Here is a 60,948-nt window from a genome sequence, read left to right as displayed (position 1 = left end):
AAATTCACTAATCATAATTAGTGAAATTTTGGCTCTAAAATTTGACTCCACAAATTCAATTTCAAATTCAAGTGAAATTTGAATAGAAATTCAAATTTTCCTCCAATTTGGTGTGACACTTAGGCTATAAATAGAAGTCATGTGTGTGTATTTTTTCAACTTTGATTATTTGAAAATTACACTTCAAAGTTCAGACCTTAGTTGAGGCACAAAATTTTGTATTCCTTCTCTCCTTCTCCCTCCACTCATCTTCTACATTCAAGCTCTTATCCATGGCTTCCTATGGTGGTGAGCTTGTTCTTGACTCGTCTTCTCCTTAAAGTGGCGTCTCCAATCATCTTTCTTCCTTCTTCATTTTGTTGCCATTGATCTTCAAGAAGCAAAAGACTCCATTGATGAAGAAGATCCATGGCCTACAAGCTTCACATGGAGCTACGTCAGTTTGGTATCTCTCTTACTTTCTCAACTGCAATTATTCTTTTGTTTGGATTATTTTATGTTAATTGTGTTTTTTATTTGTAAACTTTGGAGTTTGGAGTTTGGATTTTGAATTTCAATTCTGCTCTTCGTTCATATAAAATTGAGGGCATCGATCATGCATGGCAATTGGCAATGCCAGCTCTATTTTCTTCAATGTCGGAAGTAAATTAACCTCTTTTGACACATAAATGCTTCCCTTTGCTGCATTTTTATTTATTAATTAAATTAAAATGATTTTTATTCAACAAAGGTAATTCCTAGCAAATTATGTCTTGTAGGATAATCTTAGGTGTCATTTGTTTGATATATATATATATATATATATATATATATATATATATATATATATATATATATAGTACACTAATTAATAAAAGAATGTACAAGAATTACATTTTATGGTACAATCATGTTAATTTGGAGATTGTCATTTCCAGATGAGCAATTGTATTTCATGGAACTCTGGATTAATTGATGACCAATGCATGAAATACCTATCAACACCCGGTTCAATCCACCTACTCACATGCATGTCCTAAGTACATTTTCAATATTTTATGCTAAATCTATGCCTTACTCATTCAAAACTATCCACTACATAAATAATGTGTCATTCTCTAAATTACTTTGAGAGGTGTTGTGTTATTTGCATATGGGTAAATATTCTATGTCATTATACTGTCATTTAGTTAAAATTCTTAGAGTAAATTGTTGACTTTTACAATATGTGATTTTTTATTATTAGAGTAATTTTTTTACTGTGATAATTTATAAGAACTACACTCTTTGCTTATTTCTATTGCTTAATAGTAGTATATGAATAATGTCACTTATATAAAATGCTATATAACTTAAGTTTGATATCGAGTAAGGAATTTATGTACCCGCTAGTACTCCCTCTGTTCCATAATATAAGTCATTTACAAAATTAATACTACATAAAATATTTTTTCCCAAAATTATTCTCAATCAATACTTCATGCATTAATACAACGTTCTTTTTAATTCTTGTGAATTATTTTTCCTAAGTCACTAGTATTTACTCATGCATTTATTTCATTGATTAATACTAACACCTTTTTTAACGAAAATGTTTGAAACCCAATTCAAATTTTGTTCTATCTGAGTAAATTTCAGTCTCATTTAGGTTCGGATTAAAATTTTGACGGTAAAAGTAATTTCAATTAATTAGGTGAAGTGGTAAGATCTTAGTCCATCAAGTTTGTTTATGAATTTGTCATTACTAATGAGTTGTGTAGTGGAAATAAATGAGTAGGAGTACTATATATTTAATTAGAGATAAAATAATATATTAGAAAAATCACTAATATTTTTTTAATGAAATTCAATAAATTAATTGTTTTTTAATACATGCACAATAACTTTAAACAACTTATAAATTTTAGAACGGAAGGATTACTACCTTTGTCTGAATAAGAGTGTTGTGTTGTTGTTTTGGTAAGCTAATAGAAATCCATTTTTGGCTATTTTACTATTTCATTTTTCATATTTGTAATGTGAAATGTGGTGATATGTGCCTTGTGCCCACTTCTGCTTGTCCTTTAATTTGTCTTCTGATTTGGGAATTTTAAATTTTCACAAGCCACTAGTTTTAATCAGATTTTGATACTCATAAAGCCAGAGAATAGCCACTTGAAACTCAATCTTAACAACAATGATAATAGCTTCCTCTGTTGAATATTTTCATCAATCTCCTCTCTTCATAATATTGTCATCAATCCCTTCACGAAAACCTAGCCACTTGAACTCCTCACCTTGCTCTCCTTGTATTTGTTGTAACATACATAAAACGTTATTCACACACTCATCAACCTCATCCTTTTCTCCTAGCTCCAATATTACTTACTTTTACTTTTACACTCCATCCCCTTTCTCTATTTATTCATCCATTCTCTTTTTTTAATTTTGAATTTCGGTAATGATATATTTGAATATCCCAATATTAATTTTAAAAAAAACTCTTCATTTGTCTCTTTCTTTTTGTCAAACTAAATCAAGTATTTATTATGAATGAGTTTGTTTAAACTAATTTTTTTAAAAATAATTATTTATCTTAATAAAATAAACAATTTAATGTTTTTTTAGCATGTTTGTTTAAACTATTTGTGCTTATTTTAAGAAGCAAATCACATTTATTTCTTAAAAAAAACACTTATATAAAAATATTCATTTTAAAGTTTTTTTAAAAAATTTAAACAAACTCACCCTATATATATTATTTTTCTCTATTATTTCGTTTTCTCTCTAGGGTGTGCAAGAATAATTTTTCTCTCTCTATTTCTTCCTAGTATATAAAGCCAAAGGGTACCCCCAAACTCTTGTCTTCATACTTTCTACACCTTCACAAACCATCATGGTCATGAGCAGCAGCATCACATTTTCCCTCCAAACAATGACGACTACATTGGCACTGAGAACTACATGGTCCTCCAAAACACAAACAATATCACAGATAACCATAAGTCCTTCAGATACAACGATGCAAGAAACAAAATCAAGGCCAAGAGCAAAACCAAAACGAAAATGTTCCCTCCCTATATACCCTTACTAGCTAGAACTCAAAACCTGGCCTCACACATGCCATGGGTGTTGAAGAGGTACTACACAAACGAGGGAAGGTTGATTCTGAAAGAGGAGAAGATGAAGCACCACGAGTACTTTCGTGCACATAGGGCCAATGGTAGACTCACATTGCACCTTGTTAACGTTCCCTTTGATGGCCATAATGAGTACTTTGAAGAAGCAACACCATCTAATACTCCACATGATGAAGAGGTTCATTATCACACTAATATTGTTACTAGTAATGATAGGTTTGATGAAGTTGAAGAGAATATGGCTAGTTGTTAATGATGAGCTTTCTATGGAACATGATAGTGATGTTGTTGTAGTTGGTGGTGGTAGAGTCAAGTGTTTGAACTGCAGTAGTGTGAGAACAGGTCCAACGTGTAACATTTTTGGGTTGCCTGTGCTTCCGATTAGAACGGTTCATAGTTGATTAATTAGTGATCAGTTTATAATGAATTTTTTCGTTTGTAGTTTTGGTTTATTTTGTAATATTAGAAGAAATGCAATTGAATTTGTTAATCTTGTTTAGCATTTTGCTTCTCATAGCTACCTATCTAGCTAGGGATATTGTAGCTCTTGGCTTAATTATTAGTTGTAAGGTTCTTAACTTCCTATGGCTTAAGCTTGTTTCATTTCCAACCAATTTAATTTTGATCAATGCCATGTTGCCAATATTTTCTTTCGGAAGCTTGAATTATTATTATCTTAATTAAGTTAGAAAGAAATTAACCATGCCTATAGTAATATCACTTGTAGTCTAGGACTAACTAGATATTCGTGATTTGCCTCCATTCATTCTTCAAAATAGAGCAACCAATCAAACCTTAGGAAGAGTTAACTTATTTCTAGTTATCAAGAAAGATGCCCGACGATCTTGACAGCATGGACTTGAAAATTTCACATTCTCATGTTTATAAAAATAGGTATTTTAAAAGAAACAATTTACTCAAAGAGAGTGTAGTTTCAAAACAATTTTCATGACTTTTGCCACATATGATAAGGAGACGTCATATTGAGTGACGCTTTACCTGACACCCTCTACCCGCCCCCCACATCTATATATATATATATATATATATATATATATATATATATATATAATAAAAAGAATAAGAATGTAGAATTAATTGAAAATTTTAAAACACATTTAAATAAAAACATTTCAAAAGGTAAAAGGTTCACATTCGCTTAGTGAAATCATAATAGAACTTGTTCAAATACTGATAAAATCATCTCAGCTCAAAACAAGACTGCTTATTCTGAATGAAAAGAAGTCACACTAAAGCGGAAAACATAAAACAATTATATTATTCATGGAATTATAACATATAAAATAAAACCCTATGACCCAATATCACATTTATCAGAGCATTTCCCTGGCACAGACTAAGCCTCTCTATCTCCAGTATGGAACTCATCATATACTGGCACCTAAAACAAAATGGCAATCAACCTAAACACAAACACACACCAAAGTGAGTTATCACATTTCTAAATAAGATACAGATAAACAAAGACGAAATCAAAATACATTATAGAATTATTTATAACATAACTCAACTTACTACAGTCCTCGTCACTTCACCACTTTATCATTTAAAATTCATCATAGAAATCACCAATTACATTACACATGAATCATACACTCCAAAAAATAGCACCAAAACATCAGTCGTTAAACTCAATGAAAGAAACACAACCATTATGAAACAAATACACTAGACTTAGGCCTACATGCAATGTGGTGCCATTTTCAGTAAAAAAACCTCATCGGACGCTTAAGAGTACATGACAAGACTTGTCTCACAATGGGTAAGTCAGGTTACTCTCATTAAGTAAAATCATAGGGAGACTAGTCAGGGTCACTCTGTCTTGTGAGAATGCTTCAATCATGTGGGATCGACACAGGCTTAAAGGAGCACTCAAACTGAGTGTATTTATCCCCAAGGCCTAGACTTTGAGAAATCCATCAAGGTCTCTCCCTCCTGATTCAGGTCCAACCCAGAAAATATTTTAACACACAGACTCTTCCTATAAACTATGCAATACACATAACTACTCAATTGTTTTTAAAATCTCAATTATTTTCAAAAACGATTTTAACTCGTCGTGCCTTAAGTAATTAAACTTGCGGATTTCCACACTGAAACCCATCACAAACTTATCGCGCATTAACTTGTCGCCTTTAAAGGATCTTACAATTGTGTGATTGCATAATTCATAGCTAACAACTCAATACATACCACATCTCAACACCCATGTATTTCACAATTCATTACATACTAAAATTTATCACTTACATAAAATCTCAATCATAATTTCATAATTCCAATAAAACAATTTATCACACCTTATAAATCATACACATATCACCCAGTAATAATATTTACATGGCACAAACCATGTATAAATTAAATTGAACTATATTATTTTCAATTAAAAAGAACTTTTATAACAATTAAATTAAAATGTAGCAAAAGTAATCATTATTAAGCAATAATTTCTACAACTTTATAATTTCTATAAATTTATTCAATTTATTATTTCTGTTACTTTTATTATTTAAAATATTTTTAATATATATATATATATATATATATACACACACACCCACACATATAACCCAAAGGAAAAGGAAATCAGTGCCACACAAATTGGAACACCACTTTTTTTTTCTTTGCAATTCGTAAACATGAATGTGCAAATCAACAAAACAATTAGAATTAATTCACTGTAAGAACGTGCAAATCAAATTGGAATGTCACTTTCGATTATATACATATGATTGTTATTATATAATTCAAATTAAAATCAAAGCATTGAAACAGGTAAATAATTCATGTGAAATCAAAATTTGTAACATATGTAAATAAATCAAATTTGCACAAGTGAAATCGAATCACAATGACAAGCGAAAAATTTAGGAAAAATAGAGCTTAATTTTAAAAAAAGAAACAACCCAAAATAACTCAGAATTGATCCTTTAGGGATCTCTATGCATGTTCATTCTAATCTCCAAGCGCGAGTAACTCATCCCTTACCTCGATGTAGTTGTTCAAGCGTTCTCCATTAGCAATGGTGACGTTTCTAGTGCTTTCTAGAGCTTCTCCTCTAAATGCTCTGTTAGGATTCTTGAGAGTCAGAGAAAAAGGAATATAAATGTTTTCTAAAGCAGAAGTTACCTTGAATGAGGTCTCTTGTTGTGGTTGTCATATTTTTTTTATATCACTTAAATTATATCTATGATTGATGTAAACAAGTATAAAATCTATGTAAAAGGTACTTTTTTTTACATTGGTCATAAATATAACCTATATGACAATTAAAACATGAGATTTCATTAAAAGTGGCTCCTTCCGCTGCAAGACATAAAACAAATATAAAGTGACATCGAAATTGGTTTCTCCTACATATTATGTGACAAAAAATATGTCTTGTAAATTGTTTCCAAACTACACTCTTTGAGAATATTGTTTTTTTTTATATAAAAAACATCCATTTTTTTGTCAAAAAGTCCCGGACACTCTTTTTTGAAGAATAATAAAATTAAGCCGAAGCCAAGAAAAACATGTTGACAAAAAACATACATTAAAGGAGAGTTAATATCTATTGAATATATAAACACATAATCAATGATCCAACAAATTACACATGTTTAAGGTATACATATATTTTAAATAAGGTATTTGGTTATTTTTAAAATTAATTGGCCGCACTCTTTTTTAAAATGATGATTAAATAGTATTGAATTTGGATGCTACCTTGTGTAAAAAAAAATATCGAGTACTACCACAAATAGAAACGTAATGAAATGGTATTTTTTTAGATGAGTTGAAATGGTATTTTCCTTTATTATTAAAAATTCCTATTTTAATACATTTATAATTATAAAAATAACCTTAAACTTTTGAAGGAAAAATATTTCACGTAAACATTAAAATTGTTGTTTCATGTGATTAATTCATCAAACATTTTTTCATAACTTAGTTTCACCAAACACTCAAAACTATTTCAGTTTAACCAATAATATTAAGTATCAATCACAAGTATGCATTTGCTAGTTACTTGAGATGCATTACTTTTCATAGATGATACATAATTACATATTGTCTCATACCAAAAGAAAAGAAAAGAAAAGAAATAATCTGTCGTACCTCCCTCTGAGTGTGTCATATTTTTAGGAGGCAATAAACTAAGAAATTCTCTCTTTCTCTTTCTCTCTCTATATACTATATATTCTTTATATTTCAAAATATAAGTCGTTTTAGAAAAAAAAACCAACTTTTATAATATAAATTGTTTTACAAAATTAATATATATTACAATAAATATTTTTTTTTCTAAAATTATCCTCATTCATGCATTAATACAACAGTGTCTTTGATTCTTGTTATTTCTTTTTCCTAATTCACTGTATTTACTCATGCATTTATATCATTGATTAATTCCAAAAATCACTTGATTTTTCACAAGTAACACAAGATACAATTAAGTTAAGTGATCCATTAAGTTTGTATAAAAATTTATTATTACTAATGAAAATTCTATGTAATGGGAGTAAATGAATATGAATACTATTTAATTAGAGATAAAATGATATATTAGGAAAATTATTGATATTTTTTATGAAATTCAATAAATTAATTATTTTTCTTAATATCTATATAGCAACTTTAAATGATTTATATTTTGAAACGGAATGAGTAATATTTTGGTATATGTATGTAAGCATGCCTTTTTTTACAAAACAGTAAACTAATTAAGAATTATATCTGTGCTTTTGCCTCGGTCTAAAAGATGAATTGTATTTCCAATGACTACAAATTACGTGCAAAGCCATTAATTTGCATTTATTCGTCTTTGGATGAAGCTCCAACCCACCTCTATATAAAGTAATATTGTGAAGAGCTTATGTATTTTTCAACAAAACAAAAAGAAGTTTATGTATTTCAATTAAGTCCAAAAAGAGTGAGTGATTTGTGGATGATCCCTTGAGTGGGTGCGTGTTATTCTTAAGTGAGACCATGTTGAAGTTTATATATAAAATAATAGCTATTTGGGGAGAATTTTAAATTCTTCATAAAACTTATAATCCTATTTGGAGATAGCGGATGTTTTTGTTGATTTGTTAGCCAAACCATGTAAATCACATATCTTCTACTTTTTCTTTTTGTGTATTTTTGTATTTTTCTCATTTTTCATCCTTAGTGTGTGCGATTTTACCAAACAATACAGACATATTTATTTTAGGAGTAATTCCTATCAAATTTATTTCATTTAATATTTTTTTAATTACTAGCAATAACTTTTATTAATGCAACCATTAAATTATTTTTTTATTAAATAGATTAAGTTAACATTTGTTAAATAATTTAAATTTTTTGTTGATATTCAAATAATTAACTTTATTTTTAACATGAAACATACTTTAATCATATATGCCAATTTTGATTATAAAGGGTATAGACTAATAGATGCTTAATTTATTTAAAATGAAAATAGTTATTATTAAGAAAATGTTATATTATTTTAATGATTAAATTTTTAAATTTGTTATATAAAAAATTAAATTAAAAAATGTCTAAACTAAAATTTATTCTTAGAATAAATAAATTCCTTTATATTTCTATATTAGGATATAATCTAGATATTTTTATAACATGAAGTAATATATTAAAATATTTTTTGTTGAACATGTTTTTATATATAACATATATAATATGTTTTCTTACATTTCATTATAGGAAAAGTGATGTTTTGATGAAGTAGTCGTACCCACATTTGGATATTGTCTTTTTTTTTTTAAGGGGATATTATCTTGTATATTAGCATATTTGTCAATGAGGTTGACTTTTCAGTAAAAGAAGATATTGAAGAGACATAAATACATATATCCACATAAATATATCTATCAATATCTTTAAGTAGAGGATGGTAATGAAACATCAGCATCTAGCAGCATGTATACCGATGGAGATAGATGGTCAGAATTTTGATGGAACTTAAGACTTATTTGATGAAATAATTAAAATAGTAAAAAATGACTTAGTACAGGATCCGCTCCGTTTATTTACACTGTTTTCTTAGTTGGAGTATATTACTATTTAATATAAAAAATGACTGTAAAATTATTGGTTTAAAATTTAATTCAAGGATATTATTTTGTATTTTATTATTTAACTTTAAAAAAATTATATATATATATATATATATATATATATATATATATATATATATATATATATATATATATATATATATATTTTAAACGGCGGATGCACCTATTGGACTGTGGGGATAATTGTCTCTACAAGATTTTTTCTTCCGTGATATATGTATAATAAAAATATATAAGAAATAAAATAAAGTGAATAAATTGATACTAACTTTATTATTTTATTATTTTCATTTTATATAATATTGAAAATAAAAAAATTTAGAACATTTTCAAAGTATAAAATACATACATGACCATTATAATTTCTAGAAATTTGAGTACTTTAAATTTTATTTGTCATGACATTATGTATTTTATAAAAGCTTGTGATATTTTTCTTTGGCTTAAATGTAATTTTGGTTCTCTTATTTTTTAAAATACATAAATTTTTTTTCTTTATCTTAAAATAAAGACATTTACTTCTCATATTTTTTTAAAATTACAGCTTTAATTTCTTTATTTTAAATAGAGACATTTAGTTTTTACTTTTGTAAAATTTATGATTTTGATCCTTCCAAAATATTAATTAGCAAGAGATTAATTTAATGAGACCTAAATTTAGTAATGTGACACAAGATTATTTATTTAATCCATATCATAATCAATGTTAATATGTTAATGCTCAACACTTTTAGTTTGACTAAATGACCAAAATCCCAAATTTTGCAAAATTGGAGGTTAAATGTCTCTATTTTAAAATAAAATGACTAAAATTGTAAATTTTGAAAAATATAAAGACTAATATCTCTATTTTAAAATTGAGAGACCACAATTGTATTTAAGCATTTTTTCTTTTGTATAAATTATTTCTTGTCCCACTAAGAAAATTTTCTGGATCTATATATATATATACACACACACACACACTTATATTGGGAATGCTAATATTCATTCTATTTGGTATGCATTAACACTCAACACAAAAAAAAAATGATATCAAACATAAAAAAGTTCTTAGTCTTATTAAATGAAGGATATTTTGGAGATAGTCTCACTAAACAAGATATATGTAAGTGAGGTTTACTTATATTTGAGACCAACAAATAAGAGACTTTTGTTGTTTATAATTGAGGCTCGAAAAATTAATTGTGGAGGAAAAAAGACTTCAACATATTATTAGCTCATTGAAGGAGCTTGTAGAGATCACAAAAGAGTGATGCATCTTATTAGTCATCACATTTCTAAATGAGGGAGAAAATAGGAGGTTTAATCAGGATGGCATCAATAATGGTAAACCATTTATTAGTTTTCATTACTGTTGTGAACATGGACGAATTTGTAGTACATAATTTTTTTGAAATTAAAGATATAACACATTTTGGATACATTAATAAAAAATCATAAAAGATTTATATATGGATGTAAAATTAAATACGTGTTGGTGTTAAAATGCAATTATGGAGATAATCTTGAGTGTTGTTAAAACATTGTAAATATGCATATTTTGTTTTAGCAAACATTGTAAACACAATTGTTGAGTGACAAAATAAATTTATTCAATAAAAGAATGGTTTGAGCAAAGCCAAAACAACACAAATAGAATACCCTATCAAAGTCAAAACTACACAGATAGAAAGACCTACTTGTTGGAAAAACCTATAAAACTATCGGAAAGGAGTTGTCATGTTCAAAGAAGAGGAAAATGGTGTGTATTGCTCTTGTTTTTTTTTTAAAGAAAGTAGAAACATTTTATTTATATTTGGAAATTTTCTGATTTTGAAAACCCTAAAGTTAAAAGAACAAAACTATAAAATATTAAAAAATTCAAAAAATGGCTCAAGCCGTATCGAAAACAACTTAAGTTGTATCCAACCATCTTGAGCCGTATCCCAGTCGTGTCCTAAAATTTTTGTTAAAAAAATGTATTCTTCTTGGATTTGTATTTAGGTGTATTAGAGACGTATCTGTGTTCGACACAAGTATGACATCAATACGTTTCCAGTTTTTGTGTATCGGGGCTTCATAGGTTTAGATTATAGCTTTATGTAATATGTATATTACTCATCTTCATACTACTTTACACACAACTCAAACTTCTTCTCTCTCGCTTATTTTTCTTCCTGGATTACTTTTGTTCTTATTAGTTTTGTTGCCTTGGTTAAACCGAGAGGTTTCGATTGTATCATGTGGAGATTCCATGGGATACTAAATATAATCCCTTTAGGGTAGTGCATCTACACGCCTCAAGAAATTTGGTTCATGTTATCAACTTTGGTGACTACAAAAGTACAACAAAAATAGGATAAAGTAGAGAAGAAAGTGATATTTTTTTAGTATAACATAGGTATTTTTCACTGAAGGCAATCGTATTTGAGTCGGATATGATCATTGCATGCAATAAAAGTCTTATTTTGAGTATTTAATGCAATTGCATATGTAGGACTGAAACTCGAGACCACTAGTTAAGCTCGAATAATCTCGTACTAATTGATCTATGCACTTGGTGAAGTTTATATTCATAGACTTATATATTGGTTTATCCCCTAAATATCATGTGTATAAAGTTTTCTTCATTCTAATTGTTTTGTTTACATCAATACTTGATATCCAAGATAACTTCTTGCTTTTGGAATATGTTTTCAATAGTCTTGAGCATGTTGTTTTTGTTCAACACACATGTGTTTTTTAAGGTTCTTATTTGTTTTGCATCTTTTGATCATATGTAGCTTCCTGTCTATTTACTTTTTGATAATTTTCTATTCAAATTGATCTTTTGATCATGCATAACTTCTAGTCTTGCCATACTTTGATATTCTAAAGGCATGCATGTTCAATTGAACATGCTTTTGATAAAGTTGTTTTTTATGAGCAATCTTTGATCATTTTGAGCTCCTAACTTCAACATACCCATGAATGATGCCTATCAAGCTTAATTTATTCTTTTAGTTATTTGTTCCAACATACCCCAAGGTGTGTGTAAAACATAACCTTTATGTTTCATTAGCTTCCACCAATCTCTATATAAATTAAATATAATAGTGTCTTGGCGAATTCTCTTCAAGATACAATGGAGGTTGATATGATTTGTACACACGTCAACCGTATCATCAATGTATTTTACATAATAATAGTTTCCTTAATTCTACCAAGGAAAGGAAGGAAAATGATTTGGATAAAAAAATATGATATTTCTATGTTTATGTTGTTCTTTTGTGAACCCTAAAAATATTTTTTATATATAAATTGGTTCTATTTATAGACCATATCATGTTTTTTAGAAAAAAATTAACCTTTCAATTACATAAAACAAATATAATAAAAAATTACTAGTATTCTTGTATTGAATTTTTTGGTATAACTTTTATACTGACTTTTCTATTTATTTATTTATTTTATCTCATTTGATCTAAAGATGAGTAGTTCATGAAGGTATAAAATTATTTCGGTTAACTATGTTTTTTTTTCTCAAACTTTTTAAAGTTCTTATTTTTAGTTTTTCAAAAAAAAAATTTGATTTTAGTCTTGATGTTTATGTTCGTTTTCTTTTCTCGTCCTTGCCGTTTAAATTTTTCATCGTGTGCTGACAGTTGAAACTTTAGACCAGAAGGATAAAAAAGGAAAACATCAAAAACTAAAATCAATTATTCTTTTTATTGAGGTACTAAAAATAAAATTTTTAAAAAGTTTAAGGAGAAAAAAATATATTTAACCCAAATTATTTTCAATCAAATATAGACAGTACAGAAGAAGACAAAATTGAGATCAATTATACACAATAAGGTGTAAAATAAAAGCTTCTCTGGCGTAATGACCTACAAATGAGGGTGAAATATAAAATGATTTTTACTTTACTTTAATTAATTAATATATTATTGTTAGTGTATATAATGATTTCTTAGTCACACTGACTCACACACCACACCACACCACACAAGAGAGAGGAAAGAAGCAAGCAACAGACGGTCCCTTCTAACCTGTACATCCTTTTTCTTCTTCTTTTTTAATATTAATCACTTACTCAATTCTCTCTTAGTTTCTTCTTTTCCCATATGTTCTGTTCTTCGATTTTTTAGTGTGAAAAAATAACTCGGTTGTGGGTGCTTGAAGTTTCAAGCTTATTCGGTGGAAAGAGTTTCTCTTCAAACCCGTTCCTTCATTCATTTGGTTGAGTTTATTTTTTTTTGTCATTTTTTAAGTTAATTTTCCAAATATACTAGAAAAAGAAGTTGGATTGTGGGGATGTGAAAAAATATAGTGGTGTAGAGTTGTATCTGTGCAACTAGTTTCAAAATTTGTGTTTATTTTGGTTATTTGGCCATCACAATTCACAACTGGGTTCTCTGCAATCTGCACAGTTTGATTTGATTTTATTATTATTATGAGTGATGCATCACTTTTTTTTATTGTTAATTTGGTGGGTGAAACTACCTGCACAGATAAAGCTGAAACTGAATCAACACATTAATACATATCTGATATTTTAAAATTGAATTAACTAATCAAGAAAGAGAGGGAAAAGCACACTCATGAAGCCATAAAATGGTGAAAAGCGTGGTTCATGTGAAAGAGGGAGGGGCTGGAGTGTACCTAACACCCATGTAATTTGGTTATCTCTGCTTTTGTCATTTTGAGGTGTGCAGGTGTCATATTAATTGGAGGGTGTTTTTATTTATTTATTTTTCAGGAAAGATTATATTGTGTTCTTCAACTATGTTTTCTTGCAATTGTATGTAATTTCTTAGCCTTAGGAAGGCAATTCTGCAATTTAAAGCCATGTCAAGGAGGGACTATTTGATGTTTTGTTATTTTATTGTATCAAGCAATGGGGTTGTTGCATGCTTTTATATATGACTTTCTGGCTCTTTTGTTGTTATCATGCTTTCTCTCAGTGTTAAAGATATTTGGTAGATGAATGTTTCTAATTTTCCTGTTCTGAGTTGTTTCTGCAGTTATTTACTTAATTGTTATGTTCATTAGATAGTGTATTTATGTTAACTTCTAGTTCTCACCGAGCATGCTTGTTATCCTACACATGCTGGATGCTTCCTATGCCTTTAGTTTTACAGCAGCTAGGGGCTGAAGTCAATTTTTCTAACATGTATTTGATGCAGATATTGAGCTTATGGGTTCTTTGTTTAGTATGGCTAATACCAAGGCCAATCAAAGTGAGTCTAGTGAAATCTCTCCAAACGAGACCAGCAAGAGGCAAAGAATGTCACCTGCCTCTGTTGAAGAATGTCCAAGACTTATTCCTAATCTCCCTGATGAGTTATCCCTTCAGATTATTGCTAGACTTCCTAGAATTTGTTACTATCATGTAAGGCTGGTGTCTAGGAAGTGGAAAGCGACTATCACGAGTTCGGAATTATATAAAGTAAGAAAAGAGCTTGGAACAACTGAAGAGTGGCTATATCTGTTGGTTAGGATTGGACAAAATAAACTCTTATGGCATGCTCTAGACCCCCGTTCTCGAATATGGCAGAGACTTCCTATTATGCCTAGTGTTGTTGATGAGGAAGATTCCCAAAAGGGTTCTTCTGGGCTTTGGATGTGGAACATGGTAAAAGGTATCAGAATTGCTGAAATTATTAGAGGTCTGCTTGGACAGAAGGATGCATTGGATGACATGCCCTTTTGTGGTTGTGCTTTTGGAGCTGTTGATGGATGTCTTTATGTTCTAGGTGGATTTTCTAAATCTTCAACTATGAAATGTGTATGGCGATTTGATCCGATACAAAATGCGTGGAAGAAGGTGAATTCTATGTCTACAGGTAGGGCTTATTGTAAGACAGGAATCTTAAATAACAAGCTTTATGTTGTTGGAGGGGTTAGTCAAGCTGGATTGATTCCTCTTCAATCTGCTGAAGTTTATGACCCCTTCTCGGATACATGGTCCGATGTACCTAGTATGCCGTTCTCAAGAGCCGGAGTCCTGCCCACAGCTTTTTTGGCTGACATGTTAAAGCCTATTGCCACTGGGTTAACCTCGTACAAGGGAAGGTTATATGTTCCCCAAAGTTTGTATTCATGGCCCTTTTTTGTTGATGTTGGGGGAGAAATATATGATCCTGAAACAAATTCATGGATGGAAATGCCAAATGGAATGGGTGAAGGGTGGCCAGTTAAGCAGGCAGGAACCAAATTGAGTGTTGTAGTGAATGGTGAATTATATGCTTTTGATCCTTCAAATTCTGTGGATAGTGGAAGGATCAAGGTATATGATCAAGGAGAGGATGAATGGAAAGTTGTTATTGGAAAAGTCCCTGTATATGACTTTACCGAATCGGAGTCTCCATATCTATTAGCTGGTTTCCATGGAAAGCTTCATTTCATCACAAAAGATGCCAATCATGATATTTCTGTTCTGAAGGCTGATCACTGCAGTAATGTGGATTCTTCACCATCAACCTCAGCACCTCAATCACCCAAATACATGGAAGATGAATTGTTGCGAGAATCAGCTGAAACACATGAAGCTGTTTGGAAACTAGTTGCAAGTAAGGGTTTTGAGCAGGCTGAACTGATCAATTGCCAAGTTATTGACATCTAGACTGATACCAAGCAACAAATTTGACAGCCAAGATGTCAGTTTACCGTAAGTTATGCATCATAATGGTGAATTCTGTAATAGTTTGTATTTAGTTAATATTTTTATCTCAGGTAAATATGTCCCATAGAAATTTTCATCTTTAACAATGATCTGCTTGTTGCTAGGTAAATAGTCAAATTTATCAACAGCAGAATAGTATTTTAAACTATTCACTCTGTACTAGAATTAACATTTAAATGGGCAAGTAATGATACTTGCAGAAATTTAACATACTCTCACACAAGTCATGATTTGCATCGTTTCATGATAGCTTCTATATGATTCAAGTTGTGCACTTAATTGACATAATATTTGCTGCTATCACCTACTAATGTAGAGAAATTTAAATCAGGCATTTCTCTCCGAAATCTGACATATAATAAAGCCACACACTATGTAGATGTACCCAACTTATCAGTTTGTTCGATTTAGACATGTTCTTGCTCAAGCGATTTCCAACAATATTGTCTGTCCCCTAATAATAATTTAATGACTCGAAATGTTGAACCTACTTATGGAACGGGAAATGTTTAATATCTCTATTATGGGATGTTCATAGCTGCTAACATTCATATTGAGATTTTTTTAAAGCAAGATATTATGTATGGGATAGAGGGGACAGGAGATCTGCGTCAAACCGACAGTGCTTATCTGCAAGTATCTTGGGATTTCGTACCCAAAATGGGTTGCGTTATTGGGTTGAAATATGCAACTCAGCCCAATTTGTTTTTGAGGGTTATGCAGGCCACTCGTCAAATTGAACCTGTTTTGTTTTTTTAATTGTGGGAATTAAACATGATACCAGATGATTTATGAACTTATTCATCCTGTTTAATTAATTGTGTTAAACTCCCTTAGTAAATTAAATATGTTTTTGACATCCCTATGTACGTTGCATAGGTCAATTTTAATATGTAAATTTTATGATTATAATTTCTTATCATAAAAAAATGTAAAAAATTATTCACGTCATATAATTGAAATGAATAACAATCTATATATATATATATATAATAATAATAATAATAATAATAATAATAATAATAATAATAATAATAATAATAATAATGATAATAATAATAATAATAATAATAATAATAATAATAATAATAATAAGAAAATATTCATATAGTAAGAAATACAAATTATACATGAATTTATAAACATAATAAAATATACAATATGTATGCTAATAGAGTGAAATCCACCCATTAATAAAAGGTGAATGGAGAGCATTTACATGAAAGTGAACATGAGAGAGTAGAGATACGGATGCAGATGGTTTTACATGTTTATATATAGAGAGGGATGGGGCTAAATCTAGTGGAAAGGAGTTAAATTTGATAGAAGAGATGATCACATTTAGACTTAGTGATTAATCATAACTTGAATATGATTGTTTTTAAAAGAGGATATCCCCTCTGGTCTTGATTATAAGCAGAAAAAGATATCATATTTATTAAAAAGATTAATTAATTTCATTAAATTGTATAATTTTTAATTAAAAAAACACTTTTATTAAATTATCTTTTATTAAAATTTGATATCAAACATAAAAAAGTTCTTAGTCTTATTAAATAAAAAATATTTTGGAAAAAGTTTCACTAAACAAGATATATGTAAGTGAGATTTACTTACATTTGAGACCAACAAATACGGCTTATAATCAAGACTGAGATAATTAATTATGGAGAAAAAAAGACTTAGCTCATTGAAGGAGCTTTTAGATATCACAAAGAGTGATACATCTTATTAGTCATCACATTTCTAAACGAGAGCAAATAGGTTTAATCGGGGAGTGCATCAATAATGGTAAACCATTTATTAGTTTTCATTACTGTAGTGAACAGGGACGAATTTGCCGGGGGGATTTAATACCCTATTGATGAAACTTTGAATTGAATTCTCAACCCCTCATTGAAATGCATGCGAAGCATTTAGTTGCATACCTACATATTAGCCTTTAAATATTTACCTCTAGTTTCAAATATAAAAAAAATAAAACACATTTCTTTTTTAAAATTAATTTTTTAAAACTAATTTTGCCTTATTTAATGATTGTTTTGAAGGATCTCCTAATTATCATATCAGATACGAAAATATTAGATACGAGATAGTCATGAAGTTAAATTTATCATATCATCGTTGTGTATATGCATATATGTATTAGAGGAATGCCGAAGTATTAAATGTCAATATTAAGATTAACTCAATTATTGTTTTTGCCTTTGATTCACAACTGCATAAGGATTTACAGACAGAAAATATGTTAGTAAATATTTGTTTTATAATTTAAAATTTATAAAAATATGTTACTCATTTTGTTTTTATAAAATAAACTATTTATTTTAAAATTTGTTAAGTAAAATTAGATTTTTTTTATATTTTGTAAGATTTTGCTTTAATGGGTGAATGTAATTTGTTAGGTATTCGTTAGTTTGTTTTCATATTTGTAAGTTGTTATGTTTTTTTTTATACAAGTACATCAAGGACATTTTCTTTTTAAGGATAATTTTTGCGCACTTCAACTTAGGCTAACAAAATTTTTCCTCTTGAATTATTTTCCTTTATGTTTATTGTATGATATAATGCATGGTTGATTCATGTTCTGAAGTTATTTTGCTATTGTTGTTTAGTTTAAGACTTTGCATTTTCTTCTCATTTATTTCTTTTATTTTATTTTAATTTTCTAATAGTCTTAGAGAGAAAAATCATTTTCTTCTTGCATAGTCTTTTCTACACTTTCTACATTAGCATCCTGTTTTATCAAAATGTGTGTAATGGATATAATTGAGTTTCTTTCTAGTAAGCCTAAAAAATTAATAGATGAAAATGTAATGTATTATGCTCCATTAAAAATGTTTTGATTATATTATTTCATTTCTTTAAATTTTAACTTAGTGGGAGATTGTTGGAAAATATTTTCTTATAATTTGAAATTTAAAATTAAAATAAATTTTCTTTATCAATTATGTTTTTTAAAGATAAAATGCTTTTAGAATTAGTTTCCGTGAAAAACTAAAAGCATCCCACTACTTTCATTCCTATGTTAGAAAGCTATCTTTTACTTGGTCAAATTCACTTGTGAATTACAATTCTTTAAAATTAGGAAGTTTGTTGTTTGGTTTTTATTTTCTATTGTTTAACGTTATTGTTATTGCTGTAAGTATTTTGTTGATACACGTTGGTGACTGGTTACCTCTCTATATATAACTCATTGCTAAAAAAAAAATAAACATGTGAAAATACAACATACAAAACAATAAAATGAACACTTGGGTGAAACTTTATATTCTGCATGTCATATTCTTAATAGAGTACCTTATAAAAAAATTGAAAAAAAACCCTTATGAGCTATGGAGAAAAAGAGAACCAACTCTGAAATATCTCAAAGTGTGGGGTGTCTTAATAAAGGTTAACATCCTTATTAATAAGAAAAGAAAAATTGGACCAAAAACAGTTGATTGTTTGTTGGATATTATTTGCATAGTACTACTTATAGATTCTTGGCTATTAATTCAAAAGTGTCTGAAATTTCTAATGGTATTATTATGGAATCTAGAGATGTCACTTTCTTCGAAAATGTTTTTCCATTAAAAAATAAATTGTCTAAATTTGTTTGTGACACTTTTTGTTCTAATTTATCATCTTGTAGTAATGCTAATAAGGACATTGTTTTTGAACCTAGGAGAAGTAAAAGATCTAAAAAGGTTAATAATTTTGGTTCTGAATTTTGCTTTTTTCTACTTGAAGATGATCCTGAAACTTATGGTGAGACCATGAGGTCTATTGATGCACATTTTTGGGAAAAAAACTATTAATGATTAAATGAGTTCTCCTAAAACTAATAAAAATTGGATTTTTGATTCTTATGAAACAAAATCAACAAGTGATTATGTCTTTACTTTAGCTGGTGGTGCAGTATCATGGAAATCTGCTAAACAAATTATTATTTCACGTTCTACTATGGAAGCAGAAATTATTGCTTTAGATATTGCTACTAGTGAGGCTGAGTTTCTTAAAAATTTGTTATGTGATTTGTCATTATTGAATAAGCCTATACCTCCTGTTTCAATGTAATGTGATAGTCAAGTTGCTATATCTAAAGTTACTAACAAAAATTTTACTAAAAAAAGAAGACACTTAAAAGTGAGAGTTAAGTCTATCAGAAATTTGATTTCTCATGGTGCCATTTCTCTTGACTTTGTCATGTCAGAAAATAATATTGCAAATTTTCTTACAAAAGGGTTGACGCGTCAACAAGTATTTGAGTCGTCGAGGGGAATGGGACTAGAGTCCATTATTTAGTTACAACAATGAACATCCGTCTCTGTGGGATTGGTGATCACATGAATGGAGTTCAATGGGTAACAACGAAATTGCTTGTTGACTAAAGTACACCAAAATAAAATTTTGCGGAGTTGTTCCATTTCTCATTCCTTTGAAGAGATGTATTATAAATTGTAACAATATTAAGGTTGAGGTATTTATATATGTGTATTTTTTGGTAAAAAAAATACCTCTTAATGAATCTGATGACAATTATTGTAGGGGTGGAGTCACAAACCACTATTTGAGGATTCACCTAGTGAGTGTGGTGGTGGGGCTGCCACTGTGAGATATGGACTAATTTGTAAGTGACACTTACGAAACAAGATATATGTGCAAGGCCGTGTAATGTCGTACCACTGATTAGAACCTAAATGAACGTCAACATTATAGGGATTGTGTATTAAAGTCCGGTTAAAGAAGGTGTAGTTCAAAATAATTAAGTCATTACATTTTCTCGAGTGGAAGTTCATAAATACTAGGCATAAAGCTCACACCCGAAAGGTTCCTTATACCGAAATACAATATCACATGCTACTTCTTTTATGTTTCTATACAAATTATATTTTTAAAAAAAAAATAGTTTTAAAATTTTAAATTATGTGGAGGGAATGTTCGTAAATATTTGTTTTAGAATTTAAAATTTATAAAAATATGTTACTCACATTAATTCTGTCTTTATAAAATAAACTAGTTATTCTAGAATCTGTTACGTAAAAGTAGATTTCCTATGTTTTCTAAGATTGTGCTTTAATGAGTCAATGTAATTTGTTACGTATTTGTTACGTTTGTTTTCATGTCTGTAAGTGGTTACGTTACCTGTAAGTTGGTTTCCAATGGCCAAATTTTTGTTGTTGCATAAGGGAGTCTATGCCTATATATATGTCTTTCCTCTTTTCTGAAAAACACACAAGCAGAACAACAATTTGATTTCTTTCTCTCTAAATTTTTCTCTTCATCTTCTTATAAAAACTTATTTTTGAGAGCAAGAGCATTGTTAAGGTTCGAGGATCCTTTCGCTGAACACGATTTTGGGAGAGGAGTGCAATCAGATTTTTCTACCAGTGCAATAAAGATATTTTCTCTCTAAGGATAGCGTTTATGTGCTTCAACTCATACTATTAAAATTCTTCCCTTGAATTATTTTCCTTTATGCTTATTGTATAATATAATGCATTGTTGATTTATGTTCTGAAGTTATTTTGCTAGTGTTGTTTAGTTTAAGACTTTACATTTTCTTCTCATTTATTTTTTTTATTTTATTTTAATCTTCTAACACAATAAACCTCTCAAAATGGGCCTAACTAGTTGGGCTCTGTCCATAAGATTAAGAATGACTCAGACATGGACTCCCATTAGGTGGAAAGGGAGCAAATGATTAAATTAGAGTTTGAACGCATGAATTAAACATTTTAATTTTGTAGATTTATATATATATATATATATATATTTTACTTTATAAAACATAATTTAATTTAGTGTTTTAAATATAAATTTAAAAAAGATTAACTATTATTCGTGATTTGAGAGACAGTATTTTTGAAATAAAAGACAAAAATTGTTGACATACATGAAATAAAAGACACCCATCTGGAAGTGGTTCCCAGTTCGCATCCCCAGCATCAATATGTGAATTTTGAAGCCAGTTTGATGCATAGATTAAATCAATACTACTTGATCTCAACCTTTTTGGTTGAATTTTAGTTAATAAGATTCATTGCATTGCATCGACGGAGAAATTAATTTCTGGCCAATTCTCATTGTCTACTCGCTGTACTCTAAATTGTCATCCACCAATAGATTATAGAAACATTTTTGTTTAATTGGGAAATGATTTTCCGTCACTAACTCAAATGATCCTCGCCGCTCAAGCCTCAATGGTAAGTAAAACAGAGTAGCATAATTGCCAAATACCATTTTCCGGTACAATAATTGCCAAATATTAATTCAGGGAATTACAACAAGTTCATTCCATTTCACAAAAATGGGAGGGTATGCAATTATACATAATAATGACAAAAAGAAAAAGAATAATCTCTAGTACAGATGAAAAATTGAAAGAAACATTAATTAGTACTTAAAATGTATAAAAGCCCAACATCGTCAATCATGAATTGGCAGCAGCTAGGGTTTCGTTGTAATCTGAAATTCGAGAATTTTTCTTGTGTTGCTGTTTGGAGACCCATGAGAAACACCCACTTGATGTTTTATCCTCGGAACCCGTTTTGATAGTAGAAATCTTCATGTTGGAGTTTTTCTCTCCCTCTTGTTCTTCTTGTGCTATCTTTTTCATTTTTTCCTTGTATATCTTCCGTGTCATGTATGCTTCAGCGAGACCAAACCCTGGCGTAGCCATGCCCAGATAAATTAGAATTATAGGAAACAGTATGATATGATATCAGATATGGAAAGCTTGTTTGTAGCAAGAAGAAGAATGATGTGGTTGATTTATATAGACTTGTACAGGCTTGGGGAGCAAGGAAAAAAAAATAGTGGTCCAACCTCAACAGTGAATTTTGTTGTTTTAAAGTCGTCGTAGGACCATCATTTAGCAGCGTTTTTCCTTTTGGAAATTGCTTCAAGGTACAAATTAAATTGTGTTCGCCATATTACCTATGAATGAATAAACGTACCGTGATTCTCTTTTGCTTCTCTCTAGTTGGATTCCTTCTTTTTTCCTATTCTCTCTCTCTCTCTCTCTTTTTTTTTTGTGTGTGAAATCTTATCCTAGTAAGCAGCAGTGTTGTTTTCTTTTGCCCATTCTATTTTTCTTTTGAGAGACTTGTTATTTAATTTAGCAAATATTATTTTTCTTGCTCGCTAATTCTGATGTACATTAGTTAATTAATTGGAATCTTAACTTTATTGTGCATTGGTCAATTTAATTCTAAGCATTAAAAATCAAATGGACGGATGATTCTCAATGATTTGAGAATCAAACCGAAGATGATTAATTAAGAAAGTGAACTACGGGAGCTGGTTCTGTGGTATTTTTATTATATGCACACACTCTCTCTAGATTTTTTCCAATATACACCATTTTTTAGTTTTATTTTCAATCTACACTTGTTTTCTAATTGTAGTTGGAAGTCGAGTTTGGCCACCCCGACTTCCGTAAGTGGCCTTTTTTTTTAATTCAAAATTTTATAAAATATAAATATTATTATATAAAATTTTGTTTAATTAATTTTAAAATTACTTATTTATTTAATTAAATTTTATAATTTTGTTTTTAATTAATTTTTTTAATAAGAAAATGATATTATTAAATATAATTATTTTTCTTTTATTATTTAATTAATTTAACATATTTTTTAGGTGAATATTTTTTTTAAATCTGAATGTTGTAATATAATTATTACTAATATAATTATATTTATAAATATAATTAGTTTGTTTATGTTATTAGATTTAATTAAAAATGATAAGACTTTTTATTTAACAATTTATTTATAGAAGAATATTATACTGCATTATCAATAAAATACTTATACAATCACACTTGGTTAAGGAAAAACTTAAGATGAAGATAAGTTAAGATAATTATTTCTGTTATGACCATGTTGTCGACAAATTCCATATTTTTTTTTACTTTCTCGTTCATTTTCGTCTTCGTCCATCTCAGTGGGAATGCGAGTTGAAATGGGACGACCATTTGCAGTCCTCTTTCTCCTTAGATCAGGACTCCACTGATCTCCTTCATATTCTTGCCACATTAATTCGTGTGGCAATAAACCAAAGGAGTTGTCGTAAACGTGCAAAATGTGTTGTAAAGTGAATAACTTCGACGCATAGTTCATGGGATCAACATTGACAGATTTACAGGCAGTCATGACGTGAGAACACAGTAAGTGTTTAGCTTGATATTCACCACAATCACACTTTTGGGATTGTAACATTACTCTAAACCTTTCAGGTGGTCTGGGTGTTTGAAGTGGGGATTGAGTCTCTGTTATAATAAAAATATGATGGTGTCTGTCGAATTCATTTACAATGTGTGTATTAGATTCTTGTTGACCACTATTCAATGCATCAGAGACGACTTCAGAATACTGTGAGCCGAAGTTGATCATTGTCTAAGTTTGTTGACCTCTAATAACAAAGAGTTGTGCGGTCTTGAAATACGTCTCCTCAACCAACGATGACACCGACAAATGTCTTGTATTTTTTAACATGGAATTAAGAGACTCGGTCAAATTGGTAGTCATATGTCCCCAACATTTCCCCTCTTCGAAGCATTGTACCTAATTTTGTTTGGGTAATTGATCAAGCCATTCAGTTACACTTGGCTTATTCGCACGTATATCCCCAAGATGTCACCAGTGCATCTTCTCCGTGTATGCGTAACATGTAAATATTCAATCAATATATTACGTTATAAAATTTGATTGAAAGTAAAGTTTAACGAATAAATAAAACAAATTCTCACCAGCCAACATCAGTGGTTTCTTTAAATATTTGCAGTTTGAGTTATCTCGAAGAAAGTTTTGTGCAATGTGACACAGGTAAAAGAAATGAGATGTGTCCTGAACCCATAAGTTACTTGGGTTGTTATAAGCACTTATAATTGATGGGTGTTTGTCTGAAATGAGAGAAATATTAATTTGCGGAGTAACATGTGTTCTCAAATTCTTTTGAAAAAAATGCCAGGCTGATGTTGTCTCCCCTAGTACAATGGTGTAGACAATTAGGAAGATATGGTTAGCTCCATCTTGTGTGATAGCTATCAATAGTGTGTCAGTATACTTCCCGTAAAGTCATGTACCATCTACTTGTACTATGGGTTTGCAATATGCAAAACCATTAATGCATGGACCAAATGACTAAAAGACACGTATAAACATTCTTTTACCCGGTACAATTTCTCCTCCCTCATACACGGATTCTATTTGAGCAGTGACCACAGTCCTGGGAACACAAGATTGCAAAGCTCCCAAAAGTTTTGGCAGTTTGGCATATGATGTGGAAGCAATGTCTTCCAAGGTTATTTTGATGATTCCAAAGAATCAAGAGTTAAGCAAATTCCAAAGATTCAAGAATCAAGTTTCAAGAATCAAGATTCAAGAATAATCAAGATCAAGATTCAAGACTCAAGATTCAAGAATCAAGAGAAGACTCAATCAAGATAAGTACTAAAAAGGTTTTTCAAAACATTGAGTAGCACAAGAAGTTTTCACAAAATCATTACCAAAGAGTTTTACTCTCTGGTAATCGATTACCAGAAGGTAGTAATCGATTACTAGTGTTTTGAAACGTTAAGATTTCAAATTTCAAGAGTTACAACTTATGTTTAAACAATTTTAAAGTATTTTAAACTTGTGTAATCAATTACACAATACTTATAATCGATTACCAGAGCTTCTAAACGTTTTAATTTTCAAAATACAAAATGAAGAGTCACATCTGTTGATGTGTAATCGATTACACCTTAATGGTAATCGATTACCAATAACTGATTTTGAAAAATACATTTCCAAAAGTCACAATTCTTCAAGTGACTTGTTTCTGAAGATTTTTTCAAAAGTCACAACTTTTTAAGTGACTAGTTTTAAAGAAATTGCCAGAGTCACAAGCTTTGACTTGAGTCATCAAGAGATTATAAATATGTGACCATGGCATGAGTTTCAATAATGACCAATCATCAATCATCTTTGAATCATCTATTTTTCAATCTTTTTTCAACATCATATCTCAAACATCTTTCAATCGATCTTTCAATATCTTTCTATAGAATTTTCTGATTTATTTCTCTTCATCTTTCTAAAAGTTTTTTATCAACACTTTCTCTTCCAAGAAAAGTTCTTTGTTCAAAAACTTGTGCTATTCATCTTTTTCATTCTCTTCTCCCTTTTCCAAAAGAATGAAGGACTAACCGCCTGAATTCTTTTGTTTCTCTTTTCTCCCTTACAAAAGATTCAAAGGACTAACCGCCTGAGAATTCTTTTGATTCTTCCCTTCCCCTTAAGCAAAAGATTTCAAAGGACTAACCGCCTGAGATATCTTTTGTTTCCCCTTACAAAGATTCAAAGGACTAACCGCCTGAGAATTCTTTGTCGCAACACATTGGATGATACATCCTTTGTGGTACAAGTAAAGGGTACATCTACTTGGGGATTGTTATACTGAGAACAAGAGAGGGTACATCTCTTGTGGATTAGTTCAAGTGCAGGGTACATCCACTTGGTTTTTTCAAAGAGAACAAGGGAGGGTACATCCCTTGTGAAAATTTGGCTTGTAAAGGTTTTTACAAGGTTGAAAGAAATCTCAAGAACCGCAGGTTGCTTAGGGACTGGATGTAGGCACGATTTGTGGCCGAATCAGTATAAATCTTGTGTTTGTCTTCTTCTTCCCTACATTTTTTAATTTCCACTGTGTACTTTTAATTATCACTTTTACTTTTGGTTAAGTTTCTATTTCTGTTCTTTACTTTCTTAACTTAGTAGTAAAAGCCTATTTGAATCTAGTAACATTAAGAATGATAGATTTTTAATTAGTCAAGACATATTCATAATTAATTCAACCTCCCCTTATTAATTATTCCGAGGCCACTTAATCCAACATATGATTCTTCCCAATTTCCATAAATCATTTCCAATGCTCTTTGCTTTGCTAACCATGTGTTCTTGTAGGATGGGGTATAATTCATGAACATTTTGATCTCTGCAATCAACGTCTTGATGGAGACGGTTGGGTATGTTTTGACAATTGGTTGGATGATCTGTGCTATGACGTGTTTGTCGAGTTACCGATGATCTTGTCTGAGCATTGGCGCGAGACAAGTGTGCTGACCTCTGATACTCTTGATAATCCATTTGTTATGCCTCTTTGAATTGCATGCACCCACGTTCCATGTACAACCATTTTCATGTAATTTACACACGAAGTTTAGCCTTCACTGGCCAGAGTAAATTGTTCTACAATCAAAATGATTTCTGATGTTGTATTCTTTGACTGCTCGAATACATTGTGCTTTTTCATCGAAGGCCATGTCAACCTCGAGTACACCGGTTGGTGGTTGTACATGGTGTCGATCAATGTAGTGTTGTAGGTGGTCAAAGTTCAAGTCTACTGGACACCTAGGTTGGTGATATTGCAACGGAGGTGACGGAGGTGTCGTTGGTTTACCAACACCCTCGTCATCGCTTTAGTCATCACTTTGGTGATTGATGTGATCAAAGAACTGTTGATCCTCATCCTCACTAAAATCAACTATGTTTTCGTCATGAAATTGTATAATGTGATCTTCGTTAGTGATGGGATATTCATTTTGGTTTGATGTTTGCGTTTTTGGTTGTTGTGAAGGTGGCATAAAAGGGGATGATGGATGGTTTTGTTGGTCAAATGAGGTTTGCTGGGCATAAAAAAAAGAATCATTTTCGGATAATAGTTGTGTGTATGAAGTATGAATGTCAAAGGGGTTTTGTGTTTCAAGGTTGTTGTATGAAGATACTGGATTATTGAGGTCTATGTTGTTGTAGGGTAACTGTTGTGGAGGCGGTAGTTGTAGTTGTGGACATGAGGATTATGGAAACGATGGTTGTGGTTGAGGAATAAGGTTAGTAACAACATAGAATTTGACAAAATGCAATTGTGGATTCTGGAGAATTGTTTCCATCGCGTCTCTGAGATCGTCATTGTCGAGTAGTTGTGCTGAAATATAACGTGTCTGACCCTGATGAAATGAAATAGGGACACGGAATAACAATTGTGAAACTTTTTCAGTTGCTCGAGTAGAGAGACGATTGTTAATTTTTCAAATGAATTGTGTAAACGTAATAGAACAAATGACGTAAATAAATATTGGGTTCACAGATGTGTACATTGATCCTTGAACTGGGTCGTTTGAATGTGACCATTATGGTGAATGATGGTCGCAATTTCTTTAGGTGGAGCCATGGTGGTGCTTATAGGATATGAGTGGAAATACTTTGAGAAAGTTATTTTGTGTGATATGTTGTTGTCAAATAGTGATATTATATATAGGCTGAGAAAGTTTTGTCCGAGAGTTAAGGGCAAAGTTAGATTGGAAGGTTAGGTGAGAGAGTTAGGTGAAAAAGTTAGTTACGAGGGTTAGGTGACAAAGTTAGTTATAAGGGTTAGGTTAGAGGGTTAGGTAGGAGCGATAAGTGGCAAAGTAAGGTAAGAAAGTTAGATTGGAAGGTTAGGTGGGAGGGTTAGGCAGCTAAGTTAGTTGCGAGGGTTAGGCGGGAGGGTTAGGTAGGAAATTCAGTGCATGTGAGTGAAAACTGTGCAGCTGCGGAACAGTGTACACATATGAGTGAACAGTGTGCAACCCCACACATTAATGTACATGACAGATTGTCCATTGCATAATGAGTGTTGACCGCGGTGTTCCGCATCGCATGCCAAGGTCACGCGGATTGTTCAGAAACATGTTAATGGGGTAAACATACGCATGTGAGTGAACAATGTGCAACACCACACATTAATGGGGTTGTCGGTGCATGTGAGGGTTAGGTCTGACATTGCTCCGCATCTCTGAAATCATGCATGAGTAGACTATTATTATTGAAGTAAATTGAAAATAACAACTTCAAAGCATACAACAACTACAACTACATAATAAAGACTGAGAAAAACTTAAACGCAATACAACAACAAAATATGTTAAATTATTCATTCTAATTTTAGGGAATTGTTCAGCTTCCGCTCCATGTCGGTCCAACTTAGTTCATTAACTTGAGTAGGTGATAATGAACTATGAACATCAACTTTAAATTTCATACATATTACACTTGCCATATTCACAAATGTATGAAACATGCACAAACCACCTTCTTCGTCAATAATTTGAATTGCCCTATATTGAACTTCACCATTGAATTCATATATAGGACAACGATACCAAAGTGCAATAATTATAGGCATAACATCATTATCTGTAATTGATTACTGTATTGCGGTGATTATGTTTGGCAGCGTCGTTGTTGGATTCAAGAGTAACGATTTTGTCTTGTCACCTCTGAAAACTGCATTTGCACTTGAATTTTGAATGATTTCACCATTGATATAAACATACGCATAAATAGGCTCTAACCTCATTTTGCTTGTTGTCTCTGTTTGTTCTCAAAATTTGATTTGACGCAACTATGCAAAGTCTTTGGTGATATGGTGCATTTATATATACAATCAATCATGAGTCCATGGTTCACATGAATTAGAATCTCGATGCGTGACACTAGCATAGTCGTGTTAACGTGCTTTGGAATCTCGAGGCCTTACAATGAGACAAATTATAAATGTGTTTTGGAATCTCAAGGCCTTACAATAAAACTAAGTGTAATGTTGAGGACATGCAGATTGTTGAGAACCACGTTAATGCGATAAATGTACGCATGTGAGTGAACAATGTGCAACACCACACATTCTAATTTCAGGAAACTATGCAGCTTCTGCTCCATTGATTCAATAGTAACGATTCTGTCTTGTCACCATTGATTTAAACGTATGCACAAATAGGCTATGACCTCATCGCTTGCCTTCTCTGTTTCCTCTCACAATTTGATTTGACGCAATTGTGCAAAGTGTTGAGTGATATGGTACGTTTATATATGCAATCAATCACGGGTCCATGCTTCAGGTGAATTAGAATCTTGATGTGTCACAGTACCACAGTCGTGTTAAAGTGCTATAGAATCTCGAGGCCTTACAACGAGACAAATTATAAATGTGCTTTGGAATCTCGAGGCACTACAATTAGATTAAGTGTATTTGTGCTTTGAAAACTGAATGTAGTTTAAATGATAAATAGATGGGAGGTGCATGTCAATACCACATTTGCATCACCCAACTTCAAATTTTATATCATTTGTATTCGGTTTACCATTTGACATCATTGTCATGGATCATAAACCTCTATTGCATCATCAACATGTTCATCGTTCACGTACTACGATTAACGACTTAATCACTTCCTATTACCATACAATACCTGAATCAGAACCACAAATTATACCATTATTATTGTGTACCGGGTTCCAACATATTGCCCTAATCAAATAGTGTAGAATTGATCCTGCATTGATCACTCTATTGGTTGAACGATGGAGGCCTGAAAGACATACCTTTCACCTACCATGAGGAGAGTGCACCATCACACTCAAAGATGTTGCACTGTATCTAGGCATTAAAGTCAATGGTCGTGTTGTGGCTGGACCTAGTTTCTTATATTGGGATGAGTTATGCGATGAGTTACTAGGGGAAGTCCCTCCCGAAAATGCATGTAAAGGAGCTGCACTGAAGCTGACATAGTTGTCCCACGACCCGAAACAACTTATCCACCAGCTAGAAGGTTATTTACATATAACTAAATGTAAATTTTTTATTAGAATGACGCGTATTATAACATTACAATGAATACTGATTTTGTATGTTTTACATTTCAGATGAAGTGGTGATAGATTAGAATATAGGGCCACACCTCATGGTGACTTGGTCGGATATAGATCTCGTATAGATCATATGAAGAGCCATGAGGTATAAAACTATCATGATCTGCACCATGAATATGTACATACTAACATTTACTAATGTTGCATTGTTGCCTTGTTGACATATATTTCAGTTTTCTTGGGTCCCATATAGAGGATTTGAAGAACAACTACCCAAACGTGCATACAGAGACATGGAGATTTGGTTTTCATGTACTGCAATTATTTGTTTCTCGATTGTCGAATGACATCAAACAAATCGTGTCAAGCTACAGTTTGGACTACAACAAGATACCTCTGTTGATCCCATGAATCTTGATCGACTTCACCAAATTGACATGCGAGGCAATCATTACATAGACTGGATGGAATACCATGCAGAGTGGATTAATATCTGGAAAAACAAACACAATGATGTTTTAGCTAGGCAATGGGTTGAAGGAATAGTGACACATACACCAGCGTACATGGAATGGTATAGGAAAAACACTACTCTATTCTTGTCTGTTGCACAACAGCTACATGATCCACACACAAAAATTACCATAATGCTGCAGGGACAAGTGTTGAACAAACACATTTTGAAATTCCACATCCTCAGTCAATGTATTGTATTCCTTCACTTGTTCATCAAACTTTTGGTCAAACTGGCGAGTCAGTCACCGCAACCAGCCATGAATGGATGAGCGATTTATTTGACGTTGATTTCAATACACCAAATTTAACGACATCATATTTAGCTTCTTTACAACAGTTCGATGCACCACATTCGTTTGGAGAACAAGGACAAAGTTCTTCTGCTACAACAACCAACATTGAATATACTAACATAGAACAACAACATCATCATGACATGGGAGAACCAGTCATACAGGAAAGAAGAAATCCACGACGTAATCGGCGTCCACCACCTTGTGGGACTGGTCATGGTCTTGGTCATTGAAGTATAAAATGTTGTCATAATAGGATCAAATATGTTTAAGTACCCCTGTAATGGTTTCAAAAAAACTATGACTTAGACCCTTGTGACTATGCTTAAGTGCCCATGTTTTGCATTTTTTTCAAATTATGTTCAAGACATTAATGATATTCGTGACACACTTTTTCCATAGTTTGAACGTCAAAGAATTAAAAAAAAAATATACCGTGCACCAATTCCATGGAATACCACCTCAAAATAGAAGCACAAAATAAAATAAAAACTACGATTTGGACACTTTTTCCATAGTAATAAAGTCAAAGAATCCAAAAATAAATATATTCATAACACACTGCAATTTGCACAAATAAGTTTTTTTTCACTCTGAAAATTATAATGGACTTATGCTGCATCAGTTGTCAGGGATAAATCACAGTCGAAATTTACAACACTCGACAATTTGCACACATCTCTAAAAAAATAAATGTCGCATTAGTAAAACTAACATGACATGGACATCTCAAATTTTTTTCACTCTGATAATTATAACGGACTTCTGTTCCATTAGTTACCAGGGATAAATCACAGTCCAAATTGACAACTTTATACAATTTCCACACATCTCTAAACAAATAAATGTCACACCAGTAAAACTGACATGACATGAACATCTCATTTTTTTTCACTCTGATAATTATAACAGACTTCTGTTTCATCAGTTACCAGGGATAAATCACAGTCCAAATTGACAACTCTCTACAATTTCCACACATCTCTAAAAAAATAAATGTCGCACTAGTAAAACTCACATGACATGGACAACTCAAATTTTTTTTCACTCTCATAATTATAATGGACTTCTGCTCCATCAGTTACTAGGGATAAATCACAATCCAAATTGACAACACTCTGCAATTTGCACATGTCTCTAAAAAATTAAATGGCTCACCAACAACACTATGCAATTTGCACATTATGGGCCCTTACAAATATGCTTAAGTGTTCATTTACCCATTCATCTAAATGCACAGTTAACTAGTGACTTATCCAACTATAACTAAATTCTATGAATACCACTACAGCTAAAGACATTCATAACAATTTCAAATTTTTATCTCAATCCCTACCACAATGTGTCACCTAACTGCATACGTTTGTGTTTACTACAATGGCCAAATTTGCAATACATATGAGGACACCACCTTCGTTAGTAACAACACAAAAAATTTCATGGTCAACAATGCCATAACCTTTACACAATTGCTTGGACTTGTTCATCAAAAACTAAACATTGACCCACAACAACATATCCAACATCTCCACTTTCAGTGCCCTATACTTGAGTCAGGACAACGTTATATGTACACATCTTTTATTCTGCGAGATGATGTTGATGTTTGACAAATGTTCAACATTTTTGACAAAAATCTGTCACTACCATTTGTGGAGTTATTTGCCATAATCTGTTACAATAATAACCCACCAACCAACCAACATGGCTCAACCTCCAATCTTGAGGACTTATCAGATGAATATGAGACTTGTTGGATCAAAAACCATGATAGTGATACTGACTCTTCTTCCGGGCCCGAAGGAAGTAACATGTCTGCATCCCACGAAACAATATTCAAACGGGATTGGTAATCTATGGATCATTCATGTCTTAGTTATTTCGGCTTTGAGCTTTTCATGGAGTGTCTTATGACCATGTTCAATTATCACTTTACATATTGAAATAATTTTTTTCTTTAAATTTAAATTAGCAATTTTCAGTTTATCCACTTACTGTAGTAGGTGACATGGTAACATAATTGTCAAAATTCACAACACTTTACAATTTACACTATACTGTGTCTGAAAATTAAATGTCTCACTGGCAAAACTAACATGAAATGGACAACTTATAATCTCTTTTTTCACTCTGAAAATCATTATAGACGTCTAACAACTTAATTACAAGGGACAAATTATTGCTGCAAATTGACAATACTCTGTAATTTGCACACATCTCTAAAAATTAAATGTCTCACCAGCAAAACTGACATGAAATAGGCAATTCATAATCTCTTTTTTCACTCTGAAAATCATCATGGACGTCTGCTGCATTAATTACATGAGAAAAATCAAATTTCAAATTGACAACACTCTGCAATTCGTACTAGTCTATAAAAAATTAAATGTCTCATCAGCAAAACTGACATGAGATGAACAACTCATAATCTTTTTTTTCACTCTGAAAATATCATGGACGTTTGTTGCATTAGTTATATGACAAAATCATTGTTCAAATTGACAGCACTCTGCGATTTGCACTAGTCTCTAAAAAAAATAAATGTCTCACTAGCATAACTGACATGAAAATGGATAACTCATAATCTCTTTTTTCACTCTGAAATTATAATGGACGTCTGCTACATCAGTTACTATAGAAAAATAAACATTGGATTCCAATACACATCAACATGACAAAATGTTCATACAAGTATAAATAACACAAAACACACTTAATACAAACACACAATTTCACACATCATACCTTTATAAACCAAATTCAATCTTATTACTATGTCATTTTTGGGAGAAACAAGCAGCCAAACCATTGCTAACCCTAGATTAGCCTTCATTTTTCCAAATGGATCAATCACACACAACCAAGCTAGTGTTTATTTTTGGAGTCCCACTCCAACACCAATGCGAGTTCCTAATGACTGTTCTTTTGATACACTCTAGCGTATGATGCACAATACCCTTCAACTAACCAATGATCAATTAGTGGATGAAATCTAGTACCGACAACCATTCATAGATGCAAGTCAACAATATTTTTTTCAATCTCTACCATTGAAAAATGATGATGATGTTTATATAATGTTAATGTGCAATGAACAATACTCGTGTGTTGGCCCTATAGAATTATTATGTACCATCATTAGAACACCAGATACTATACTCAACTTGCTTCAATCAACTATCACTCCTACTCATGATGCAATTATGTATTACAACGGAAAGTGGAACATACCACGTCAAGGTGGATTTTTGGGTTAGTCCTTTACGGGAACAAATCCAATAAGATTTGACATTCCTTCGGGATGTAACATGGACAAACTCAAGCATTTAATCAAGCAAGTTGCACCTATAGGGGTTCCCCCTTACGAAATTCACGAATCACAATTGGTTAGACGATTGTTCTTTCGACAACCAAATCATGCTAAGTATTCAGAAAATTTAATTGAATATGAAATAACAAAATTGAAAAATGATGAAGACGTGCTAAAGGTGTTAACACAATCCAACTATTGGAAACGATTCGACACAGTAGAAACTTTGGCTATTTTTAACAAACCAGTGATCCAAATAGAAGAAGACATGTAACCTGCACAACATATTTCAGATCATCATTACTTTTGTCATATTTGCGTTGTAATTGCATTTTTTAATATGTTTCATTATTCTCAACTATCATCTTAGTTATTACACTTTGAAATTTTATGTTTATTGTATAAAATAGATGTATCAATTATTTTTCACTGTATTTTTTAATTTATTTTAATACTACTAATTAATTTTCTTATTTTTAAATCCCACGAACATAACAAAAACAAATATCAATAACACATAAATTTAATTACAAAATTACATACAACGTAACTGAAAACTTGTACTCTAATTTTATCCAATTTTTTTTATTTTTCTTTAAAAAAATTAAGAACAAAATTTTAAAATTTAATTAAATAAATAATTAATTTTAAAATTAATTAAACAAAATTTTATATAATATAATATTTATATTTTATAAAATTTTAAATTTAAAAAAGAAGGCCACTTAGGAAGTCGGGGTGGTCAAACCCAACTTCCAACTACCATTAGAAAACAAGTGTAGATTGGGAATAAAACTAAAAGCTAGTGTATATTACGAAATATCTGGAGAGAGAGAGAGTGTGCATATACGAAAAAAAAAACTGGTTCTATAGGGTGTATTAGTGCGATAAATCCTCAATATTCAATTCATACAAATCAAAAAAACTGAGAGTAAACTAGCTAAATTAATTAAATTTAAAAAATTTAAGAACAAATTAATTTTTAAAGTTAATTTTAAATTGCTTAATAACTGACAAAATGGATAAATAAATTTATTTTTATATTAAGAACTAAACTTATTTATATTTATAATTTGGACTTGTCTAATCAACCCAAGTGAAAATAGGATTAATTAATTTTATTTTCAATAACCAATAGAAATCATACACTTATCCTATTCTAAATTCTACCATTAATGTAGTGATTATCACATTTATATCCCTTTTCTCATTTTTTTTTTACAGAATCTATCCATATTTCTTTCACATGATTTATGTGTAAAACTAAAACTTTATAATTATACATACAATATATATGTCATATATTTTCCTTTATCTGATAGCCTTTGTAATTTATATTTTATTTATTTTACAACTTACATTTTTTATACTTTTTATCTATAACTCACAATTTTTATACTTTTTAGCTATAACTTTTAATTAAAAGTTTTACTCGCTATCTATAATTTTTAGTTCACAATTATAGTCTTTATCTATAATTTTTAATTAAAAATTATAATAAAAATGTTGGAAAATATTTAAAAGTATTATACTCTTTTTTGCAAAAAAAAGTATTATACTTATAAGTTGTATAATAAATAAAATAAAAATAACAAAAGGATGTGTGATAAAAGAAAATATATGACACATTTATTGTATGTATAATTCTAAAGTTAAGAAATATTTTAAATATTATGAGAGAAATTAAGAATTCTGTAAAAAAAAATTAAGAATATATGTGTTAAATATAATAATCATTATAATAATGATAGAATCTATAATAAAATAAATGTCGAATTTTTATTGGTCATTAAAAATAAGACTAATTAATCTCATGTTTTACTTGACAAATTCTTATAATTTTAATATCTAATTTAGTTAACCAATTTTTTAGAGCTACGAGAATGACAAATGCTACTCCCCCATATAATTTTGTATTTTTATGTAGTGCGTATGTCATTGCTAACGTAAATTGTGGCCCACGTAAGAAACAATTTACGGTGGGGTTACGCGAAGATATATTATATATATGCATCTTCTTTTCTCCCACGCCCATTGCGTCAATTCACGGAGAGGATGAATTTCTCAATTCTCATTGTTGCTGTAAAATTAAAAGAAAAGAAAAGAAAAGAAAAGAAAAACAATTTCACTTCAATCATCACCATATGCCACAAAACCATAAACTTTAGCGTTCCGTTTATTTTAAATTAAATAAGAATAGTTTTAATTTTAAAATATATACTTTAATTGTAAAAAAATATTTATACTTTTAATTTTAATTTACTTTCAAATATATGTATAATGTAAAAAATTTATTCTTACTAATAAAATAAACGGGTAACATTTATGTGCATAGCCCGTCCACACAGTATTATTTACCCCAACAATGAACGCGAGAGAAAGACAGACTACAAAAGTAAATTGGTTAACACATTTATATGTGCGTTTAAAGGTATATTTTAATTTTTGTTAAAACTTGTATCCTTTTTCTTTTTATTAAATGTACTTTATCATATTTTAAATATATTATTTATTTAATGCTTTCTTCTAAATTTAAATGAATTAATAGGAGAACATAATATTATTTTTTATAATTGATTGAAAATATAAAATTAGCAATATAGTGTATAGTCATTAAACTCTTAAGAAAAAGAAGAAAAAAATCATGCACAGATCCTATAAAACAATTTTCCATCATTGTCTAATTGCAAACATTTTTCTTTAACAGGTCGTAAAATATCATTTTACGGTACAATTAATGATTCCGAAATAATTAAAAAGCGATTACTACAATACAAAGAGACAAATTCATTTTATTAATTTCACAGTAGAAATAATTGTAGGATACATTGAAAGAAATATTGAAAGAAATTTGTTTGATGGACACATCTTGTGTGCCATCTTAATATAATCTTCTTTTTGCTGGAAAATAATTGAAAGAACCAAATAATGTAAGCACACAAAAAGTAGAGAAGCAATTTTATTGTGAAAAGCCCAACACATGAATCAGGAATTGGCAGATTCAGTGTCGTCATTGTAATCTGAAATCCGAGAAATTTTCCTTTGCTGGTGATTGGAGACCCATGAGAAACATCCACTTGATGTTTGTTCCTTCGAACCCGTTTTGGTTGTTGAAATCTTCATGTTGGTGTTTTTCTCTCCCTCTTCTTCTTGTGCTCTCTTTTTCATTTTTTCCTTGTAGAGCTTCCTCGTTACGTATGCTTCAGCGAAACCATATCCTAGCGTTGCCATAACCAGTTAGATTTTCTTTTTTTTTTTGGAATCAGTGAAATATAATTCAAGGTTTCTGTGAAGCAATAACGTGAATGGGTTTGCTTTATATAAACCTCCAGCTTGTGGAGCAAGCATATAATAGTGGTCAAATCTGGATGAACAATGAATTTAATTTCGGAATTTTCTTGTGTTTCAAGGTTTGGATGTGGCCGGCTTGTAGGACCATTCATTTTGTCGCGTTTCCCTTCTTGCTTTTTAAGGGAAAAGAATATTAAGTTCTTCAATATTATTATGGTCTTTATATTTTAATCTTAATAGTGATGTTAATTCTCTCTTCTAAATTAAGAAAATTTGAATATATGTCTTAACATTATATAAATGGTCAATACCATTATATGTGTGGTCATATATTATTTAATAATTTCTCGATGAATGTAATTAAGGGTATATTTTGTTAAAACAATATCTTATATATTTTTATTAAATGTATTTTATATTTTTAATGTATGAAATATATTTACTTATTTATTTAATGCTTTCATCATAAGGAAATAAGGGAATTTACAAATTTAATTACTGAATTAGTAGGAGAATATAATATTATTTATTTTACTTATTTCTTTATCTTTTAAGGATGAAAAAATAGATTATACATTGATTAAGAGTATAAAATAATTTCATACCATTATTTAATCATAACACATAATATATGATAAGTTTGTTAACTTCTATGATAATTATCTTGAAATATAATTTTTTACTAAGGTCCCTTTTGGACTGTTCACCAAAAATTTACAAATCGGACACCTTTTTTTAATGTTTCCACCTATCAGACATAATTAGGCAAGCGATTCTCTTTCACTCCTCTATAAATTCTTGAAGCATTAAATCAGTTTTCCCACTACTCTTTTCAAAAGCTTCTCTTTGATATCAAGATAAGATGGAGGTTTATAGCCAACCTCATATCTTGCAACCATGTCACAAAATTTTGTAAAAGTTGGATTTTTAATAACATTGAATGGAATGAAACTTGTGTACCAAAATTGAGCACATTGGTCATCAACTTTATCTTTGTCACCTTTTTTGTACAATTGATTTAAAGTTGCTTGAACTCCCTCACCACTAGCTTGAACAAATTTTTCTTTTTCTCTTCCTTTGAAAGCAAACATCATTTTCCCTTCTATTCCATTTTGAGTGGTATTTGTCTCCACCCCCTCAGTATGTATACCTTCTTCATGAATACTGTTCAATTTTCTTTTCTTCTTTGATGCATTAGAAACCTTTGCAACAACTTTCATCATAAACATTTTAACTTCTTTCAGCATCCAAGGGCAAGGTTCAAAATCTCATCTAATCTCAACAAGATGATGCTTGAATCTAAAAATTTCCCCATTGTTGGTCTTTGAGCAATAGTTACACTTAACTTTCTAACCATTCCCTAAAAAATTTGTACCATGTTTCCACCCAATATCAGTCTTATTTCCCGGAGCATTTTTGCTTCTAGGTCTTGAACCTACGAAGGTTGTTGCACCTGTGGCTATGGCTATATTGACATATGATGAATTTGATCCAGTCCCTCTCCCATACATACTAAACATCAAACATAAGAAACAAAAACAAATTTTACAAAATAAAATCACTACAAAACCAACCAATAAGTGATCACAAATTCACAACAGAACCAAATTAGTATAGACCCAAAATCACTACTAAATTGTACTAAATAAAATTAGTACAAAACCAGCCAATAACAGAACCAAATCAGTGATCACAATTCACAACAAAACCAAATCACTACTAAATTTTAGTTCAGAACCAGCCAACAATAGAACCAAATTAGTACAAAACCAGCCAACAACAGAACCAAAATCACTACTAAATTTTACTAAATAAAATCACTACAGAACCAACCAAAACATAACCAACCAACAACTAAATACATCATTTGACGAGGGTAATAGGATTGGGACGAACCAACCAACAAGGCAACAATAGAACCAACCAACAACAAGAAGTTAGAGACTAAAGAATCTTACATGGTTACAACAGAGGAGCGCTCAAGCCTTCAGTTGGAAGCAAATTGCAATTGGGAGTAAAGTGAAGCAAGCAAGTTGTGCCTTGAAGTGAAGCAAGCACTGCTTTCACCTTCAACCAAATAGTGATATAAGAGAAGATTCACGTGTTGTGATGTTCTGGGTTTGGAGGAAATCATGACTTGAAAAATTGAAGAACCAAATCACAAACTAGGAGAGATTGGGAGACAAAGAGAGAACATATGAAGCAAAAGGGATCAAGGACTTCGCGGCTTTGTTTTAGGGTCGTGCAATCGAAGACAAAATGACAACCCTAAACATCCAAATTTATCCAAGAAAAATAGACCAAACAACAAAGTTTCACGTTAATTTTTTTCCTAGTAAACTCGTTTGATTCGATCTAGACTTGCGAGTTAGCACAAGTTTAGTCCAAGTCTACTAAGTCCAGTCTAAGTCTGCTAAAAAACGAGTTTGAATGCGAGTTAACCCATGTGGATCAAGTAGAATCTTAAACTTGTAAGAGTTTATATGTTAACTCTAGAGTTTGACAATCATGCATAGTAGTGGTTCGTGTAAGTCATAGTTAGCTAACGTAAATAGTGGCCATGGAAGCAATTACTTGTGGGGTTCTGTGAAGATATTAATATTATGGTATTTGCATATGTTTTTTTTCCATCATCAGTGTCATTCCCTTCATGGCTTCCACTATGTGTAACATCAACAATCTATACCTTCACTAAATGACAATTGATGATGTTCATTTCATCGGAAGGACAAAGTTCTCATATTTTTTTTAGGTTGAAGTTCACATGGTTGTTATACTAATAAAAGTAAAAAAAACAATCTCACTTCAATCATCACCATGCCATAAATCTTATAATATCGTTAATTTTAAAGTGAAATAAAATTAATTTTAACCATATCACATGAAATATGTATGCATAATTGAAATACTTAATTATCTTTCGTCTAGTAATTTAGCTTTTTTTCATTTTTGTCCCTACAATTTTTTTTTGTTTTAGTCATTATAAAATGTATTTGTATTATTTTTTGTCCTTAAAGTATTTTAGATAACATTTGTTTACTACTCAAAGCGCTAAAATCCTTTAAGGACGAAAAATAAAACAAACACATTTTAAAAAAATTAAAACAATTTTTTACCAGAACAAAATTGAAAAAAAATACTAAATTGTAGAAACAAAGAATGTATTTAAGTCTAATTGAAAATTTAATTGTTAATATACAATACACAGATGATATTGATGGACTCCCATTAAAGTATAGAGGATGAAGTTGGTATTTCAAATTTTTTTCTTTTTGTTACAAGGAATTTAATCTTTTGTGAAATGGAATTTTTATTTTATTTTTTAATGTATATTATAGTAATTTATTTTTATTGAACTAAATATTGTTAAATTTTCACACATTAACTTTTCTCATAAACGAAATAATTTTTTCTCACAATTCCTAACAAGTAAAATATTATATTAAAATATATCTTTAACTTTATACAGAACATTTTTATTTTTAAAATTATTGTTAATATTTTTATATAAAAAATATTTTTAATATTATCTTCATCATTTTATTTTTTTATTATGTTATTAATACGATGATCTACCGTAAAAAAATAATAATTAATTTCTATCGGATATTATGAGTACACACAAGATTATGAATATTCTTCATTCCACATAGTCCATTTCATATCCAAGACCAAGAACCATCAACTTTTTCTCATTGCCATCTCTAATCCGTGTATGTCTTCTGACTCTTTTGGGAAACCAAGAGAAACATCCACTTGATGTATTGGCCTTGGCACCAATCGTGTCCATTTTGGTTCTTCCCTTTTCTGTTTCCTTCATTTTCTCCTTGTGTTGCTTCCGCAATACATGCTTCAGCAAGTTCAACACCAGATGTCATCTTCAATTCTGTGTCTTAGCTAGATAATATTGTGTGTTTTTGAGAGCACATGATTAATGTGATGGATTTGATTTCTAGTCATGTGTGTATTAGATCTTGGCATGCAAGCAAAGAGTCTCAATAAGTTAATAAAATTAATTAAAAGTGTATCTTGAGTTTGACTGTTTGTTCATGAGTGTGGTATCTATGCTTTTGTTTGGTAGTTAAACTTGGTGATCAAGTAATTAATTAGTGGACTTCCCGTAAAGAACATTGTCCTTTGATTCTTAATTTTCGTGATTGATATGCTACGTGTGTACTGCTTGATGTGTAATAGTAATAACAATTTATTTTCCTTTCAAAACACACAGAATAAAAGTGTTCACATTGGTCACTCCGTGAGGTGGCAAGGTAATAAGGTTTAAGAACTGTCGAATGTTGACTGAAAACATTGACAATTTTGTAATAGTATTTGAGACAACATTTTGAGAATTGGTTGGATGCAATCCAGTTGCTATATGATGCTTATTAAGCCACAGGAAACTTTACACTAGTCGTGTATTTGTTTCCAGGGGTCAATTCCCTCTGAGACTCTGCTTAATACTTGGCCAACTCTTTGTTTTAAACAAAAAATACTTGGCCAACTTAATTGGGTACAAATTAAGAATGTTTGCAATTGATCACAGTTAGATCATGGTTGTGGCTTAAGGCAAGAGTTAAAGAAGTTAGAAAAAGAGTGTTGAATAATGAAACTTAAATAGTTATATTATTAAAGAATAAAAATGCTAAGATTGAGAATTAAAAGTGATTTTTAAAAAAGTGATTATCCTTATCACAAATTAATAACTTTGATATGACTTAAGTAGAAAGTGAGCAGCACGCCAGGCGCCAGCACTTCCCCACCTACAAGCGCATGAACATGAAGCTATTATCTTAGGTTTTAAAATAAAATAAAAAAATGTTAATGACTATCTAATTTACTATTTTGAGTATTTTTTAAAAAAAATTGTTCCCTCATCTTACTCTGATAGCATTTTAAGTCAGCTTATTTTCATTTTGTTTTCTCTTTAAAAGAAGTTAAGTACATTTTGTGACATTCTGTATATTACAACCAGATTATGTTATAATGTCTCAGCTAGACATGATTTAATTTTATGTATTTGCTAAAACCTTAATCAACTCTTTCTCATTTGTCGTCTCTAATCCATGTAGGTCTTCTGAGGCACAATATGACAACCCATAACAATAACTAAACTATAAGAATTTAAGACATTTATATTTAACACAAATTTAGCATAATAAAAGTAATTTTATTAGAACTATTATAATTTTTTTAAAAATTTATCTTTCAATTTTTTAAGATATAAAATTTATGAAAAGAGAAAAAGTCATTAATAGCGTTGAGTCTGACTTTTTTAAATATTAAAAATTAATTTAAAATTATTTTTAAATCTTTTAATTTTCTTTTAAAAAATCAATTATAAAATTTCTAAAAAAATAAATATGTTCCTTTAAATGATAAACATAAAAAAAATTTGGTAAGCTAATTTTAGGAGTTTTCTTTTTCTTTATTTATTTAAATTCCAAAATCTAAAGATATACTATTATTTAGAAATTTTAATTTAAAGAAAAATTTAAATTTACAAATAATTTTTGCAATTGAACAATAAACTAGCTCAGCAGCAATCAAAGCATATCGTTTACAATTTTTTTAGTGCACAATTTTTTTTTTCAGTTTGACCTTATGCGAGTAGTGGTCAACATTGGATATATATATATATATATATATATATATATATATATATATATATATATATATATATATATATATATATATATATATATATATATATAATATTCTTTATAGTACTAGTAATTTTCTCAGTTTCCTTGAAGCTTCCAATGCACATTCTGTGACCAAAGGCTGCTTTCTCCAGAATTTCGTCGAAGACTTCCCATGAACTCAACCGGTCAACCGTGGAAAATGGAACCCATACATAAGGTCCGCTTTAATTTGCCGTTATACTCATACGTGTCAATAGGTATTTTTGCATTTTCCACGAAGTAGTGCATGGTTGTTTTCAACTAGTGAGAACGCATAAAAGGACAAAAATGATTTTCATGACCAAGTCCATTTTTCATGTCCACAAAAACATGAAGAGGTGTATTTTAATAAAGGGATATTTTATTCTTACTCATTTTTTTATTAGGTTAATATACAATTTTTATAATTTTATTTTTTAAAATTCATAATTTTAGTCCTCTATTTTTAAATAGAGATATTTTTCCTTTTCATTTAAAAAATCAATAATTTTTTATTTTTTAATTTAGACATTAAGTCCCTCACTTTTTAAGAAATATGTGATTTTAATCCCTTTTTTCAATTTCAAACTTGAATATGTATTTTTTTTTAATTTTTTTAATAAATTAAGTTTGTTAGCAATTAAATAATTAAAAAAAAATTTGTCATGCGAATAATAAATAAAATAAACATGTGTCAGCCAACATTTATATAATACATAGATTAATGTTTTAAATTGACCACAAGGAATATTTGTAGATTTTTTAAAAGTGATGGATAAAATATCTTAATTAAAAAATGAGAAACTAAAATCTCAAACTTCTTAAAAGTGAAAGATGAAATGTCTTAATTAAAAATAAGAGGATTAAAATCACAAATTTTAAAAAATAGGGGAACAAAAATTATATTTTAGCTTCTTTATTATTATATAAATACAAATTTTCTTTTTAATAAAACAGTTGTAAATCGCATCTAGGTTTTTTTTATTAAACATGGCACGGAGAAAACATGATGGCCTAATCCCCCAAAATACAATAGTATCATTTGTTTTTTCGGGTGGAACTGATAACCAGATTATAAGTGAGAGATTGGGTTATTATTTTGCTTATATTACCTTTATCATATATTGTATAATGTATAGTATCAATTTAACAAATCTCTAAATTTGTTGTTAAAATTTACTTGTTTATGATCTTAACTACGTTTAATGGTTCAAAAATAATTCATTCAGCTTAATTCAATCAATGGTCACTGATCAATCAAAAAATGAAATGAAAACAAATAAAGCTAAGAAATCATTTCAACAGAAATCTTAGTTTAAAAGTATGAGAACCATTTGAAAAAAACCCTACAATCAATAGTTTCTTTCTTCCCTAGTAAAGCAAATAGAATATCATGGACCAGCTTGTTTAAAGTTAAAATAAGTAAAGGTTGTGACTCTTAGGCGAAGTAGGTGGAGCAAGTAGAATTCCAAGAATTTATTAACCAAATGAGGATTGTGGATGTGCCAGTTATGGGGAAGAGGTTCACTTGGTTTAGTGGTGATTGTTCTGTTATTAGTAGATTGGATTTGTTTCTGGTGTCTCGGGATTTGATCAAGTTGTGGGGGGTGTCCTCCCAGTGGGTGGGGAAGAGGAACATTGATGATCGTTGTCCAATAGCGTTGCAGACTGGCTTGCAAGACTGGGGTCTGAAGCCTTTTAAGTTCTTTAATAGTTGGTTGGAGCATCCTGGTTTTGTGAGGCTATTAGGTGAGTGGTGGAGGGATTTTCATGTGACTGGGTGGAAATCTTTTGTATGCAAGGATAAATTGAAGCTTTTAAAGGCAAATATTAGGGTGTGGCAACAGGAGGTCTATGGTGGTTCGTCTGTGGAGATTTTTGCTTTGGTGGATGATTGGATGAGTTGTACCAAAGGTTGTGCGATGAGATGTTGGTGGATAATAAGCAATACTGACTACTTGTCTTAGAGTTTTGGATGAAGGTGCGAGCCAAGGAAAGTATGTTGGCTCAGAAGTCGTGAGTTAGGTGGATTAGGGAAGGTGATGTTAATTCTCGTTACTTCCACGCTTCCTTAAGGGACAGGTCTCGAAGGAACTCCTTAATAGGTCTCCAGTTGGGTGGAGCATGGGTTGAGGATGTGAGGGGTGGGAGAGGTTGGGTGGCATTTTCAGTCCTTGTTTGCAAAGTCGTTGAAGGAGAGGCTTGTGCTAGATGGTGTTGTGTTTAAACAATCATCCTCTGTGGATTGTGCCTCCTTGGTTGCTCCTTTCTCCCTTGATGAAATCAAAGAGGCTATTTGGAGCTATGTTGGGGATAGGAGTCCAGGGCATGGCGGGTTCAATTTCAGTTTCTTTTAGGCTGGTTGGGAGTTCCTGAGGGATGACTTGGTGGCTTTTGTGAAGGAGTTTTTATCTTCGGGTGTGTTTTTTGAAGGTGGTGACATCGTTGTTTGTGGTATTGATCCCATAAAAGGATCATCCCTAGTCTCTTTCAGAATACCGACTGATGTCTCTCATTGGTAGTATGCACAAGATGATTTCTAAGCTCTTAGCTCTTAGGTTGAGTAAGGTACTTGGATCTGTTATCTCATCTTGCCAATCGGCTTTTTTGCTTGGCCGGTGCATTTTGGATGGTGTGGTTGTGGCTAATGAGTTGGTAGACTTAGTGAAGTGGAGTAAGAGAGGGTGTTTCATGTTCAAGATTGATTTTTAGAAGGCGTATGATTTAGTAAGTTAGTTTTTTAGACTATATGATATATCGGCTGGGTTTTGATGATACTTGGAGGAAGTGGGTCAGGGCAATGGTGTGTTCAAGAAGGATGTCCGTGTTAGTTAATGACAGCCCTATGGCGGAGTTTCAGGCTGAGTGAGGGCTGGAGCAGGGAGACCTATTGGCCCTGTTTCTTTTCTTGATGGTGGCCAAGGGGTTACATGGTTTGGTCGAGAAGGAAAGAGAGATAGGAGATTTTAAAAGTCTCAGTTTAAGCTCAACAATGGAGTTTTCTCTGCTTCAGTATGCTTATGATTCGATTATCACAAGGGAGCCTTGTTATGGTAATCTATGGACTGTTAAAGCCATTCTGTAAGGCTTTGAGTTCATGTCGGGTTTGACGGTTAATTTCTTGAAGGACAATTTCTTTGGTTTTATGTGGATGAGGGGTTTATGGCTAACACCTTTGATTTCTTGCACTGTTCATTGTCCAATGTCATGTTTCGGTATCTTGGTATTAGGCGTTAGTCCTATGAGGGTTTCAATGTGGGAACCTGTGATTTCTTCTTTTAGGATGCGACTTGGGAGTCAAAAGGGACGGTATCTTTCTTTGTGAGGGAGGATCACCTCGATAAACTCTGTGTTATTGAATCTCCGTCTTTATTTTTTCTTTTTTTACAGGGCTTCCAAGCGTGTTATAGCCATGCTGGTGAGTATTTAGAGGAGGTTTTTGTGGTCTGGTGTGTCGGTCTTAGATAAGATATGTTGGGTGGATTGAGATTTAGTGTGCAGGGCTAAGGCAAATGGTAGGTTAGGCGTGAAGAACTTAGCAGTTTTCATTGCTAGTTTGTTGGCTAAGTGGTTGTGGAGGTGTGACACCCTCTACCCCGACATACATATAGTGAAAGAAAACATAATAACAGGAGTAATTTAAAAAGATTTACTTCACAACTCAATATAAAACTTCTCAATGGAGTAAAAGGTTCACATTCACTAATTAACCAAGTTAAAACTTTATCGGTAAGACTGTATCGGTATTATAACTGAAATTTCAATGAGAAACATAGAACTAAATAATGTTCAATTACATATCTCAAACTAGTATATGATAAAAACAACATAAAACCCTAAGCCCCGATGTCACATCCTATTAGAGCATGGTGTCCCAACATCCTTTAGCATGAGGTTCCCCATAGTCATCTACCTAACTATTTGTTTCCACGAACACAAGGTTCGAAATCATCACAGGATCAAAACACAAAGAACACACAAAGAGTAAGTTATCACATTCCTAACTAATAGAGAGAAATGAGACAACATGTAGATATACATATCATACAAATGAAATACAATTTACTTAAACACAACTCACGTCATTCCACCACTTATCGTATAACATCACGTCTCAACACAACACGTCTCTCACATTTTCACATCATTCACGTACTCAAGGATCAAAACACAATATCACTCAACCAATCAATAATGAATAATACACAAGCAGTATGTAATAGATATACTAAGACTCAATCCTAGATGTAATGTGGTACCATGTCAGTAAAAGATCTCATCGGGCGCCCAGGAGTACATGACAAGACAGAACACACATTGATAAGTCAAGTCACTCTCACTAGGTAAAATTATTGGGAGACCAGACAAGGTCACGTTATTTTACGAGAATGTTCCAACCAAGTGGGATCAGCATAAGCTTAAAGGTGCACTCAAACAGAGTGTATTTACCCCCAAGGCCTAGACTCCGAAGAGTCCGTCAAGGGCCTCTCCCTCCTGATTCAGGTCTAACCCAAAAAACATTTTAACACACAGACTCTATCTATGAACTATACAAAACACATGACTCCTAAATTATTCTCAAAATAATTTTAACTCATCGCACCTCAAAGTGATTCAACTCGTTGGATTCCCACAGTGGATCCCTTCACAATATTCATCGTCAAAAACTCGTTGTCCTCAAAGGACCCACAATCATGTGATTGTACAGTTCATAGCTAACAACTTAATGCACACAACATCTCAATACACGTGTGATATCACAATTTAACACATACTCAACTTGTCGCTTACACACAGTTCATCACACTTTCATAATCCCAAGACAACACATTATCACACCTCATGCATCATATACATATCAGACAATAATAATATTAATATGTTATGTTCATATGATTAATCATCTCATTAAAACAAACATTTAAAATCATATATGTGCCATTAGAGTTTGAACTATGCAATACACACAACTACTCAATTGTTTTCAAAATCATTTTAACTCGTCACACCTCAAAGTGATTAGACTCGTTAGATTCTCACAATGGAGCCCATCATAAAGCTCATCGCACATTAACTCGTTGCCCTTAAAGGATCTTACAGTTGTATAATTGTACAGTTCATAGCTCACAAATCAATGCGTACAAAATCTCAATACACATGTATCTTACAATTTAACACATACTCAATTTATCACATACACTTAATCTCAATCACAATGTTATAATCCTAAAGCAACATGTTATCACACCTCATGAATCATATAAACATCACACAATAATAATATTTACATGGCACAAAACATGTATATACTAAATCGAACTATATTATTTTCAATTAAAAAGAATTAATAAATAATTAAACTAAAAATCCATCAAAAGTATTTATCATTGAATCTTAATATATTAATTTCCTTCAATTTAATTTTATTATTTGAACTATTAATTCCTAGCTTATTTTAACAATTCATATACATATATATGTGTTATAATCATCAACACGTAATAAGCTTATGAGACCAAAACATGACAAAGAATGTTTCCAACAATCTAATTCTCACGCTAATCTAGTAAATCTTGTCATATTCTTTATATAGCTTTATGATTATCCAATTGATTCAAGAGTAAAGCGCAACCCTGCAACACATTCGTGTGGTATCATGGAATATTATATAAGTTTTTTTCCAACCATCATCAATAAGCAAATATACTAAAATCAAGTAGATATTTCATGACACAAATATACTGAAAGCGCACTAAATTCAAAAAATTAAAACAATCAAATGTACAATTTATAGGTATGAGAAACAAGAGAAAAACACACATTATAATAACATATAAAATTTTAAAGCATGAAACAAGGGAATAAAACACATCAATTTCACAATAATTTTGCATCGGGACATCAATTGGTCTGTCAAACACAGTCAATTCATGATTAAAAGCATGATGACAAAAATGAATTTCATAAAACAGCCCCAAAAAAAATCTAAAATTGATCCTCTAGGGATCCCTATACATGCTTATTCTAATTCCTAAGCGTGAGTAACCCATCCCTTACCTCTAAGCGGGCTTATGTGTGTAGTCCAGCAGCGATAGAAGTATCTCTAGTGGTTCCCTAAGATTTCTCAAGCTTTTCCTTTAGTTGTTCTGCTAGGATTTTCAAGCATTAGAGAGAAGGAGAACGGATTGAAGTCTCAATTTCACTGTCTCTGTCATAGGAGCATATCTCTCTATAAAGATATAATTTGGTAAATCCCAATGGTGGGAATGTGAGAGAATGCGTTTCAAAGGTGGTGTCCAAATTTCAGTACAATCCAACAGTTAACGAGTCCGAGATTGAGTTTTACTGGGACAGATTTGAATGTGCGAGAAAAAGTGAGAGTTTTGGGAGAGGAAGAAGGGAGAACAAATTTGGGAGGAAGAAAGAGCGTAAAGACATATTATAATTGTAAAAACTGATTTAATATGTTTTTATTTATAGCTAGGGTTCTGAGTCTACTATTTATTCTATTTATTTTCTTTATTTTATTATTTCATAAAAAGATAGTTCTATTTTACTCCATATTAAATAAGTAAATAAAACATCATTTTTATTTTCTAATAATACATATTTATTTTATTTACCTTAAAACCATTATTTTAATTAATAAAAATATTTCTCCTTATTTATTTGATTACAAAAACCTCATTATTTTTCTAAAACTCTATTTACTTTTAAATAAAACCTTTTTTTATTTTATTTTACGAAAAATGAGGTATTACAAGAGGTTTCTAGCGAAGGATGCTCTGTGGTGTAGTTTGCTCGTTCACAAGTATGGGTGCTTGGATCGGCTTAAGTAGCATCAGGCCCGGTCGGGGTCGGCTTGGGAGCAGGATCTCATGAGGATCGATGTGGGAGACAACTGGTTTTCTAGTAGGGTAGTTTGTCAAATTGGTGATGGACAAGACACCTCCTTCTAGCAGGACCATTGGTTTGGAGAGTCTTGTCTAAAAAATCTCTTCCCTTGTCTTTCTTATTTGGCAATTAACTAAGAGGCCAATGTAGGTGTGATGTCAACGAAGGCTAGTGTAGGGGAGATGTCAACGGAGGCCAACAATCATGGGGTGGCGTGGAGTTGGAGATGGTAGATAGCTCTATTTGAGCGGGAGGAGGTTGTGGTACAATAGATGAAGGCCTTACTTTATATGGTCTGATTGGATTTGATTGTTGGATCAAGTGGCCTCGGAATACATCCAGTCCCCCAAGCAACCTGCGGTTCTTGAGATTTCTTTCATCCTTGTAAAATCCTTTACAAGCCAAAGATCCACAAGGGATGTACCCTCCCTTGTTCTCTTTGAATAACCAAGTGAATGTATCCTCCCCTTGAACTGATCCACAAGAGATGTACCCTCTCTTGTTCTCAGTATAACAATTCCCAAGTAGATGTACCCTCTACTTGTACCACAAAGAATGTACCCTCCAATGTGTTGGGACAAAGAATTTTCAGGCGGTTAGTCCTTCAAATCTTTGTAAAGGGGAAACAAAAGATATCTCAAGCGGTTAGTCCTTTGAAATCTTTTGCTTAAGGGGAAGGGAAGAATCAAAAGAATTCTCAGGTGGTTAGTCCTTTGAATCTTTTGTAAGGGAGAAGAGAGACACAAAAGAATTCAGGCGGTTAGTCCTTCATTCTTTTGGCAAAGGGAGAAGAGAGACACAAAAGAATTCAGGCGGTTAGTACTTTGTTCTTTTGGCAAAGGGAGAAGAGAATGAAAAAGATGAATAACACAAGTTTTTGAACAAAGAACTTTTCTTGAAAGAAAAAGTGTTGATAAAAAACGAAAGATGAAGAGAAAAAGAATCAGAAAATTTTGTAGAAAGAGTTGAAAGATATTGAATGATGTTGAGAGAAGATTGAAAGATTGATTATGATAATTGATTATTGATTATTTGAAACTCATGCCATGGTCACATATTTATAATCTCTTGATGACTCAAGTCAAAGCTTATGACTCTTGGCAATATCTTTTAAAAACTAGTCACTTAAAAAGTTGTGACTTTTGAAAAAATCTTCAGAAACAAGTCACTTGAAGAATTGTGACTTTTGGAAATGTATTTTTCGAAATCAGTCACTGGTAATCGATTACCATTAAGGTGTAATCGATTACACACCAACAAATGTGACTTTTCATTTTGAATTTTGAAAATTAAAATGTTTAGGAGCTCTGGTAATCGATTACAAGTTTAAAATACTTTTAAAACTGTTTAAACATAAGTTATAACTCTTGAAATTTGAAATCTTAACGTTTTAAAATACTGGTAATCGATTACTACCTTCTGGTAATCGATTACCAGAGAGTAAAACTCTTTGGTAATGATTTTGTGAAAACTTCTTGTGCTACTCAATATTTTGAAAACTTTTTTAGAACTTATCTTTATTGAGTCTTCTCTTGTTTCTTGAATCTTGATCTTGATTATTCTTGAATCTTGATTCTTGAAACTTGATTCTTGAATCTTGATTCTTGAAACTTAATTCTTGAATATTTGAAATTTTCTTAACTCTTGATTCTTTGGCATCATCAAAATAACCTTGGAAGGCATTGCTTCCACATTGATGACGGAGGATAGATGGTTGTGGACTGAGGGTGAGTCCTCCTTTTTGGTGGCCTCGGCCTATCGATTTATCACATTTGAGATTTCTGATAGCCCGACAATGGTGAATTTTCCCTTCCGATCATTTTGCAATTGTGATGTCCCATCCAAGGTCTTGGCTTTTTCTTGGAGGCTAATCCTGGACATGCTGCCTACTCGTGTGGCTCTTGTAAGGAAGGGGGTTATGGTGGAGGATGGTGGGTGTGTTTTTTGCAGGGCTGATAGAAAGGATTCACAACATCTATTTTTGGGGTGCACCTTCTTGTTTTTGGATTTGGTGTGAGGTCTACCATTGGTGGGTTATTTCTTTAGTGCAACATTCGGAGGTTCCGCTTTATTTCATGCATAGAGTTCACTATCTCATCTGGCATGCAGTTTCCTAGAGTCTTTGGTTTCACAAGAACAATATTATTTTCCATGGAGAAGTAGCAGATGCATAGGTGGTTTTGTGGAAAATTCGTCTTGGTCGTGGCTTCCGTATATGGGTCATGGGACATTGGCTTGTTCCTTTGCCAACTAGTGTTTGTAGCCATTTGTTATTTTTGGTTGATTGCGTTTTTGTTTTCTCTTCGTTCTGTTTTGTTATGTTTCCATGCTGATGTATTTTTTTTGGGAGGTCGCACTTCGTTACACCTTTTACTAATATATTAGTCTCATTTTGTCTTTCAAAAAAATAATTTTAAAATAAATACTTTTAAAAATAGTTTTCATTTAATATGCAGATAGGATTTGTTTATCAAAATAAGTATTAAAAAAAACTATTTTTTCTAAATAAAAACAGTTTTGACAAACATACTAAAAAAAACAAAAAATGATTTATTTTATTAAAATGTTTTTTTAACAAATGAGTTTAAATAAATTGGTCCCATATCCCATACCAAGTAAGTAATTCCCTGAATCTAAACGTAAGAATACAAGATAAAAAATATATGCTTTTGTGGACACAGAATAAATTAACAATATTACCATTAGGTACAATATTCTAGTTCTCTTAAAAAAAGGTACAATATTCTAATTGGCAAAAACCAACGAACCAGAAAATAAGATTGTCGGAATCATATTTTGTTTCTCATAAATTAGTATTTAGACGGTGGAAACTTGACCATTGAAGAGCAATTGGAGGTAGTAGGACATTCTCCTTTAGAACAACTATATGAGAATTGTGACAGACTAATAGTTCAAGAAAATTAGCAAACCATGTATTATAAAAACCTATAAATTGCTAATAGAATAATTTCAAAATATACCTTCACAAAGTGAAGCTAATTAACCATTCCAATTATGATAATTTTGGGTTCTAGAGTAAGTAATACCCTTTGAGGAGAATATGTATTACTTTCTAGTGGAGATAAAAAGACCAACACTTCTAGATGATGTTTCGGTAGAAATACTATATAATAATTAATTAGTTTTCATTGTGTATTTTGTTTCCAAGGAAACAAGTCTTTGATGGCTAAACTATATGTATATTATTAACTTTGCACTTTCATATCCAAAGTGTTTGGTGCTAACTGATAACCTGAATTATTTTCATGTCATCTTTGTACATTTTAATATATTCAGCTTGAAAAAACGTATTCACGGATTGACATTAGTTTATGTAAGACATGTTTCTAAGAGAATTTGTCCAGTCGTGGTAGATTTTGTACATAAACATCAAATAGGGACAAAACTACTCTTTAATTTGGGGGCCTTCACCCCTTGATTTTTTTTCTATTTTTGTAATATTAGTATTGATAACGACTGCCGAATCCATCCAAAACAAATAAAACTAAGGAATTCTGCACTACATGATTAACTTAGATCAACTCAGAGATACAATTCAATATGGTTCATACTTCAATTCACTTATAAACAACATGGGGAATTTCAACAAATATTTTATAGGCAAATGTAAAGGAATGTGAAAACACACAAAAATAGAGATGGAGAAACAGAATAAAACAAAACAAAATACGAATCAAGTTTAATAGCATCAATCCTAATTCACCAAACCAATGCAAATCAAATTATCACAGTTACTACGACTGATGTTCAGAGTGTGAAAGTTCAGTCAAATGCATTAGAGATAGTTCAATTGAATCAATCCCTAAATTGTTTGAAATTGCAAATTAAGTTGAAAAATCATCCAAACAATATGTGATTAAATTTACAAATTAGGAAATGAATCCATAACCTAATCCTTTTTCAATCCTAAGCATAATCATAATCATGAAAATCAAAAATAGGATTCAAGAAAGAGATAAACATTCACAACGATTAGAAATATTATACCAGAACTCAAATTCAGCCTTGCTTGGAGTGAATCCTTTGATTGATTAAGTGTTTAGCCTTCCATGATCACCATCAATGGAAAAGCCATGGAATTTGTGCAAGAGAAAGGAAGAACACAAGTGAAAAGAGGAAGAAGAATGAAGAACGGTTGAGAGAAAAAGAGAGAAAATAGTTTGATCCTAAAGCTTGCACAACAAGTAAATAGATCTATTTTTTTACAAAATGAACTAACTAACTAACTTCTACTAATATATAGAGTGACTGATCAGAAGGAAGGGATGGGCCTTGATTAGACCTATCTAATTTACCTAATTAAACTAATTGCACAAAACAAAGCCCAAACTCACATCACAATTATTCAAGTGCATAGGTTCTGACTTTCAAACTCAATTTATAGAAAACCGATGTTAAACTAACATATTAACATCGGTTTTACTGGAAAACCGATGTCAACGTTCATCATGCGTACACTTTTTCTGCTGTTGTTCATTGTGTTTAACATCGGGTATTTAGAAAACCGATGTTGTCATATGTATGTTAACATCGATTCTCCAAAACCGATGTTAACATTCATACATTTAACATCGTCACTTTCAACATCGATTTTAGAACCGATGTAGAATGTTCTAAATAACCGATGTTGAAAGTGTATTTTTTAATAATGATAACTTATATTTTGGTCTAATTTTTTTAACTTACTAACTCATTGACTCGGTGGTAATCTAGAAAGTCTACCGAGTTTACTTATAATTTATAGAGTTTATCCAAGTCTACTAAAAAAGAGTTTACTCAAGAGTCGACTCACAAAGGACAAGTAAACTCGTAAACTCATAAGAGTTAACGAGTTAACTCGAGAGTTTGATAACCAATATAAAAAGTGATTTTTTACATTAATTATAACTATAACTTATGTACAAAATTTTGAAAAATGATTTTTTTACATTGTTTTGGGACCAACATAATAGTAAAATATACAAAAATAAAAAATTTGAATATAAAATCTGCAAAATAGTAAAAGTTAAATGGCGAAATTCTTGAAAAAGAAACTTTACTGATAAAATTCACAAAATTATGAAAGTTTAATAATAAAATTCACAAAAATATAACTTGAGTGATAAAATTTGTAAAATAATAAAAATTTAATAATAAAATTTATAATGAAGCCAAAAATATATTTTAGGAAAATAGTTTTTCAATGGAGTAATAGTTTTGGTCCTTCTTTTTATTATCCTTTTGTCCTCAGGTAACTGGTGTTTTGATTCATAGGTTAACTTTGATGCTCATATTTGATAAATATTTTTTTACACAAATTTGATAAATATACTAACATCAATACATCATGACTAATTGACTGTGGCTAGAGTATTGTCATGGATCTAAGGCCATTAGGTAAAGAGGAAAGGAAAAAAAAAAGAGAAAGAAACAAAATTAAGATAATTTTTTTTTAAATTATAAAAGTGTGAGTGTGAGACTCATACTAAAATTAAATTATTTTCACTCATTTCTTTTCTCTTTTTTCTCATTCGGACGTACCCTAAAGTATTGATAGGTGTTAATGCGATTCCCAAACTTGAATTTTTCAATTTTATTTCTTATTTTTTGAAAATAAAATAATTGATTTTGATCCCACGTTAAACAATTTAATACTTTTTATAAATATTCTTAATTTTATTGTAAATATTTAACATAGAGTGTGAATCAAGTTACTTCATTCAATTCTTTTTATATATAAAATTTCAAGAATTCAACCATTAGAAAATTTTGATATATTTCATCATATTTCATATGTGTGTCACTAAGGCACTTAAGCTTCTGACCAAGAAAAAAAAAAGACACACTAACTAAAAAAAATTAAATAACCACGTTTAAGAGTGTTTTTTTCCCCCCTTAAATGCAATATCTAAAGTAGCAATGTTTGTCATATTCATAGACATAGTTGAGAGTTTACTCCTTAGGTAATCTTATACTTTATAATCATTTAATTTTTTTTAAATTTTTTTTATCAATTTTAAATTGAATTTATTTTATATATGAAGTATCAAACATTTTTTTTTATTTTTTTATAAAATTTGTAGACATTATCTATTCTATAAAAACTTCTAATATAATGATTGGATCATTGAAATTTAATATCAACAGAATTATCAAATTGACTAACTTTACCAAGTTACTCTTGAAGTCGCTTGTCTCAATCTTTTTAGATACTAATTTCTTTAATCTCTTTTACACATGCATGTATATTTTCTTAGATATTGAAGAAAAAATGGACATGATAAACAAGAAATTAATCAGGAATTAGACAAAAGTAAGGAGGGACTAGATTACATGAAATTTAAGAGTAATAAAAATAGAGTATCTTATTTATACATCATACAATCTAATTTTAGTAACTGACTTATGTAATAATTTCGAGCTAAATATGACCAGTAAATTTCTCAATTGATAGTATGTGAAATAGAAATACATTCCAAGTTTTATTAAGAAAGAGAACAAATTTCATTAACAAACAAAAAAAAAAACTTATGCAATAACTTCTTGTACGAGAGAATGCATTTACTAATAATTAAGTACGTGTCCCACTTTTAAGAGTGACCATTCAAAAATATATAATAGGGTTTTGTTCAATTTTTAAATAACGGAATGAAAATTTTGTTTTATTATATCATAAAATGTTCAACGATTTATAATGTTATATTTTATTCCATGCCATCTTTTTATAACAATATAAATGAGACTAAATATTATATTGTTCTTAAAGAGAATTAATGCAGCCAATATTGCTGAGAGGGACTTTGAAAACGACGAGAATGGTTTTTAAAGCTAAGTATCCCACACAGTAGGGCAAAAATAAATATGCTAAAGGAACCCATAAATAAAACAACTAGCATCGGATAGTGTTCATGAAGAGGCTTAAAACAAAAAGAAGCAGTTATTAAGTAGGTGCACGTCACAATGAAAACACGGACGGTTGTGAAGATGACTATTGATGTCGATACTTTAATTGTTTAATTAATCATACTTTTAGTTTTAATATTTTAATTTCATTTTATTTTAATTTTTTATATCAACAATTTATATTTAGTTTCAAAGAAAAATATTAAATATTTTAATAAAAAACATTTTATAATATTGATTATATTTTGATTTTCTGTGTTTATATTTTATATATATTTTATACACTATCAATAGTAATTTTTTCCTATTTTTATTTTACTAATTTATTTAAAATCAGTAATATGTTACACCTTCGTTATATTTTTTAATTAACATATATGAATATAAGGTAAGAGACCTAATTTGCATAATTAAAAAATTTACGAGAGCTAAATGTACATAATTAATACTAGAGAAATTAAAAAGAGAAATATTCTAAAATGTGAAGAATACAAATACAATCAAACTCTGTTAAGTTACTTCAACAATATATGTTAATCCACGCCATTGAAATGGGGATTCGGATTCCCTCCTGCCTCTCCAGACAAAAAAAAAAGTTGAAAATAGAAGCATAAGAAAATGAAAAATAAAACAGAAATGTATTAATTTGTAAAATCTTTTAAAATAAAGAGAGATAACATAAGTAAAAAACTAAGACATACATAGTTGTTAATACGATAGAGAAATATAAAAAAAAATATTGTGTTGTTGGTATAATATGTAAAAAAAATATTGTAAAAATAATATAACCTTTTTGTTTATTGCTGAAGTTTTTAAACTGTTTTAGTTACATCATCAACTTAATTATTTCTTTTATTTTATATTTCCCTTTACTTCCACGTTGTATACATTTTTTTATAAGACACGATGTATGCATTTGTAAGGAATGTGAAAAACTGAAAATAATAATTTATACTGTCCATTCTTTTATTTATTTTTTGGTTGTGATTTTGCAACATGATTATCCATGCAATCCACTTTTATGACTTTACAACATTTAACTCTTGTAATAATAGCGGCGGTAATGAAAATTAATACTATAGTAACGATAATAATTGTAGTGACTATATGATACTAATTTTTTAAAATATAATTTTTGTCGTTGTAATGACAATTACAGGGTGTGATAACTAAGATGATAATAATAATAACAATATGATGACTATGATGAAATTTGTGATAATTATAATGGTCATTTGCTAGTAATAACATCAACAATAGTGATTAACTAGTAATCATAATTGTGGAGTTACATTAAATCAAAATGTGCAAATTAAATTGTTTGCTGTCTATCATGGGCTTTGTATCGCATATGATACTGTCTACACTTCCATCATCTTGAGTCGGATTCTCAAAATGCATTGTCACTCATCAATGAAGGAGTCCCTCATGTTCATCCTTATGCACCTCTTATCTCTAAAATTAGAGTCTTTATCAATCTTCCTTGGGATGTTTGGTTCTAGCACACATATACAGAGGGAAATAAATGTTTGGATTGGTTGGCTAAGCTTGGAGCCAATGGTTCAGATCCTTTTGATTAGATACACAGTTTGTCTTTGTTGTTTCCGATGCTCTAGGAACCTTGTATCTTATTGGGGTAGTTACTTAATTCTTTCTTGCTTTTTGCCTTGTGCTTTCCCATTGATAAAAAAAAAATCAAAATTACTAGTGAATAGTGATAATAATAACAGTGAGTGATTGTAAGTCTTTCAAAGGAGATTAGATAAGATTTACAATACTATGGATATTTGTGACGTGATAAAAAAAAATCATAACATTATATATTAATGCTTTCAGTGTTATTCTTTGATAAAAAGTTTAATTATATGTTTAGTCTTTCAAGTATTGTAATTGTATAGTTTTAATATCTCAAATTCTAATTTTGTTATATGGATCCACCAGGTATTATAAATATGTAATTTTAGTACTAATTGAATCTCGTGGACAATTTTAGTCCAAAAAAAATAATCTCAATTGTATAATTATAAAATTTGAGGGATTAAAATTACACAACTATAATGTCTAAAATTCAATTGCCATAATTGAAATTTTAAGGACTAAAATCGTGTATTTATGATATTTAATAAATCTAATTAACACAATTAAAATCTAGAGAACTAAAATTACACAACAAAGATATCTATATAGACCAAAATTGCAATCAATCCTAAATAAAATTAAAGTATACGACAAAAATGCATCAAAATAAAATTCTAATTTTAATAAAGAATAATATCAAAAGTAGTTATGATGTTGTTTCAAAGTTTTATAATATGTGGAATTTTGTTTCCTAATTATGAGATTATTTTGTCGCCAACATATTTTATAATTGACGAACAAAAGGGATAGGAAAGGGAAATACGTGTTACGGCTATGAGAGTATACAAATACATAACTAATTAATTCTTGCCTAAACAAGCCTGCAAGAAACTGCAAAGCTAAATCAAATCCCTTTCTTTTGTTCTCACAATGAACCCCAACTACAGCAAAATGAGAACCATTTCTTTAGTCCAGAAAAAAGCAAAACCGGGAAATAATGAAACACTAGTCTTTAATTTTGAGGGTACTCTGTTACGATCCACTTCATTGTTCCCTTACTTCATGCTGGTTGCTTTTGAAGCTGGTGGGGTATTAAGATCTCTCATCTTGTTTCTTTCATACCCTTTGGTGTGGTTGGTGGGTGAAGACCAACTTGGCTTGAAGATCATGGTTTTCTTGAGCTTCTTTGGCCTCAGAAAGGACACATTCAGAACAGGATCAGCTGTTCTGCCAAAATTCTTCTTAGAAGATGTTGGATGGGAAGGCTTTGAAGCTGCAATGTGTTGTGAGAAGAAAGTGGCATCTAGTAAGTTGCCAAGGGTCATGGTTGAAAATTTCCTGAAGGATTATTTAGGGGTTGATGCTGTTATAGCAAGAGACTTGAAGTCCTTTAAGGGTTTCTTGTTGGGAGTTTTTGAGAATAAGCCAATTAAAATCCCTTCATGTAAAGTTAATGGAGGGACTAAAGGGAGCAACATCAACAACAGTATTGATATTATAGACAACCATGTTGAATATATTGACCAGGAGGAGCTTTTCCAACTATTCAAGGTTTGATCATTTTTAAATTATTAAGAGTCAATCATTCATGTCCACATTCAAGTCATCATGCCTTTTTATATTAAATAAATCTGTTTTAAGGAAAGAATGATTTGGGCGCATTTCAAGTCTTGTTTAATCTTAAATAACTGTTTGCTAACTAGATTTTTTTTTTTTGTGCAGGAGGTTTACATAGCTGATGAGAGGAGAAATTGGCATGTTCTTCCAAGAGAGAGGTACCCCAAACCATTGATTTTCCATGATGGAAGATTGGCTTTGAGGCCAACTCTTGCATCTTCTGTTGCTTTGTTCATTTGGTTACCCTTTGGACTAGTTCTTAGCCTCCTCAGATTTACAATAGGCATAGCATTACCCCTCAATGTATCTGCTCCAATATTGGCCCTCACAGGAACAAGAACCACAGTTTCAAGACCCCAAAGTGCTTCTTTGTCTTTGGTCCACTATGAA

General features: G+C 30.7%; 3 protein-coding genes across 3 annotated transcripts in view; all 3 read left to right on the top strand.

Moving 5' to 3' along the window:
* The first annotated feature begins 2,922 nt into the window (after positions 1-2,922).
* Positions 2,923-3,351, top strand: LOC114381679. Its single transcript, XM_028340914.1, has one exon. The coding sequence runs from the start codon at positions 2,923-2,925 to the stop codon at positions 3,349-3,351; it is 429 nt and encodes a 142-aa protein (XP_028196715.1).
* A 9,791-nt stretch (positions 3,352-13,142) lies between these two features.
* On the top strand, positions 13,143-16,059 carry LOC114382536 (F-box/kelch-repeat protein At1g22040-like). Its single transcript, XM_028342023.1, has 2 exons — positions 13,143-13,202; positions 14,338-16,059. The coding sequence occupies exon 2, from the start codon at positions 14,349-14,351 to the stop codon at positions 15,774-15,776; it is 1,428 nt and encodes a 475-aa protein (XP_028197824.1). The 5' UTR covers positions 13,143-13,202; positions 14,338-14,348; the 3' UTR covers positions 15,777-16,059.
* A 43,712-nt stretch (positions 16,060-59,771) lies between these two features.
* LOC114381933 (probable glycerol-3-phosphate acyltransferase 2) overlaps positions 59,772-60,948 on the top strand; it is a 2,105-nt gene continuing 928 nt past the window's right edge. Inside the window, exons 1-2 of the mRNA XM_028341166.1 lie at positions 59,772-60,492; positions 60,664-60,948. The exon at positions 60,664-60,948 is cut by the window's right edge and continues 928 nt beyond it. Of these exons, the coding sequence (XP_028196967.1) occupies positions 59,872-60,492; positions 60,664-60,948 (906 nt within the window). The 5' untranslated portion in view covers positions 59,772-59,871. The remainder of the gene's footprint in view (positions 60,493-60,663) is intronic.

Source organism: Glycine soja, chromosome 13, assembly GCF_004193775.1.
Source record: "Glycine soja cultivar W05 chromosome 13, ASM419377v2, whole genome shotgun sequence".
In the NCBI taxonomy this organism is placed as follows: domain Eukaryota; kingdom Viridiplantae; phylum Streptophyta; class Magnoliopsida; order Fabales; family Fabaceae; genus Glycine; species Glycine soja.
The sequence above is the reverse complement of the archived record's forward strand: the minus strand, read 5'-3'. Positions and strand labels throughout refer to the sequence as shown.

Bases quoted from the DNA above. Each gene is read 5' to 3' on its own strand.
- LOC114381679 (XM_028340914.1), top strand. From the start codon at position 2,923: ATGGTCCTCCAAAACACAAACAATATCACAGATAACCATAAGTCCTTC.
- LOC114382536 (XM_028342023.1), top strand. From the start codon at position 14,349: ATGGGTTCTTTGTTTAGTATGGCTAATACCAAGGCCAATCAAAGTGAG.